At 38.8% G+C, this 72,089-nt stretch overlaps 5 protein-coding genes and 1 pseudogene across 5 annotated transcripts; 4 read left to right on the top strand and 2 right to left on the bottom strand.

Moving 5' to 3' along the window:
• The first annotated feature begins 7,250 nt into the window (after positions 1-7,250).
• On the top strand, positions 7,251-8,180 carry LOC102408481 (olfactory receptor 11H4-like). Its single transcript, XM_006048360.4, has one exon. The coding sequence runs from the start codon at positions 7,254-7,256 to the stop codon at positions 8,178-8,180; it is 927 nt and encodes a 308-aa protein (XP_006048422.2). The 5' UTR covers positions 7,251-7,253.
• Positions 8,181-16,007: 7,827 nt separating this feature from the next.
• On the top strand, positions 16,008-17,001 carry LOC102408138 (olfactory receptor 11H6-like). The gene is given in 2 exon segments (XM_025296535.2): positions 16,008-16,025; positions 16,027-17,001. Coding segments are annotated over 2 exon segments (993 nt in total).
• A 6,378-nt stretch (positions 17,002-23,379) lies between these two features.
• On the top strand, positions 23,380-24,682 carry LOC102408806 (olfactory receptor 11H7). The gene has a single exon (XM_006048361.3). It carries the CDS (start codon positions 23,738-23,740, stop codon positions 24,680-24,682), a length of 945 nt encoding a protein of 314 aa, XP_006048423.2. The 5' UTR covers positions 23,380-23,737.
• Positions 24,683-34,059: 9,377 nt separating this feature from the next.
• LOC102390479 lies at positions 34,060-35,845 on the bottom strand (annotated as a pseudogene).
• Positions 35,846-37,210: 1,365 nt separating this feature from the next.
• Positions 37,211-38,155, bottom strand: LOC102390820 (olfactory receptor 11H6-like). The gene has a single exon (XM_006048389.3). It carries the CDS (start codon positions 38,153-38,155, stop codon positions 37,211-37,213), a length of 945 nt encoding a protein of 314 aa, XP_006048451.3.
• A 22,211-nt stretch (positions 38,156-60,366) lies between these two features.
• Positions 60,367-61,352, top strand: LOC102391156 (olfactory receptor 11H4). Its single transcript, XM_006048390.3, has one exon. The coding sequence runs from the start codon at positions 60,408-60,410 to the stop codon at positions 61,350-61,352; it is 945 nt and encodes a 314-aa protein (XP_006048452.3). The 5' UTR covers positions 60,367-60,407.
• Positions 61,353-72,089: the final 10,737 nt, after the last annotated feature.

The following is a 72,089-nucleotide window of genomic DNA, read 5'->3' on the forward strand; positions in this document are numbered from 1 at the left end:
TTTTAGCAACAGAGACATCAGTGATTAGTGGCTGGGGCAGCTTACATGTCTGAAGCAAGATCCAGGAGTGACACCCCATTATGTGGGCAGGATATGATGGCAGTCTTCACTCTCTAGAGGAATATTCTTTGCTGTTGTTCAGTCGATCAGTCATGTCCAGCTCTTTGTGACCCCATGTACTGCAGCATGCAGGCTTCTCTGTCCTTCACCACCTCGTGGAGTTTGTTCAAACTGATGTCCATTGAGTCAGCGATGCCATCCAACCATCTCATCTTCTGTCATCCCCTTCTCCCCCTGCCTTCAATCTTTCCCAGCATCAGGGTCTTTTCCAATGAGTCCGCACTTTGCATCAGGTAGCCAAAGTATTGGAGCTTCAACTTCAGCATCAGTCCTTCCAATGAATATTTAGGATTGATTTCCTTTAGGATTGACTGGTTTGATCTCCTTGCAGTCCAAAGGACTCTCAAGAGTCTTCTCCAACACCACAGCTTGAAAGCATCAGTTCATAGGTGTTCAGCCTTCTTTATGGTCCAATTTTCACATCCATACATAACTACTGGAAAAACCATAGCCTTGACTATACAGACCTTTGTCGGCACAGTAATGTCTCTGGTTTTTAATATGTTGTCTAGGTTTGTTATCGCTTTTCTTCCAAGGAGCAAGTGTCTTTTAATTTCATGGCTTCAGTCACCATCCACATTGATTTCAGAGCTCAAGAAAATAAAGTCTCCCACTGTTTCCATTGTTTCCCCATCTATTTGCCATGAAGTAATGGGATCAAATGCCACGATCTTCATTTTTTGAATGTTGAGTTTTAATCAACTTTTTCAGTCTCCTCTTGCACTTTCATCATGAGACTTTTCAGTTCTTTGCTTTCTTCCAGAAGAGTGGTGTCATCTGCATATCTGAGGTTACTGATAGTTCTCCTTGCAATCTTGATTCCAGCTTGTACTTCATCCAGCCTGGCATTTTCCGTAATGTACTACATATAAGGTAAATAAGCAGGGTGACAATATACAGCCTTGATGTACTCCTTTCCCAATTTGGAACCACTCCATTGTTCCATGGCTGGTTCTAACTGTTGCTTCTTGATCTGTATACAGGTTTCACAGGAGGCAGGTAAGGTGGTCTGGTATTCCCATCTCTTTAAGAACTTTCCACAGTTTGTTCTGATCCACACAAAGGCTTTAGCATAGTCAATGGAGCAGGAGTAGATGTTTTTCTGGAATTCTCTTGCTTTTTATCCAATGGATGTTGTCCATTTCATCTCTGGGTTATTATAGAAGCAAACAGCAAAAACTGTCAAGAATCTGGAGAAACTGGAGTACTTGTACATTGCTGGTGGGAATATTAAATGTTTCAGTCTGTGGAAAATAGTACAGCAGTTCCTAAAAGCCATGGATTACCAATGATTCTGCAATTCCACTTCTGGGTATATATACAAAAGAACTGAATGCAAGAAATTGAGCAGATATTTTATACTCATGCTCACAGCAGCAATATTCACAATAGTGAAATGGTGAAAGCAACCAAAGTATTCTTCAGAAATGAATAGATAAATAAAATTTTATATACACAAACAACGCAACTTTTGGAAGGAAATTCTGACATGTTCTAAAACATGAATAAACCTTGAAGACAATATGACAGGTGATATAAGCCAATCACAGAGGACAAATTTTGTGTGATTCCACTTACATGTTGCCTAGAGTAATAAAATTCAAAGATAAAAATTCTAATAGTCAGTTGCCATGGGCTAGGGGAAAGTGGAATGGGAGGTTATTATTTAATGGGTATTAGAATTTCAGTTTGGGATAATGAAAAAGTTCTGGAGTAAATGCTGGTGATGGATGCATAACAATATGAATGTAATTAATGTTCAGAACTGTACACGTAAAGTGGTTAAGATGATCATTTTTATGTTACATATATTTTACCACAATAAAAATAGTTTAAAATCATAAAAAATGTAGGAGAATAAAATAATAAAAGTACTTGAATAATCCAAAAGAAACAAAAAAGGAGAAATAAAGGAACAAAGAACAGACAGAACAAATGGAAAAGTAGTAGTCTGTTGGTAATTGAGGACTGGAAACAAAAATTTATAATTGTAAAGTGTGTGAAGAAAATACACTCTCATAGAATATAAACAATATACATTGTGAATATTCTTTATATTTCATAGAGAAACAAATGTTTCCTGAAAACAAAAAGAAATTCTCTGTAAATCTTCACAGACAGCTCAGCATTGCCTTTAAGACATTATCCCTGTCTTCACTCTGGAAGCCAAATTAACCTAAACTATATGAAAACTTTGGATAAGAAAAGGATGTTACACCAAGGAGTCTTGGAGTCATAAACCAGCCCAAGAGGACTCTGAAGACTTCGCAATAATCTCTAAGATGAAACTTTAATTGCTCACTGGGGAGTCTCAACAACACTCCCCCTCCCTTCGTTCACCTTCACCCTCCCTTATTGAAATCGCCTCATGAGGTTTATACCCCATTCTTTCCATCACTGTATAGCAAAAGTAACCAAAATATAAAGCTCTGTTGAATTGTCTCTTCTGGGTGAGGCAAGTGAAAGATCTGGCTGCCTTGGGTAGACTGAGGTCTCTTATGTACCTCTTGATGAAAATACCAGTATGTCAACTAAGGCCCAGGTCTCCATGACTGATTATAGGGCTGTAATTCTTTTCATTGGCTATCACATTGCCCAACAGATGTGCCCTGTTGCTATAACAGTTTCTTTTGAGTAATTCAGGAAGGGAGGAAAGGGAGTTTCAGCATTTAACTTTGTATATTGTAGGATGCTCAGGATCAGGCCCCTGGCTTTTGATTCCATGTAAAGGAAAAAGCATCAGTGAGAAGATACAGACTCAGTATTTATTCCCAGCTTTGTCCATAATTAGTCTTATCATGAAGGGTAAGTAACTTTTCTTCTTGTCTTGGCATCACTGTATTTTTTCTAAGACACCTACAAATTGATCCTAGCTACAGTGGAATTACATTTGAATATTAATATACTTTTGCAAACTTTTGTGGCTTTATGTTTCTGGATATGAAGTTTCAGTCACTAGTAACATAATAAGCTTGTTATATGAAATGTTGATTCTAGTGTCCAGCTACTCATCTCCCTCAGTTTAACAATCCCTGAAACTTGTTTTCCCCTGAAACTTTTTTGTCTAGTGATTCATAAAAAATGTTTCATTATTCAGAAATTTAGTAAACTTTAATTTGGTCTGAGAAGACTATTTAGAGTTGTACTAAGGAACTCATGGGCTTTCCAGGTGGTGCAGTAGTAGAGAACCTGCCTGCAAATGCAGGAGACATAAGAGATGTGGGTTAAATTCTTGGGTCAGGAAGATCCCCTAAAGGAGGACGTGGCAACCCACTCCAGTATTCTTGCCTGGAGAACCCCATGGACAGAGAAGCCTGGCAGGTGACAGTTCATGGGGTTGCAAAGAGTTGGACATGACTGAGCAACTTAGCACACAGTAACTCATTTTCTACACTGCCCCCAATTAAATATAACATTTCCACTTACTCTGGTGTACATCACAAGTAACACACTCCCTTTACGTATTTTCTGTTTCTTGAATCACAATGTTTCAATGTCTTCTTCCTTTATATCATACCAAACTGTATGTTTTTAAATGCCAGAATATACAAGGAGGTCAGTAAAATATATCTCAGAAACCAAAGAGAGTTGCCTATAGCTTTGCTGTGTGATACGTTGGAACTGAGTAACTTTTTAATCATTGAGGTTTTTAAATAATTATGCTAAAAAGTCTATACTTTGTAATCATGTTTGTTGACAGTACTATTATTAACAACAATGGCTATGAATTTTTTTAGGTCCAATTATATTCCAGGAACTGTACTTTGCAGATATTGAATATACTCAACAGTATTTTCACAGGAGCTCTGAAAAAGGTGTTAACTTGCCCAAGAACACACAGTATGTTATGCTATTTGAACACAAATCAAGGTTACTTTATTTATTTTCCTTAAAGAAGGAATGTTATGACCAACCTAGACAGCATATTAAAAAGCAGAGACATTACTTTGCCAACAAAGGTCTGTCTAGTCAAGACTATTGTTTTTCCAGTAGTCATGTATGGATGTGAGAGTTGGACTATAAAGAAAGCTGAACGCCAAAGAATTGATGCTTTTGCGATGTGGGAGAAGACTCTTGAGAGTCCCGTGGACTGCAAGGGACTGCATCCCTTAGGATGCAACCAGTCCATCCTAAAGAAAATCAGTCCTGAGTGTTCACTGGAAGGACTGATGTTAAAGCTGAAACTCCAATACTTTGGCCACCTGAAGTGAAGAAATGACTCATTTGAAAAGATCCTGATGCTGGGAAAGATTGAAGGTGGGACGAGAAAGGGGTGACAGAGGATTCAGTGGTTGGATGGCATCACCAACTCAATGGATATGCGTTTGAGTAAACTCTGGAAGTTGATGATGGATAGGGAGGCCTGGCATGCTGCAGTCCCTGGGATCACAAAGAATTGGACATGACTGAGAGATTGAACTGAACTGAAGGTGATACAACAGGACTACTGAGTTAAGTATTATTGGATTTAGTCAATCAGTCAATCAGTTGTGAACTTGATCCAGTTGTGGTATGTCACCACATAGGCTGCAGAGTAAATGTTTTCTTTTTTCCTCACCATCCCATGTGAGGATCCATTTTTCTCCAAAAATGTCATACTTAGCCCTTCCTAAGGAGGCTTATTTTTCTTTTTGGTTATATATGTAGCTGTTTACTCTGCTACTCATCCATCCAAACAGAGAAAGCATTTTTTGCTTTCTCATTGAACTCCTGTATACCTAGAACAGATTCAAAAAACATTTGGGAGGGAAAATCAACAGAAGTTTGTGATTGATTGCATATAGGAACTGACAAAATTAGAAAGTGCTTTGAATGACAAGTTTCTGACTTTGGCAAATGCTAAATGGATTAGTGAATGGAGAGTAAGTAGTTCCATTCACAAGATTTGAATACTAAAGGGAAAAGGAAAAGATGGAGTAAGGAGAAGTAATGATCAACTATACTCCAATAAGAAAAATTAATTAAAAAAGAAGAAGTGCTGAACAGAATGTTGATAATAGGCCTGAAAATATAAAAAAGGGTAAGTAACTCAGTTCAGTTCAGTTCAGTTCAGTCACTCAGTTGTGTCTGACTCTTTGCGACCCCATGGACTGCTGCATGCCAGGTTTCCCTGTCCATCACCAACTCTCGGAGTTCACTCAAACTCATGTCCACTGAGGTGGTGATGCCATCCAACCATCTCATCCTCGGTTGTCCCCTTCTCCTCCTGCCTTCAATCTTTCCCAGATTCAGGGTCTTTTCAAATGAGTCAGTTCTACACATCAAGTGGCCAAAGGATTGGAGTTTCAGCTTCAGCATCAGTCCTTCCAATGAATATTCAGGACTGATTTCCTTTAGGATGGACTGGTTGGATCTCCTTGCAGTCCGAGGGACTCTCAAGAGTCTTCTCCAACACCACAGTTCAAAAGCATCAATTCTTCAGCCCTCAGCTTTCTCTATAGTCCAGCTCTCACATCCATACATGACTACTACTTACTACATCCATACTACATCTACATCCATACTACATACTATATACATACATGACAAAACGTGGTCCACTGGAGAATGGAAAACCACTTCAGTATTCTTGCCTTGAGACCCCCATAAACAGTATGAAAAGGGTAAGTAACTAGGGAGGCTTGTATTTAGATGGACACCCACATATGACAGGGACATGAGGCAAGTGGGGATTAGATCTTAGGTTTGGTCAGTCACAAGTCTCTGCCCAATGAGTTCAGATTAGAGGCTCAGTGATGGTGATGTTCATAAATTCAGTAGGTTAGCTTTTCAGTGACAGAACTGACAAGTTCAAAATTCATTCAACCATTAATTCATTGAGCAAGTGCCTACTAAGCACCAGAAACTCAGTCAACTGAGAATAGAAAGATAAATTTAACATCATTTATGAATTATAAAAGTTTTCAGTCTAAAGGAAACACAACACATTATTCAGTCATTATGGCACATGCTCTAGTATGGATGTGAATAACATGCTATGGAACTATTAAGCAGGATTTTTTCTTATATGTAAAAGGGTTTTGCTTTGTTGACTTCAGTAAATGATGGGCATCAAAGGATATCTAAAAATCTTCATCATCAAAAACTAGGACACAATACATTGATTAGTTTAATTATTAAATGTTGAATCATTATAACCTTACTTTATGGATCAAGTATACTAAGATAATATGCTTAAGAATATTAATTAGGGCATTTATTATAATATAAAATGCTAAAACTCAAAATCTATCATTAAGGAGTTGATAAAATCTACAGAAAACAAGGCAGCCACTGAACTAATGTTGCAGAGTTATAATTTGGACATGGAAAAAATACAAAATATATGAAGTTAAAAAAACAGTTTATACAAGTACCCACCAACAGCTATATGTGATATGTGTGATATGTGTGTGTGTGTTACCTATGTGTGCATGTGTGTTAGTTGCTCAGTCATGTCCAACTCTTTTGCAATCCTATGGATTGTAGCCTGCCAGACTCCTCTATCATGGGATTCTCTAGGCAAGAATACTGAGTGTGTAGCCATTCCCTTTTCCAGGGGATCTTCCCAATGCAGGGATTGAAACCAGATCTCCTGCATTTCAGGCAGATTCTTTACTACCTGAGCCACCAGAGAAGCCCATATATTACCTGTATACATATATGTAATGAAATATAACTCAGCCATAAAAAAAGAATGAAATATTGCCATTTGCACCAATGTTAGTGGACCTAGAGAATATTATGCTTAGTAAAATAAGACAGACGGAGAATACAAATGCTATATGATATCATATGTTGGGCCCTAAAAAATAATACAAATGAATCTAATACAAACTGATAACCTTTTTCTTTTCACAGATGGTAGTGCTTCTGAGTTTTCAAAATTTTCAAAGGGAAGAGAGGATTTTTTTAACCTAATCCTTTGATAAGCAAAATCCAAGTAATATAAAGATTCTATTGTTATGAACCCAATTTTATTGACATTTGTTTGTTGGTAGCTTTTAAATAAGATACGAGTTAATAGATGGGTTATTCCAAGCTAATTGCAAAACAGCCAACATATATACCTTGCCTAGGTTTCCTATAAGTTTTTCAAGAAACAAGCAACTTATATATTGGTATTTTCTGTCTTCTATGCAGTCCTGGGATTCATGAACAACTCAGCAGCAAGCACCGTGTCGGAGTTTATCCTCCTAGGCTTCCCTGGTTGTCAAGAGTTACAGTATTTCCTCTTTTCACTGTTCTTTGGAATCTATATATTTACCATGGTGGGAAATGGGACCATTGTTTGCGCTGTGAGGTGGGACCAAAGGCTCCACACTCCAATGTATATTCTCCTAGGGAATTTTGCTTTCCTTGAAATCTGGTACATTACCTCCACTGTGCCCAGTATGCTAATCCATTTCCTCTCAGAAACAAAAACCATCTCTTTTGTTGGCTGTTTCCTCCAGTTATATTTTTTTACTTCCCTTGGTACAACTGAGGTATATTTGCTCTGTATCATGGCATACGATCGGTATCTTGCTATCTGTCGCCCATTACAGTACCCAACCATCATGACCCAACAACTCTGCTCTGTTTTGTTGTCTCTTTGCTGGGTATTTGGGTTCCTTAGTTACTCTGTCTCCACCGTGCAGCTCTCTCAGTTGCCTTTCTGTGGGCCCAATACCATCGATCACTTTGTGTGTGACATGGACCCACTGATGGCTCTGTCCTGTGTCCCAGCTCCTGTCACTGAGATTGTCTTGTATGTCCTGAGCTCCCTCATTATCATGCTAACTCTTCTGTACATCCTTGGCTCCTATACCCTTTTACTGATTACCGTGTTTAAAGTCCCTTCAGCAGCAGGCCGACAGAAGGCCTTTTCTACTTGCGGATCACATCTGACAGTGGTGTGCTTATTCTTCGGGGCTCTTTTGGCCATGTATGTGAGCCCTACAGCTGATAACCCAGCTGAAATTCAGAAGATTATAACTCTGTTCTATTCCGTGGTGACTCCCTTCTTAAACCCCCTGATTTACAGCTTAAGAAACAAGGAGATGAAGGCTGCACTGAAGAAAGTCCTGAAAATAGAATGAACATAAACTAATCTACATGAGAACAAGCGAACCATTGTCCAGGCATAAAAGATTAATTTAAAAAAGCTTCATATACTGCTGTTAATTTTCCAGTGCACACAGTAAAGAAGACGTTTTTAGTGGATTCCATCCATGTTTTATTCTTTAAGTAACCTGGCAGAGCTAAACCACAGCTGATTCAGACTGCATCCTAAGTATAGTAACAATATTTTCAACATGAATAACTTGTTAGATAGTAATATGAGGGTATTATATTTGTCCTATTTCACACACTGTTTTAGTTTTGATTATTAGGGGAAGGAGGTAAAGCTAGACTAAGAGAAGTTATCCTAGGTGAATCATCATCAGTGTTCTGAAGGCATTTCTTAAGACAGTACAAGATCCTTTAAAGTGAATAAATAATCTAATTTAAATGTCTAATGGATACATAACCAAAGGATTTAGTAATAGAAAAAGTTTCTATCCTCTTAGCTCCTCATGGTCCAGAATCTTCCAGATTAGGGACAGACCGAAAGTTTCATGCTTATATAAGTTATTGCCTAGGACCAGCCCCAGTGGATTCGGCAATTTCAAAGGGAAGACGGTTTCGGCAATCAGGATACGATAGAATTAAAGATATAAAGAGTGATCTAATAAGGATAGCTCAGCGAAGAAAAGAGGCTGAATAACTTGGTTTACGTGGAAAGCTAATAAAATTCCAAAATAAGGAATTTGCGTCACCTACGTAGGCCGTAGGTGTCCTCCCGTTCTCCTGAAGGAGAGGAGACAGTAAGACCTCCCCAGTTAGATCTTAGAAGCCCAGGCATAATTAGTAGGCTTAACAAGCCTCCATGCTCCAGATGGGAATTCAGCCAGAAGGTGAGAGAAAGAACGACATGGGGAGACCAAGTTTCGGTGAACAAGGCCCGCACTTTACTTTCCAAAGTAGTTTTTATACCTTAAATTGTGCATAGAGGATAATGGGGGAAGGGGTAGAGTCAGCAGTAAGCCAAGCTTTCTTCCTGCAAACTTATCATATGCAAAAGTTTAGGTGAATTACATTATCTTCTGGCCAAGAGGCCTGTTAACATTTTATGATCCTTTCTTCAGAAAACTTATTTTTCTCTAAAGGTGATTATTCTAAAGTCAGGTGCCACCCTCTGAAAGCATTAGACAAAGTTGCATTCCTATAGGGCAAAAGTGTGGTGGGCTATAACAAGAAAAGAATTAACTCAAGTGTCCAAGGTTACAAACATTAAGGCTACTACTTACATTTCTATACACCAACTATATTAATCAATACACTCCCAGGGACACAGTAGGTAAGGGATATGGAAACTTGGCAGCAAACATTGGCCCAACAAGTGAAAAACCCTTCACCAATACAATTTCTAATCAATCTTTTAACTGCTCAAAGGAATCTGTATTTAGACAGTTGAGAACATCTCATGTTTCTCACGGTTGGGAGGCTGTCAACAATCACATGTGGCCAGAAGAAACTGTTCAGGCAGGCTAGAGGATTTCCAAAGGAGTTTGTAGGTTGAAACACTCTTGTCACGCCCAGGAACTTTATTAACTGGAGCTATAAGTTAACTCTTTTTCAGAGAGAGGTGGTGGGGGACAGCCCCCTATAAAGTTAGAGGTGTAGGTGAGAGCACAAAGCAGTAAAGTAGGCTGACTCTGGTTTTGGGGGTAGGTGCTCGAGAATTTCCAGGGGGGTCCTGAGGCTCCATCCCGCCTTTGTGTATGCCGAGCCTCCTTCCTCATGACTTTTGCCATGGGCGGAGTTCCTCACGCTGGCTCCTGGCAATTTATGTTTTAACATCATTTAAAATAGTAATTTTTTCAATTCAACAAAAATTTATTGAGCATCTACTTTATTCTAGATACTCTCATAGGCGTTAAAGATACACTATGGTCAAAATGGTCAAAACACTCTGTGTGTGGAGTTTATTTTCTAGTGAGGGACAGACAATAAAAAAAAAAAAAACAAGCAAAAATATAGTTATGTTGGAAAGTGATAAACAATATGGAGAAAGGGAAAGGGAGACAGGAAGTGAGGGAGAAAAGGTTGAAATTTTAAATAGGACCATCAGGGAAGGCCACGGGGAGAAGGTAGCATTTAAGCAAAAGCTTGAAGGAGATGAGGGAATGAGCTGTGTGCATAGCTGAAGGAAGAGCATTCCGTGCAGAGGGAGGCAAGTTCTCCATAAGAGCCTGAGGCAGGATTGTCAGTAGTTTGGTTTGGTTGGAATAGAGAGATTAAGAGGGAAATATCAGAGAAGTCAAAGAGAGCATACAGAGGGCCAAGTTGTACAGGCCCTTGTGAGCCATAGTAAGAACTTTAAATTCTGAATGAGATGGAAAGCCTTTCTGAGCAGAGTTTTGAGCAGAGGAGTAGTAGAATCCCATTATATTTTAAAAGGGTCATCACCCTGGTTGTTTCATTGACAACAGACTAAATAGAGGCATGGGTATTATAAAAATTCTTTATTTCTAGTTGTCAAATAAAACTTTGTATTTCTTTTAAAAGGAATTTGTATCTGCAACCTGATCTTGGGGATATATATTTGGGGAGGAGTAAAAGTCAAGGAACTGGTTTGCCCAAGAAGAATGGAAAGTCCTCCTAGAGCCTCAGAAAAGAAATTCTAATTCTAGAATGATATTTCCATAACAAACTGGAGAGATAATGGAGTTAGGAAACCACTCCTGAGGCTCTTCAATCACAATCATATTATGATTTGCAAAATATTTTCCTATTATTTCATTCTCATGTCAGCCCTATGGAGAACACAAAGAAGATATGTATATAATATTTGAAGAAGTGAACTCAACAGGCTCTTACAGCTAGTAAGTAAAAGCAGTCAGGCCAGGGCCTAGATTTTCTGTGTTCTAGTTTTCTATTTCTTAGCCCACCACCTTCTCTTTAGGTTCAACTCTATTCAAACCCAGTGCCCCTTTTTAATCCCAGGTCACTCCCTTTCACATGATGCCTGAATAATCTTTTACACCATTTCCCTGCTTATCCCAGGTCTCTTTCAAAAGTCTCCCAGATGCCTAAAATTCTAAGCCTGGTTTTCTACATACAACATTATCTAAAACTCAGCTTCAGAGGTCAATTATCCCTATAAATATCATTCTTAATCCTTTCTCCAAACCAAGCTCAGCTAATTCCTGATCCTACTGAAATCCTTCCCAAACTTAGAAGCTCCTTCAAACATACCCATCCTTAACCCAATCTTTAATGATCTATACAGTGGTTGTCAAACTTCAGCATGCAGCAGAATCACATAAAGTTTTGTCCAAAAAGGGGGCCCCACACTGAGAGTTTCTGACTCACTAGGTAGGGGTGGGACCTGAGAATTTGTATTTTAACAGGCTCTCGTGTGATGTTAACACTGCTGGGACAGGGACATTTTCAGACATTGTTCTGTCCTTACACATCCTCACTCGTAAACTCAGTAGTGTTCTCTACTTGAGTTCTTGCTATGATTGAATTCTTCCCCTCAGGTTCTCTGCCTCTTCTTGTTTGTTCTCCTTAACCTGGTATCAATGAAAGAAATCATACTTCCTGTCTCTGAACCATTTACGGTGCTAAATTTTCATTTTCACTAATATTGTATTATGTCAGTGAATAGCATTGCATATCCACTTTTACAAAAAACTCAATTTTTTCAAAAAAAGTGTTCAAATTATCCTTAAATTTTAAAAGGGGGATTATTTCTTGTATGTCAAATATAACAAATTTAAGTAACTTGGTATAGACAAAGAATTTTTTTAACTTAAGTCCTTACAGGTTAAATACCAAGAATGAAATGGATGTACTTTGGAGAAAAGATCACAGACACAAACATATATACACACACTCTTAAATGCACACACATTCTTTCTTTCTCTTTCTCTTTCTCATTCTCTTTTTTTTATCTCCTCTCTCATTAACCTGTCCCACTCTCTACCTCCCTTCCTGCACTCAGATCAGTTCTTTAGAGGAAGGTTATCGCCACAAAGAAGAAAATTTTCCTGGCTTCTCTTGGATATTTATCCAGACCTCTGTATCTCACTAGTTAAACCACCGGGGAAATACAAACAAATATAGGGAGGATTAGATGGATGCACAGAGATACATGCCTAAGCAACCAGGTGCCTACCAATGAGCACACTAGGGAACTACGGATCCTATTCAAGAGAGACTTGCAAACTTAATAATCACTGGCATGAAAAATACACTTCATCTTGTTCAGAGTACTAAAGGAAACAAGTCTCTGGAGCCCCAAATGCTCCTATCCATCCATGAATGAGCTTTTAGATGGGGTAATGAGGACAATCTTGTGGCTAGAAATTCTCTCACATCCTCCTCTTGGAGACAGAAACATCATCAGGTATGTAAGGAAAGTCTGCCTGCATCCTCCTGTACACCCACTGCTGTAAGAGCACGTTATTCTTGTGTAAATCTGTTAGCTCTTTGTTCTTTATAGGAACAATGTGTTAAGGCCTGCAATTCTCTTCTCCCAACACGCTCCTAAGGAGGTCTTGGGTGAAATATTCACATTAAGGGCTCACTCTGTTATCACAGAATTCCCACTATATAACTCACTTAAAGAAAATAGTGCTCAAATGTCTTGGATATTCTGAAGGGAGAATTAACTATCCTTCAGTTAGAATGCAACCTGAGTCTTGAATCACTTTCTTTCTAATATTGGTCAGTGAAGTTTTGATTGACAAATACCTTCAGCTAGAGCAATTAAAGCAGGTTGTTATTTTTCTTTCAGAGTTGTCAGCCAGTGACAAGTGATGAGTAGAAACTGAAAAACAAGTAGGCCAGCAGACTCTTCTGTACTTTGGATTTATCTATAGGTTAACCTTAAAACATAAATTTTTAAAGAAAGAAGAATCTTGCAATTATAATTTTTAAAGAGTTCTCCTCTGAGCAAGGTAGCTTAAATCCTAAGCAAGTGGTTGGAGTTATAGAGGAGGACCTGGCTTCCTTATTAGTTCATACAGAAAGAACCACCCAGGTTCCTTTTTCCTCCTCTTCTCTCCGACTGTTCATCTGTTGTATCATTTGAGGTGAGTAGTACGAGGGGGACTTACATTTATCATTTGAGAGACTCCCCTGACGGTCCAGTGGTTAAGACTCTGCCCTTCCGCTGCAGGGAGCACAAGTTCAATCCCTAGTCAGGGGAACTAAAATCCCACATGCCACACAGGGCAGCCAAAATAAATAAACAAATTCATCATTTGAGCTTATAATAGATATACTTTGGAGGTGGAGGCAGTAGAAATGGATGCAGAGATCTGTGAAGCTCATTTATACATGTTTCTCTGATCCTGTATTCCATAGTAACTAAAATTTTACTGCAGCACAAACATCAAAAGGTCATAAAGATTATGAAGTCAAATGACCAAGTGGGAGTTAAGATTTATGAGGCTCGGTTCCAGGTCAAAAACCATGAATTGAAATTATATATCTCATCTTGGTGCCAAGAACTTTCCAGTAGATGAATACAGTTAATCAATTCATGTCTCATGTCACTGCCTTCTGTCTTAAAAAGCTGAAAATATCTCACTATGTCAAATAAAATTTATCATGCTACTGCATTCACTATGTAGATTTATCTAAGTTTAGTTCTAACTGGAATAAAGGTCTTTTTTAGGTGCACACACATAGTTGGGTATATGGTGAAACACACAGTTGAAGGAAGTTCCAGTCACATACAGTGTGACTATACAAATGTAAGTGACAATATGGATAGTTTTTATAAACCATAAATTCCAAAAAGGGATGAATTTTATTTCCTATGTTTACCATTATTCCAGAATTTGCACACTGCTAGAAATATAATAAAAAGTAAATAAACATTTATGAAATGCACAAATGAATAAGTAAAATGAATAACATGCTACAATTTAAATTCATTATTCAATATTTTTTGCTGAAAGCCTAGTAACTGTATTTTCCAAGCAAAATGACAGCATGTGGTCAGCAAATACAGGTATAGTTATGGAAAGCATATTTGAAATTATAACTCTCCTGTAAGTTTTAATACATATGCTCATTACAATTGTAGTCCATTGAATTAAACTGCTTGGACAAAAATTAAATTTTCATGTTTATGAGTCATGCTTATAGAGGCAAACTTTGTCATCATTCTAAAAATACTGTTAATCAATACAAATATCCAAAGCTACCTTGGCAATAAAACATTTATCCTCTGAGTTTGCTCCAGGTTTGCTGAACTACTGAGAGTCAAGCCTTTTGCACTCTGAAGATTGCATAAACTGCAAAAAGATGAAACTTTGTGAGTATCTTAACAATGACATTAATAATATAGCCAATTATCCTATTTTGTAGTTAATATACTATGGATTTTAAAATATTGATGGTGGCTTACCCAGTCAAATATTTGATCTTTAACCAGGAAACTCTAGGACATAGAAATGAACCTATACCAATAGTTTTAGGAAGGTTTTTAGCAAATTATCCAAGTTTATAGTCCTGTCCCAAATCCTAAATCAGCCAATATGAGAAACATCTTTCTGGTCTTAGCACAACCTAAAGTAACCTCTCTATTCATTATTAAATTAAATTAGGTAAAAGCAAGATAATGAGCAGACAAGTTATGGTATTTAGGGCTTGCTGCTAAGCCGCTTTCGTCGTGTCCGACTCTGTGCGACCCCAGAGACGGCAGCCCACCAGGCTCCCCCGTCCCTGGGATTCTCCAGGCAAGAACACTGGAGTGGGTTTCCATTTCCTTCTCCAATGCGTGAAAGTGAAGTCGCTCAGTCGTGTGCGACTCCTAGCGACCCCATGGACTGCAGCCTACCAGGCTCCTCCGTCCATGGGATTTTCCAGGCAAGAGTACTGGAATGGGGTGCCATTACCTTCTCCGATTTAGGGCTTAATTCCTAGCAAAAATGAAGTCATGTGGTTTACATTCTATAGAAATTGATATGTCCAGCTGCAAGTTACCTCAAGAGCTCAGTTATGATGTGAAATAGTGCAGCTTGGGGGACACATACCAGGAAAATGATGGCTTCCAAAAGAAATCATGTATAGAGGACATGATAGCTGCCATCAGTTATTTAAGTCCCTACCATCATCATAATGGAAGAGGAATTAGACTTATTTTGTGTAGCTTCAACAAGGGGAGTCCCAAGTAATAAAGGATATATTTTTTTTTCCCCAACAAAAAATAGTGCTTTGGGAGAACCAGCTCCTTAGGAGGGGATTGGGCTGAACTGTTCAACAAATCCAGAAGCCACATAACAGAATGTGACCTAGAGAAAAATGGATAGATGGTTTCAAACCATTTATAGAATCCTGGGCATCTGCAGCACCTCCCTGAGAACAGCAAAAGCAAGCAAGCTTAAGACTCCCACCCTGCATTTCCACTCTTACCTGCTTTTTAACTGGACTTCTACAGCTATTTGCTCCAGATCTATACTCAACTTTATTTCAAAGCAAAAAAGATGTGTCTAAAGTCTATATTTGTATGTAGACTATCTCTGGGATAATGATTTAAACATAATAGATGAAACATTACTAAGACTCAGGGTTATAGCAATATTTGAAATGAAGTGGGATTTGTTTCAAACCAGTCTCCAAATAAGCCAGTGTATCTAGAAGTTACTGGTTTTGCACATTCATGTAAACTCGTTAAATCTCTGATATTCTATTTTCTTATCTATTAAAAAAAAAAAAAAGGATAAAGCACTCTCCTCCCTACTGCTCAAAGGGATATTGAAAGTGAAAGCAAAAAATGAAAGTGTTAGTTGCTCAGCTGTGTCCAACTCTTTGCAACCCCAACCTTTGTACCTTTCCAACCTATTTGTTAGCAAAACCTACAAATGTTCGTGATTATTCATTGCCCTGTTAACTTCAGTTTCTCTAACAGCTTTGGGATCCCAGAACACAACAATGCATTTTGTGACTGAGTTTGTTCTTCTGGGTTTCCCTGGTGAAAGGGAGATGCAGATGTTCTTCTTCTCATTAATCCTGGTGGTCTATCTCCTGACGCTGCTGGGGAATGCGGCTATTGTCTGTGCAGTGAAATGGGACAGACGGCTTCACACGCCCATGTACATCTTCTTGGGAAACTTTGCCTTCCTGGAGATCTGGTATGTTTCCTCCACTGTCCCAAACATGCTGATCAACATCCTCTCTGACACCAAAACCATCTCCTTCACTGGCTGCTTCATCCAGTTCTATTTCTTTTTTTCACTTGGTACAACGGAGTGTTTCTTCCTATCAGTTATGGCCTATGATCGGTACCTGGCCATCTGTTGCCCACTGCATTACCCCTCCATCATGACTGGGAAGTTCTGTGTGGTCCTAGTCTGTGTTTGTTGGGTGAGTGGATTTCTCTGCTATCCAGTCCCCATTGTCCTTATCTCCCAACTTCCCTTCTGTGGACCCAACATCATCGACCACTTTGTGTGTGACCCAGGCCCATTGTTTGCACTGGCCTGCATCCCTGCTCCTTCCACTGAGCTTATCTGCTACACCTTCAACTCAGTGATTATTTTTGGCCCCTTCCTTTCCATCTTGGGATCTTATACCCTGGTACTCAGAGCTGTGCTTCGTTTTCCCTCTCATGCTGGTAGAACTAAAGCTTTCTCCACATGCGGGTCCCACCTAATGGTGGTGTCTTTGTTCTATGGAACCCTTATGGTGATGTATGTGAGCCCAACATCAGGAAACCCAGCAGGAATGCAAAAAATCATCACTTTGGTATACTCAGCAGTGACTCCGCTCTTAAATCCACTTATCTACAGTCTCCGAAACAAAGACATGAAAGATGCCCTAAAGAAAGTCCTGGGATTAAGAATTAATCAAAACTGAGACATCTTTAAAAGAGAAGCAGAATTAGTCATTTCTGACCTTAACTATTTATAGTAACAATGATAGAGAATGGCTACAATAAGTCATATTTTGGCTCACAATAAAGGGAAAATCTTGTTTTTCACAGTTCCTTAGCAGTTCAAGTTCAGTTCTTCAATGATAAATGCTGAATAAACATTTTAAACATACAAAATCACTGAGTAATTATATGGTGTTATTATATAGATAGATATTTTTTATGTAAGTGTGATGTATCTTTGCTGATTTAATCCTATCTGGTGAAAGAATCGAATGAATGTGTACTGGGAGCCTTACAAGAATGGGTGCAATCCTCTAAATTCAGAAAATAAGTATTCTTAAAGAAAATGGGTCAACAGGCCACCAAATAAAATACATAGTGATGGATATTATCCATTGTTTGAGGTTGTCGTCACACCAAAAACAGAGTATACTTCATACCTCTATCACTTACAGATAAAGTACAAACTCTTCTTCCTGCCTTCCAAGTGCTCACTCAATAGATATTCCATTCAGTCTTCTCTCCTACTTATCCACGAAGGCCCTGCACTTCACAATGATCAATCTTCTTATTTTGCCTTAAATAATCTTTCTCCGAATTTTACATTTTTACTCACAGTGCTTCCTCCTAAATCAATTGTGACAATCTCATTACTACTTGTAGTATGGAGTAACAATGCCTTAAACATATTTTTGTGCTTCTCAGAAGGCTATCAGACAAAGTCTAAGAAAAATATCTAGAGGAAATTAAAGCAAAAAGCAAAGGAGAAAAGGAAAGATATAAGCATCTGAATGCAGAGTTCCAAAGAATAGCAAGAAGAGATAAAGCCTTCCCCAGCGATCAATGCAAAGAAATAGAGGAAAACAACAGAATGGCAAAGACTAGAGATCTCTTCAAGAAAATTAGAGATACCAAGGGAACACTTCATGCAAAGATGGGCTCGATAAAGGACAGAAATTGTATGGACCTAAAAGAAGCAGAAGATATTAAGAAGAGGTGGCAAGAATACACAGAAGAACTGTACAAAAAAGATTTTCATGACCAAGATAATCACGATGGTGTAATCACTCACCTAGAGCCAGACATCCTGAAATGTGAAGTCAAGTGGGCCTTAGAAAGCATGACTATGAACAAAGATAGTGGAGGTGATGTAATTCCAGTTGAGCTATTTCAAATCCTGAAAGATGATGCTGTGAAAGTGCTGCACTCAATATACCAGCAAATTTGGAAAACTCAGCAGTGGCCACAGGACTGGAAAAGGTCAGTTTCATTCCAATCCCAAAGAAAGGCAATGCCAAAGAATGCTCAAACTACTGCACAATTGCACTCATCTCACACGCTAGTAAAGTAATCCTCAAAATTCTCCAAGCCAGACTTCAGCAATACGTGAACAGTGAACTTCCAGATGTTCAAGCTGGATTTAGAAAAGGCAGAGAAAACCAGAGATCAAATTGCCAACATCCACAGGATCATCCAAAAAGCAAGAGAGTTCCAGAAAAACATCTATTTCTGCTTTGTTGACTATGCCAAAGCCTTTGACTGTGTGGATCACAATAAACTGTGGAAAATTCTGAAAGAGATGGGAATACCAGACCACCTGATCTGCCTCTTGAGAAACCTATATGCAGGTCAGGAAGCAACAGTTAGAACTGGACATGGAACAACAGAGTGGTTCCAAATAGGAAAAGGAGTTCGTCAAGGCTGTATATTGTCACCCTGCTTATTTAACTTATATGCAGAGTACATCATGAGAAATGCTGGGCTGGAAGAAGCACAAGCTGGAATCAAGATTGCCGGGAGAATATCAATAACCTCAGATATGCAGAGGACACCACCCTTATGGCAGAAAGTGAAGAGGAACTCAAAAGCCTCTTGATGAAAGTGAAAGTGGAGAGTGAAAAAGTTGGCTTAAAGCTCAACATTCAGAAAACGAAGATCATGGCATCTGGTCCCATCACTTCATGGGAAATAGATGGGGAAACAGTGGAAACAGTGTCAGACTTTATTTTTGGGCTCCCAAATCACTGCAGATGGTGACTGCAGCCATGAAATTAAAAGACACTTACTCCTTGGAAGAAAAGTTATGACCAACCTAGATAGCATATTGAAAAGCAGAGACATTACTTTGCCAAGAAAGGTCCATCTAGTCAAGGCTATGGTTTTTCCTGTGGTCATGTATGGATGTGAGAGTTGGACTGTGAAGAAAGCTGAGCGCCAAAGAATTGATGCTTTTGAACTGTAGTGTTGGAGAAGACTCTTGAGAGTCCCTTGGACTGCAAGGAGATCCAGCCAGTCCATTCTGAAGGAGATCAACCCTGGGATTTCTTTGGAGTGAATGATGCTGAAGCTGAATCTCCAGTACTTTGGCCACCTCATGCGAAGAGTTGACTCATTGGAAAAGACTCTGATGCTGGGAGGGATTGGGGGCAGGAGGAGAAGGGGACGACAGAGGATGAGATGGCTCGATGGCATCACTGACTCGATGGACGTGAGTTTGAGTGAGCTCCGGGAGATGGTGATGGACAGGGAGGCCTGGCGTGCTGAGATTCATGGGGTTGCAAAGAGTCGGACACGACTGAGCGACTGAACTGAACTGAACTGAACTGATACTGATAACAAATTCCGTTTTTGGGCCCAAACCCCATGCTGTGACAGGAAAGTCAGAGACTAAGAGGCCAACCTAGTTAAAATGAGAGAACACCTCCTTAGTTATGGCCACACTGGGAATGAAATTAGGTGTTCATAGGGAGAACAGGAAGATAGGCCTATTGGTGCTAGACGATGAAATACGCTAATGCAGTGTTTATCAAACTTTCCACCACCAAAGCATGTTTGGCACCAGTGGTCAGAAAACATGGTCCATATAGAGACAATATTTCTTTTAAATTAAAATTTTTATCTTAAAAATTATACTTTTTGTTTCATGGCATATACACGTATTTGGCATAATACAAAATTATCTCCTCTGAGTAAAACTGCCCCTTCCTCAGACGATATTAATGAGGCACTTTTTGTATCCCACAGCACAAAATCACATATACTTGCTTGAAAAACACAGACTTAAGAAGACTACAGTGTCCCCCCAGAGTCAATGTAGCACCTTATTTCTAATAATCCCTATGAGCTAACCTATCAGAAATAGTAATGAAACCTCCAGGCAAGAAGTAAGAAGGCCCTTAGGGGAAACATGAAAAGTTAAAGGATCACATTTAAGAAAGAAAGAACTGAGAATTCCCAACAGCAGCCAAAAAATGATGCATACATGAAGACCAGCACATAGTTGCAACATACTCTGTAGGAAGCAGACCACCAGAATCTTATGGTGCAAGAGAAGTGAAATAAGATATGCATGAGGGTCTCACCCAGGGCTTCCACATTAAGACCAGTGAAGAAGAGCCTATGGACTCCCCAGGATGACCTAGGAAAGCGGCATTCTATTTAGGAGACATCTTCCCTGCTGGGTACTGCTGCTATTACACACCACAAGTAGGCCTATTTTCCTATACATCTGTATATATGATATACTCAAGAGATTGAGTATCAAAGAATATTGGTTTCTTTTTCAGCTTAAGGACCAAAAAAAAAAAAAAACCTCAGAGAATTTAGATCACCATGGAACTCACGATCTCCAAAATAAGTACATTCAATGGTACCAAAGTCATCCACGTGAATTTCCCTTTTTAGGAAGTGGCTGGGTCATCAGCAATGGTATCACTTTAATAGATACTTTGAGCAAAATAGTATGATAGTGGCTCCAACCACTGGGGCTGAACCCAGGAGAAAATAGAAGTGGAGGGCTTTTCTTGGTGTCCTCTCTTAGCTTCTCCACCTTTGTCCACCATCTACAACTTCAGGAAAAGTAGCATTAAGAAATTCTTCTAATAATAAAATCAAATCAGTGTACATGAAGACTGAGATTCACATAGGGTTTAATGGTGAATATATTAAGTATTGCTTCTCATAATTATGTTGGAAATTATCTGTGAAATTAATTTACAATGTTTTCACTACAGTTGAGTGATAGTTTTTCTGTAAGGATTTTTTTTTTTTTCCTAATGTCAAAAACGTGGTCTGTAGCTCAAATATTTGAAGCTTTTGAGTCATAGTCTGTGACTCAGACTGTGAATTCAAGTCCTCTGTTGCTGCTGTTTCAGAGGTAAGTGGCTACTCTTTGTTTCACCACTTTCTTGTTGTTAAGAAGAGTGGACACTAGCTTAAAAAGCACCAGGTTCCAGTAGTGGGGAGCTATCCTTTCAAATGTCTCACCAAAATGGGCATCAATGCAAGTTAGTTTAGCTCTTCATAATCATCCCAATTTAAAAAATTAAAAAGAATTTACGTCCATCTTTCAATTTCCTTCTCTTCCTGGTTTCTTATTCACAGGACTACAAACTGTTCTGACACAACCAGCTCAATGGGAAGCTTATGTTTGCTTCTAATGAGGATTATAATTCACTTTATGCATTACTAATGAGCCTGCAACATCTATATCATTGTAAATATGCTTATCTTTAAATAAGACATATATATTAAATATATAACCTCGCTGAATAGAAGGAATTTTTTTCTATTTGATTATGTTAAATGAATACTATAAATATTCTGTATATACCACCTCACCTTCACTTTCATATACCATTTTGCCAAAATTATTTTTAAGGAAAATTTCCTATTAGTCAAAAAAAAGTTAAAGATATCTTGTTAAAAGATGTCTAGAGATTTCATTATGTTAAAGCCATCATTATGAACTTTATTCTGAGTTGTGTTTGATTCTTAAAAAGATATCTTCTTTGGTGATGATATTCTAAAGGAAATAAGGACAAGTTTTGGAATGTTGGCAAATAATTATTTTTAAAACTTCTTTGATTCAATTGTTTTCTGCTATTTTGAAAATTGAGAGATATTGTTTAAATAAAGTGGGACTTCCATGGTGGCCCAGTGGCTGAGATTCTGAACTACCAATCCAGGGGGCCTGGGTTCAATCCCTGGTCAGGGAACTAGATCCCCACATGCCACAACTAAGAGTTCTTATGCTGCAACTAAAGACCCTGCATGCCAAACTAAGACCCAGTGCAGCCAAATAAATAAATATCTTTCAGTTCAGTTCAGTCGCTCAGTCATGTCTGACTCTTTGCAACCCCATGAATCTCAGTATGCCAGGCCTCCCTGCCCATCACCAACTCCCGGAGTTCATTCAAACTCACGTCCATCGAGTCAGTGATGCCATCCAGCCATCTCATCCTCTATCATCCCCTTCTTCTCCTGCCCCCAATCCCTCCCAGCATCACAGTCTTTTCCAATGAGTCAACTCTTCGCATGAGGTGGCCAAAGTACATAAATAAATAAACAGACTAAAATACAATCTTTCAAAGAGTGAATTTTAAGGGAACTTATGACAGCAATAAGAGCTTTAGAAGAAAGTCTCTTGGTTATTTTAGGTTTTGTTGTTGTTTTTTTTTTTTTTTTGCAATACATCTCATATGTTATATTCATCCTTCAGTTCAGTATGTCCAACTCTTTGCTACCCCATGGACTGCAGCATGCCAGGCCTCCCTGTCCATCACCATCTCCTGGAGTTTACTCAAACTCATGTCCATTGAGTGGGTAATGTCATCCAACCATCTCATTCTCTGTCATCTCCTTCTCCTCCTGCCTTCAATCTCTCCCAGCATCATTGTTTTTTCAAATGAGTCAGTTCTTCACATCAGGTGGCCAGAGTATTGGAGTTTCAGCTCCAGTATCAGTCCTTCCAAAGAATATTCATCCTTAATGATATATATTTTAAGTGTATATGAAACCAGATAAATAAAGTGTTAGTGGCTCAGTCATGTCCGACTCTTTGTGATCCCATAGACTGTGGCCCACCCAAGCTCTTTGGTCCATTGGGTTTTCCAGGCAAGCATACTGTAGTGGGTTGCCATACCTTTCTCCAAGGGATCTTCCCAACCCAAGAAACGAACCTGGATCTCCTGCATTGCAGGCAGACTTTTTACTGTCTGAGCAACCAAGGAAGCCCTGTGATAAATTATCATGTGAAATTAATCATAATGGGGTGGATAATAATGACTTTCACTGCAAAAAATAAAGGATTAAATACCAAGTTGTAAATGAGCCGTGGTGCAATATAACTGTTTTCAAATAAGAGATCGCAAAATATATAGATAATTTATTATCTGAATATTCTTTTTTATTTTCTTCTGATATCATAGGGGGAAAATGATAGAAAATCTCCTAATGAAAATAGTTCAAGAGAAAGAGAGAGAGAATCTGAAATATTAATGCCAGAGTTAAAGTCACTTAAATCTGTAGGAAGTGTCAGATTCAATCTATTTTTAAATGATAGCATATGTGTCCTCTCATTTTGAACTGAATGGCATTAATTGCCCTTATATATGAAGCTTTTACTGAAAAAAAAGACATAAGACATCAGACAAATAATTTTTATCTCTATTTCAAGATTTTTTATTTGAAAAGAAGATGAAATTTAACAGATTTGGTCCACTGGCAAAGAAAGTTCAAGCAGCCTAGAATTATACATTTACAAAGAGTCAGGGCCAAAGGGCTTATTCAGAATAGGACAAGATTTACCCAAGACATGTTTTAGAATATTTGATACATTTTGCTGAATGAATCAAACTGCCTGTCCTAAGAAAAGTTTCAAATGCCTTAGCAGTAAAGTGAGTTGTCTGTCTGTCTTCTCTCCGCAGTCTGGGGACCATGAATAAGTCAGGAATATCTACTGTGACACAGTTTGTCTTGTTGGGCTTTCCTGGCCCCTGGAAAATGCAGACCATCTTCTTCTCAATGGTTCTGTTGGTCTACATCTTGACTCTAACTGGGAACATAGCCATCATTTGTGCTGTGAGGTGGGACCACCGACTCCATACCCCTATGTACGTGTTCCTGGCCAACTTCTCCTTCCTAGAGATCTGGTATGTGACCTGCACAGTCCCCAATATGCTGGTCAATTTTCTTTCCAAAACCAAAACCATATCCTTCTCTGGTTGCTTCACTCAATTCTACTTCTTCTTTTCCCTGGGCACAACTGAATGCTTCTTCCTCTGTGTCATGGCTTATGATCGCTACCTTGCCATCTGTCGTCCACTGCACTATCCCACCATCATGACTGGGAAGCTCTGTGCCATTCTAGTGTCTCTTTGTTGGCTCACTGGTTTCTTAGGACATTCAGTTCCTATTCTCTTCATTTCTCAACTACCCTATTGTGGTCCCAACATCATTGATCACTTTCTATGTGATGTGGACCCTCTGATGGCATTGTCCTGTGCCAGCGCACCCATAATAGAGCATATATTCCATTCTTTGAGCTCTCTTATCATCATTCTGACCATTTTGTACATACTTGGATCCTATACCTTGGTGCTCAGAGCTGTGCTTCGGGTTCCTTCCTCAGCTGGGCGGCGAAAGGCCTTCTCTACCTGTGGATCCCACTTAGTTGTTGTATCTCTGTTCTATGGGACCATTATGGTGATGTACGTGAGCCCCACCTCTGGCAACTCAGTTGCTATGCATAAAATCATCACACTGATATACTCTGTAGTGACACCAGTCTTAAATCCCCTCATCTACAGCCTACGCAATAGGGACATGAAATTCGCCCTCCATCAGGTCCTCTGTGCAATGAGAATTATGCAAACGTCATGAAAAGGTTTTGTGAAACTCGATGACTCTCTTTCTGCAAGTGGTAAAATAATCCTCTTCTTCCAATCCAAACCGATTTGGTTCTATTCATAATCATCATGGTACTTTTGTGAACAGCAAGATTCATCACATATTTGATTATATTCTGATGCACTTTTAGTTTCATAAATGTGGTTCCATAGGAAGAGACTGCCACCTGACCATATGGTAAAAATAACTCTTAAAAATTCTTAATATTTGCTTCCAGGAAGATTTCAACTTTTTCAATGTGAAATCTCTGGCCACACAACTTTAAAAGATAAAAGTCAAATTGGTTATTTGCTTACATGGCTGTCTAACACTTTGTTTAAAGGACACGTAACACAGGGACTTCCCTGGTGGTCCAGTGGTTAAGACTCTGTGCTCCCAATGCAAGGGACCCAGGTTAGGTCCCTGGTCAGGGAACTAGATCCTGCAAACCGCAACTAAAGATCCAGCACGGGGCAACAAAGATCCCATGTGCCACAACTAAGACCTGGCATAGCCAAATAAATTTTTTTAAAGACACATAACTCATAAGATGTCCATTGTCCTGAATTTTTGGCAAAACCCCACACACCACTGTCGAATACACTAAAAGATTATTAAGCCAGTGTTACAATTTTTAGTTCATCATCTTCATCAATAGTATACAAGGGGAGGGCTAGAAGTTTGTTTGAAACTATGAGTAAGAATACTGTTGGTGAGTTGTCAGTATGCAATCCTCATAAGGAAAATTAAAATTACATCAAGAGATCCACTCAGAGGGCTGCCCTCATCCCCTGGAGTTTAAGAGACACATGTTCTGTCCCCAGTTCACACCTGGGGGACAAAAATGTAAAGACTATAAAACAGCTGGCTATGAGAGCAAAGCAGAAAGAACTGGGCTATAAATGGAGGAAACTGAATTCTCACCAATAATATCACAAATACAGAAATTTTTGGCCTAGTTGAAACTCATAGAAGGTAACAAATTTGAAACATCTTGAAAGAGATTCCTCCCAAAAGTACTACTTGGAGAAGTAAGGCAATCCCCAAAGTTAGTCTATATGGAATGGGTCACTAGAATCCAGAAATGAAAGAAATAATAAGTAGCCCGTCAATGAAGTATTGCCCACATCGGGGAACTGCAGTTTAGGATGCTCCCCCTTCTCACCAAAAAAATAAATAAATCCATGAAATGAAAATTAACATACAAACTTTTGTCAAGCCTGTAATACAACAATAGCAGTGAAAGAGAAGCCTTTCTACCATTACTTCTCTCGCCTCACAAACCTAAAGTAACCAGAGGCAGTAAAGACTTATGGGAAAGGAAACATGAAAGAGCAGAGGGGAAAGAAGCAGATTAAAAGAAGTAGAAGCCTGAGTCAGACTGTCTTGAAGAATAAGTTTTAATTTGTACACAAATTAAAATTTGGTTTCAGATTATACCTGGATTTTTAAAATCCATATATTAATACTAAAAGTAATCAGAAAAACTATCATATTGTCCAAGTTAATACCCACAGGTGGAAACAAACAAAACATCAGAAAGTATTTGCAGTAGACATGGTCAGAAAAACTAGTTTCTTTATGTTTATATTCTCCAGTGTCCAAATCATCTGATTAAATAGTTACAAGTACAAATATTTAAATAATGCTGTAGTTTCAAAATGGAATAAAACTCTCACCTGAAGACCAAAAGGTATCTCTTTGAAAGTCCTTCTGGGCAACTGGAGAGCACTATGCTTCAAGGGTGGGTAGAAGGATCTAAAAAAAGGTAGGAAAAGGAATCAGAAAATGTGCTTGGAAAGCTACTAAAGACAGCTTGAAATATCCATCACAGTTCTACCTTAATTGAGCCCCAATATTTTAATGACTCAGCTGAACTTATTAGCTGAAAAAGGAACAGAAATATTTTGTATAAAACTCAACAGGTCACAAGTATCCTACTGTCGCAATTTACTAGATGTTGAATGTGTATTTATATCTTTCATTAAGATTCAACTCACATATCACTTCCACCAGAAAAACCTTTCTAATATCCCCAGGTTCAACTATGTGTCCCTCTGTAATGCATCTAGAATGCACCAGATCATATTCCCTCATTGTACTTGCAGATGCTTTGAGCTAAGTCTATTATGTGTTTGCGTCTCTTTCCTTAGACTATAAGCCCTTTGAAGATAAGGACACTATTTTTTCATTTTTACCCAGAGCAACAGCATGTTAACTAACTAGTAAGCAGGTAGTGAAAGAAGCAGTTTTGGGAAATGGATGAGTGAACTAGTTTTTGATCAGTCCTCACTAGATTTAAATGTTTTAGTCACAAAGCTAACTAGTTATTTACATTTTAAATATTTAAGAAACTATCTGGTTTTAAAACTACATTTTGATGTGTGCTTTTATTACAAAATAATGTACACTTGCCATAAATTTTTCAAACAATACATACAAGTGTAAAATTAAGTGTAAATGTTCCCATCCTTCTTTCTCACAATCCCATTTCCTACAAATAACAAGTTTAACACTGGTCAGTTTCTAACATACATAAGCATGCAAATGCATACACATATAATGGTTTTAATTTCTTTAAACTGATTATATTATATAAATATTTTTAATTCTCTTAAAATTTTATAACTTTCTAATCAAATGAATACAAATATATATGCCTCATAACTTAATATTGTCTTCTTTGTGAATAAACAATAGGGCTTTCCTGGTGGCTCAGATGGTAAAGAATCTGCCTGCAATGTGAGAGACCCAGGTTTGATCCCTGGGTAGGGAGGATCCTCTAGAGAAGGAAATGACAACCCACTCCAGTATTCTTGCCTGGAGAATTCCATGGACAGCAGAGTCTGGTGGGCTACAGTTATATTAATTTTTCACCTATTGCTAGATTCATTTTTAAACTGCCTTGTTCTCACATAGGTTCAAGATATTAAAAAACAACAACAGTTCTAGGAAGGATCTTATTAGAGACAATAATAAATCTATCACAATTCCATTTTAAATTATATGATATGCCATGCATACATAAACATCTATGTAATGTATAAAGAATTTTATAAGTTTAAAGAATATGAAATTCAGAAATATCTTTGAATTTCTTTATTCAGAGTAGAAAAACATGAAATATTATCAACATTTTATTAGCATCCTGTGAACCTGTCACCAAAATCAATCTCCCTATGCAACCAAGGGGAAAAGAGAATTTTTCTGTTAATTCTCTTGCTTTTCTTAAGCTTTACCACTCATCTCTCAATAAAAATTATAGAGCAGGAAACTCCAAAGACCCATTCTCTACAGAGAAACTGAAAATACAGGCAAAAAAAGGATCAGAAACAGCTTTATTAAAATTTTGGAAAATATTCAAAAATTTGCAACAACCAAATGAATACTCATCAAAAAGAAAAAAAAAAGGCAAACAAAACATGGTAGGAGAGCCCTGTGACATTTTAGCTTACCTTCTCCACATCACCTTTGCCCAGATCGCCTCAGCTCAGAAGCATTTTAAAGATAGCAGGCCATATTCCTAGAAGGGATTCCTGCTTCCAGAGGAAACAGAATGGACCTCATTCTCAAAAGTTTCCTGTTTGTTTTGACCTATCTAGGGGTTCCCTAAAACATTTCAGCAGAGGGTTTGCCTTCATTTCACCTAACTTAGAATTCTTTCAGAGAAACAGCCACATGGAGGATATTCCTCAAAAACACAAAAAGGCAAAATAACCAATCACTGTCACCCAGGGCAAAGGATATCAGTTGAGACAAATATTAGACACACTAGGGCTTTCATGGTGGTCTAGTGGTTAAGAATTCACCTTGCAGTGCAGGGGAAATCTGTTTGACCCCTAGTAGGGAAAGGCAACCCACTCCAGTACTCTTGCCTGGAGAGTCCCAGGGACGGGGGAGCCTGGTGCGTTGCCGTCTATGGGGTCGCACAGACACGACTGAAGTGACTTAGCAGCAGCAGCAGGGAAGATTTCAAACGCCGTGGAGCAAGTAAGCCCACACTCCGCAACAAGAGAGGCCAGCACAATGAGAAGCCCAGGCATCACGACTAGAGAGTAGCCCCCGCTTGCCACAACTAGAGAAAACCCATGTACAGCAATGAAGACTCAGCACAGCCAAAAATAAAATAAATAAATAAATTTTATAAAAAAGAAATAATAGCTGAAAACTTCCCAACCTAGGAAAGATATAGTCATCCAGGTACATGAAGCCAATAGGTCCCAAGACAGATTCAACGCAGAGAGGAATTTATCCATTCACCTATTGATGGACATTGGATTGTTTCCAATTATTGGTCATTAGAAGTAAACTTCTAGAAACATTTGTGTACAAGTCTTATGTGGGGATATCCATTTTTTATTTTGGGTAAAAAACTAAGGGTGAAATTGCTTTATCAAATGGGACATGCATGCTTAACTTTGTAAGAAGCTGTCAAACTGTCTCCCAGAAATTTCACTCCAGGTATATCTAAAGGAAGCAAAAATACTAATTCTAAAAGATTCATGCACCCCAAATGTTCAAAGCAGCATTATTTACAATAACCAATATATGGAAGCAGACATGAGCACCCATCAACGGATGAATGAATAAATAAGATGTGATACACACACACAATGAAATACCACCGAGCCATAAAGAAAATGAAATTTTGCCATTTTCAACATCATGTATGGATCTGGAGGATATTAGCTTAGTTAAATAAGTCAAGACAGAGAAAGACAAATACTATATGTTATCATTTATATGTGAAGCCTAAAAATAAAAGAAAAATGAATGAACATAACAGAAACAGAGTCATAAATACATAGACCAAACTACAGTAATGGTTATCAGTGGGGAGAGGGAAAAGGGGAGGGGCAAGACAGTGGTAGGGTACAAATTTCTATAGATAAAGGGTACAAATTTCTCTGTAGAAAAATAAGTTACAAGGATATATTGTACAGCACAGGGAATTATAGCCAACATTTTATAACTTTAAATGAAGGATAATCTCTTTTACACCTGAAACATATAATTTTGTGAATAATTTCTATACCTCAATTTTTAAAATTTTTTATTTTATATTGGAGTATAGTTGATTTACAATGCTGTGTTAGTTTCAGGTATACAGCAAAGTGATTCAGTTATACATATACATATATCCATTCTTTTTCAGATTCGTTTCCCATGTAGGTTATTATAGAATATTGAGTAGAGTTCCCTGTGCTATACAGTAGGGCCTTGTTGATTACCTATTTTATATATAGTAGTGTGTACACACTAATCCAAAATTCCTAATTTATCCCTTTCCTCCTACCATGTTTCTCCTTTGGTAACCATAAGTTTTCAAAGTCTATAAGTCTGTTACTGTTTTGTAAATAAGTTCATTTGTACCATTTTTTAGATTCCATATATAAGTGGTATCATATGATATGTCTCTGTCTGACTTATTTCACTTAATATAATAATCTCTACATCTATCCATGTTGCTGTAAATGGCATTATTTTGTTCTTATTTATGGCTCAGTAACATTCCATTGTGGAGAAGGCAATGGCACCCCACTCCAGTATTCTTGCCTGGAAAATCCCATGGACAGAGGAGCCTGGTAGGCTGCAGACCATGGGGTCTCGAAGAGTCGGACTGAGCGACTTCACTTTCACTTTTCCCTTTCATGCACTGGAGAAGGAAATGGCAACCCACTCCAGTGTTCTTGCCTGGAGAATCCCAGGGATGGGGGAGCCTGGTGGGCCGCTATCTATGGGGTCGCACAGAGTCGGACACGACTGAAGCAACTTAGCAGCAGCAGCAGCAGCAACATTCCATTGTGTATATGTACCACATCTTCTTTATCCATTCCTCTCTTGATGGACATTTATGTTACTTCCCTGTCTTGGTTATTGTAAATAGTGCTGCATAGAGCATTGGTTACATGTATCTTTCTGATTTATGGTTTTCTCTGGATATATTCCCAGGAGTGAGACTGCTGAATCATATGGTGGTGGTGGTAGTGGTTTAGTCTCTAAGTTGTGTCTGACTCTTGCAACCCCACGGACTGCAGCCTACCAGGCTCCTGTCTCCATGGGATTTCCCAGGAAAGAAATCTGAAGTGAGTTGCCAATTCCTTCTCCAAGGGATCTTTCCAATCCAAGGATCAAATTTGGATCTCCTGCATTGCAGCCAGTCTCCTGCATTGCAGGCGGATTCTTTACTGAGCCACCAAGAAAGCTGAATCATATAGTAGCACTATTTTTAGTTTTTTTAAGGAGCCTCCATACTGTTCTCCATAGTGGTTGTACCAATTTACATTCCCACCAACAGTGTAGAAGGGTTCCATTTTCTCCACATCAATACTGGTTTCCAACCCATGAACAAGTTATATTTTTACATTTATTTACCTTTCATTTCCCACAGCTGTGTTTTTGGTTTCCATTGTATAGGTCTTTAATATCTTTTATCAGGTTTACCTTTGTCAATGGAATTTTCCAGGTAAGAATACTTGGGTGGGTTGCAATTTCTCATAGCTATTATTTTTTCATATCTTTTATCAAGGTTATCTCTATTTAATATTTTTGAAGCTACTGTAAATAGCATTTTAATATATCAATCTCTGCTTGTCACTAGTACCTGTATGTAGAATACAAGATATTTTTGTATAAGATTTTTTTATCCTAAAATCTTTCAAAATTCATGTTGACTTGAAACAAATAAACTGCCAGATATTTCTCCAGGAAAAAAAGGAGTTTATTCAGGATCAGCCTAGAATTGCAATTCAGTGTCTGCAATCATGATGACCCACATCAGCTCCCTACATGGTCAAGGGAAGAAGAAATCTACAGAAAACAGAATCCATGGGTTTTCATGGGCTGAGTGCTTGCCAGGATAGAAGAGGAGGTTATCTTGTTGCTGGGCTCTACTACCGTGGCAGGGCAAGAAAGTTTCCTTTCTGGTTGCCTAACTCTGTTTCATTGAAGTTTATAGTTTACACTCATTTATTAATTCTAGTAGCCTTTTTGTAGATTTCATTGAATTTTCTATTTAGATTATCATTTCATAGCCAATGGAAAACAATGTACTTCTATCAATGTAGATGCCATTTATTTCTTTTCTTTGTGTGATTGCACGAACACTTCCAATACAGTGTTGAATAGAAGTGGTAAGAACAGACATTTTTGCCTTGTTTCTGAGTTTATGGGACAAGCTTTCAATCTCACCATTAAGTATTAACATAATGCTAGCTATTAGGTTTTTTAAAATGCTCTTTGCAGGTCAAAGAAGTTTCTGTCTATCCAAGTGTGCTTATTAAGCTTTAATTGCTTATTATCTGTCTCTCTGACAAGAATGTAAGCACCTGCTCTTCTACACTGATACAAACCCAGTTCACATCAGATCAGATCAGATCAGTTGCTCAGTCGTGTCTGACTCTTTGCGACCCCATGAATCGCAGCACGCCAGGCCTCCCTGTCTATCACCAACTCCCGGAGTTCACTCAGACTCACGTCCATTGAGTCAGTGATGCCATCCAGCTATCTCATCCTCTGTCATCCCCTTCTCCTCCTGCCCCCAATCCCTCCCAGCATCAAAGTCTTTTCCAATGAGTCAACTCTTCACATGAAGTGGCCAAAGTACTGGAGTTTCAGCTTTAGCATCAGTCCTTCCAAAGAAATCCCAGGGCTGATCTCCTTCAGAATGGACTGGTTGGATCTCCTTGCAGTCCAAGGGACTCTCAAGAGTCTTCTCCAACACCACAGTTCAAAAGCATCAATTCTTAGGTGCTCAGCCTTCTTAACAGTCCACCTCTCACATCGATACATGACCACAGGAAAAACCATAGCCTTGACTAGATGAACCTTTGTTGGCAAAGTAATGTCTCTGCTTTTGAATATGCTATCTAGGTTGGTCATAACTTTCCTTCCAAGGAGTAAGCGTCTTTTAATTTCATGGCTGCAGTCACCATCTGCATTGATTTTGGAGCCCAGAAAAATAAAGTCTGACACTGTTTCCACTGTTTTCCCATCTATTTCCCATGAAGTGATGGGACCGGACGCCATGATCTTTGTTTTCTGAATGTTGAGCTTTAAGCCAACTTTTTCACTCTCCACTTTCACTTTCATCAAGAAGCTTTTTAGTTCCTCTTCACTTTCTGCCATAAGGGTGGTGTCATCTGCATATCTGAGGTTATTGGTATTTCTCCCGGCAATCTTCTTGATTCCAGCTTGTGTTTCTTCCAGTCCAGCGTTTCTCATGATGTACTCTGCATATAAGTTAAATAAGCAGGGTGACGATATACAGCCTTGAAGAACTCCTTTTGCTATTTGGAACCAGTGCACATAAGGAGGTAAATAATTGTCTTTAAATGAATGAATGAAATGTATCAACCCCAGATGCCAAGTGATTGTTTTTTTTTTAATCTTTTCAGTCAGATTTTGTTGAAAAAAAAAAAAAAGCAGATCAGCATTACAATTCAAGAACCTAATCTAAATATGCACTTGACAATGAAGCACATCTGCACATGGAGTGAAAAATGTTTTCCAAAAAACCATCAAACATACCATCTCCAAATACCCAAATTACAAATCACTTCTGCAGGCCTTTTGTTGAGTGGAATCATAAACAAAGAACAGAAGATTTATTGCTGTGAAAACAAATCTGTAATACAGTAGTATGAATCTTGGGTATAAAGTATAATCAGTTGAATCAAGTCAGGAAGTTGAAACTCTAATAAGAAATTTGTGTGTGTGAGAGGAAAGCCTGTAAGCTGGTTGACCCAAGAACAGTTGAGATATCTAACTTGTTCAGTAAGACCAGTCACAACTTTAAATCTCCATTTTTCGAAGGCAATTAAAAACTACAATTCCAATGACAACAGAATGAATGTCGATGGAATCAGTTATTTTTCCCCACTGAGATATGAAATCTATATAGAAATTTGATACTATACTATAACAAATTGTACTTCTCATAGTTCTGTTTTAAATTCCTTTAAATCCTGTTTAATATAGTTTGTTTTTTAAATTTTAAAAATGTTTTCATACTTCTGAATCTGGCTCCAGTTCTTTTTCATTTATTTTTATATCAGTATTTAATATACCGGCTACCAGTTCTAATCAGAAAAAAATTCTTAGACGTCTCTTCATTAGGACAGCACATTCAGCAGAGATCACTGATGTGCAAGCAAACCATAAAAGGTGCAGCTCTCTGGAAAGCACAGTGCATAGACTGTTTCAGTCTGAGTATTCTTTATGATGATTCTTGATGAACCACTCTTTCAATCTTGTAAACATCAGTGTGCACAGTCTCGCTACTATGTAGTTGCATGTCCTTGGACAGGAAGACCTTCAGAGCTAGTGAAAGTGAAGGCAGTCTAAAGTTTTAATGGCTGAAAAACCTTACATCCTGTAGAAGGAAAGCACTTCTCCTTTTTTTGCTACTTAAGAATGTGGCAGAAATATATGCTGAGGTAGCCCAGTCAATCCTTATGTTTTCCTTTTTTTTGAAAATGTGGTCTCAGAATATTTCTGGAAGGGTGACATTTCAAATAAGCCACTGCTGGAATCGGCTTCCATTGCAGTCTCAGATGCTGGGCACAAGGCTGTCCTCATCTGTGGGTTTATCCAGGCACTGGTTACTCTTCAGATGCTACAAGGTCAATTTCACTGGGTCATACTCCCAAAGCTGGTTGCCTTTTAGGTGGTGGCATTTGAGCATTGTGACTGGGTCATTAAGTTTGGAGACATCCAAGCAAAGGTCATCTGTTCTAATTTCTTTGTTGGCAGTGTAAGAGAAAACCTGATTACCTCCCATACCATGACACTTAAATCCCAGCGTTTTCAATCTCTTTTCTAGCCATATTATCTAGGCTCTGATTTGTTTCCACATTTCGTATCTCTCCCAAAGAGAAATAGTGATGTGAAATCTGAGAATCAGGATAAATATTCTCTAGGTACAAAGAGAATGGTCTGCATTCGAGTTTGTGCCATAGACCAAGTCTTGATGATACAGCTCCATAACCTACCTTTGTAACACCTGGAGAAATTATACAGAAGAAATTCTTGAATTCATCCATCCACACTTCTGCAAGTCATCTCTTATTTTTATTGATACTCTTCCTCCTGGAAATGTGTAGGGTATAGCTTTCCAAAACACATGTCCAACATGTGAGCAAGTAACAATCGCCAAAGTTCTTCCACACTGCCAAATCCTAAAGGAAATTTCTAGGTTTTCTCCTCCCCAAATATCCATTCCAGCATCATATGTTCCAATTTCCTGAAACTAATCTCTGTCTATAGAAAAAAGACCCCCTGCTATTGTACGTGTTCTCACAGGAAGTCTGATCACCTTTCCTTCTGTCCATTTCTCTTTGGGGAATGGGATACCAGCGAAAAGTGGAGCTTCCAGTTGAGTCTACCATAGGTCATGTCAGAACCTGCCATGTACTCAAAAGTATCATCACTGATCACATCTGTGATAGGACAGGCCACTGTCTTCCTGTCGTGTTTGATCCTGGCTACGAGAGGCTCCAGCCACCCCACTGTGCACTCCCAGTGCACATCTAAAAAGGTGATCACTTTGCCTTGAGACACAGCAGCGCCTCTTAACTTAGCTCTGATCAATCCAGAATGTTGCTCCATTCGAATGATGTGAACAGGTACTTTTAATTTTTTCATATAACTCTCAAGAGGTCTTTTCAAAAAGTCTCTTTCACTGGCATCATCTACTAGAACAATTTCTTCTAGCATGTGTCTTGGTAAGCGATTAATGATGCTATGAAGAGTTTGTAGAAGTGTGCTCCAACCCTCATTTACGGAAAACAATCACCACACTGGTTGTAGGAAGGTTATCTGGATACACCTTTGTTTTACACCCTTCTAACCTAACATCTGGTAAAGATCTGTTGAGTTCAATCATCTCACTTGCCATTAAATTGAACTGATTGACTTTAAACATCTCTTTCATCTTTTCTTGATCCTCTTTAGGAATGACGACTGGTTTCCCCATTTCTCCAGGACCTTCATGAGGCATTTGTACTGGCTCTTGAACATCCCCAGCAGGAAGTTCTCTCTCTTTTTTTTTCCATCACATTTGTTGCATTCACTGAAGTAAAGGAGCAGGAACATATCCAAGAGTACCCAAATCCAGAAGGTGGCTAGGACCATCTTGTAGTATGCATATTTTCTCATGGCACTTTAAGTCAAAGGCAAAATTTTAAAATATATTATGTATAGAAATATACAAAGATCATGAAAATTATTCCAATCCAGTTTCATCAGAAATCACTTTCATAACCCTGAAGTGGCTTTTCAAGTTAATCCACATCCCAAATCCATATGTCCCACGTCTCCAGCTCGCTCCTCAAGCGACGACGTCAGTCCGGCAGGCCACAATACGGGTGCTACTCTCGAGCCGCCATCCGCCGCGCCGCCTTCTCGGCCACGCAAGTCATTTTTGACTAAATGGTCAGGTCAAATTACCTGGACCTGTCATCAGTTTCCTCTTCATCTGTCTTGTTTCAGCATCTTAAATATCACTGTCTTTTGCTCTCTGTCTGCCTTTACCTTTTTTGGGTGGTGCACTCAACATCTTCCTTCACGTGAAACTACCCCAATTTGTATAGCCACTATATGCTAATCTTTTTTAAATGTAAGCCTATTTCCAGGTATATTAATTATCTTGCACAGTTAGAAAAGGTAAGAAAATGTACTCTGTTTCTTATTTTTAAATGGAGGGTTTAAGAAGAGGCAGGAAAAGTAACTTCTACTGCTACTGTCATGAGTGTTTGAGTCATCTGTAGTATGCACCATAATTTTTTACACTTTTCCCAACCAACATCAATTTTTATTTCCCCGTCACGTATTTATTTTAAATAGTGACTCTATAAGATTAGTCTGTGAACTGGTGATGATTTAGGTGTACCAGAATATCTTGAGTAACATTAAAATAAGGATTTCCAGGGTCCACTTTAAAGATTCTCATTTAAGAAATTTGGCAAAAGGCTTGCAAATCTATTCTTTTAAAAAGCTCCCAAAGTAATAATGAAACAGATTTGGGAGATAGTGCTTTAGACCATTATTAATCTTTTGGATGTCAATTAAGTAAAAATTTTGGCTCAGTTTTTCTATTTTCACCTTTCTGGATAAAAGGGTGTGAATGCTCTACTCTTCGTCAGGAGTAGAACAGACAGAACAGACATCTTTAGGTCAGAAAAATCAAGTGTAAGAATGGATACACTTAATAGAGATCAAAAATTCATGAGGTCAGGAACCAGGTAGGTCGTCACCAATGAGAGCGCAAGTGCTTCCTAGAGACGAGGTTAGAAGAGTCTAATGCCCAGACATCCAGGACATTTAATTCAAATTACCATCCACTAAATCTGAGTTAGCAACAAGGCCTGATTTAGTTTAGTGTACTAATTTTATTATTGGATAGGCAGCAATAGATCATTTTAAGTCTGCATCTCTAGGTACAAATGAATAAAGACCTATTTTTAAATAGGGAGTAGAAGTGAGTAAAAATAATCATTCTGATCTTGATCCACTCATGGTCTCTCACTCACTTTGACTAATTTTTGTGCACTTCTGAATTTTTCTCAATGCAGCTTTCATGTCCTTGTTCCGGAGACTGTAGATCAGTGGATTTACAAGTGGAGTCAAGGAGGAGTAGAACAAGGTTACAATCTTCTGTATCCCAGCTGGATTTCCAGAGGTTGGGCTGAGGTACATGACCATGAGGGTTCCATAAAACAATGACACAACTACCAAGTGGGAACCACAGGTGGAGAAGGCCTTATGTCTGCCAGAGGCTGAAGGGACACGCAACACTGCTCTGAGAACCAGGGTGTAAGACCCAAGAATGAAAAAGAAGGTGATAAAGATAATAAGAGAGCTCAATATAGAACAGGAAAGCTCAATTCCAGGGGCAGGGATGCAGGACAGGGCCAGAAGGGGACCAGGGTCACAGACAAAATGGTCAATGGTATTGGGGCCACAAAAGGGGAGTTGTGTGATGAAATAGATAGGGACTGGATAGCAGAGGAAGGCTGTTACCCAGCAGAGGCCCACCAACTTCATGCAGAGACGGCTGCTCATGATGGTAGGATAGTGGAGAGGTCGGCAGATGGCCAAGTATCGATCAAAAGCCATGAGGGGCAGTAAGAAGGTCTCGGTGGTGCCCACAGAGAAGAAGAAGTAGAACTGTAGGAAGCAGGCAGTGAAAGAGATGGTTTTGGTCTCAGATAGGAAGTTCCTTAACATATTGGGGACAGTGGTGTTGATGTAACACATCTCCAGGAACGAGAAGTTGGCCAACAGAGTGTACATGGGAGTGTGGAGTCTGTGATCCAGCTTCACTGCAAAGACAATGGCCCCATTCCCCATTAGGGTCAGGATGTAGGACACAGAGAAGAGCACAAAGAGGAGGACTTGAACCTCTCTAGAGCAGGGAAAACTCAGAAGTATGAATTCAGTCACCGTGTTGACTCCTGACACATTCATGGCTTTCTAAAGGGTGAAGAGAAAAAAAATTACAATCACAAAGATGACTTTATTCTTCAATCCTCAGGAATATTTCCTCTTAATAAGCTTCTAAAGCCCTCAAGATCCTATTATTTTATTATATAAGTAATAACCTAACTATACTACTGAAGACTGTCAAACTTTAAGAATGCTTGATATGATCTGACTTTGAATTTTGGACTTTCTCATTCCTCTTTCAGTATTTTCTCAGATACAGCAATGACAGGATCTTATGCAATAAGCAGCTTTCAGGTTAGTGACAATACTTACAAATGTAAGTAAGTATGGTAACCATGTATTTTTAACTATAGAATAAAATATGAACATGAAGTTGCTCAGTCATGTCTGACTCTTTGCGACCCCATGGACTGTAGCCTACCGGGCTCCTCGGTCCATGGGATTTTCCAGGCAATAGTACTGGAGTGGATTGCCATTTCCTTCTCCAAGGGATCTTCCCAACCCAGGGATTGAACCCGGGTCTCCCACATCGTAGACAGACGCTTTACCATCTGAGCCACCAGGGAAGTCCAGAATAAAATATAAAAGATTCTTAATATTAGACACAGAATTTAAATTACTCAGATCTTTGAAATTACAGACACAAATGATAGGAATTGGAAGAGAGAGTAAAAGGTAACATAAGACATTGAAATATTAATGCATTTCATTTTTATTTTGGATCAGTGTTGCAACTATAAGTGTTGACATCTTAACACAATCTCATAACCAAGACAAAAAAAAGTCAAATGTGCTATCCTTTCTTCAGTATTCATCATTGTTTGTAGTTCAAGAAAAGTTTGAAGTCCAGATACCTACATAAAGACTTCCATCTGGTCTCATCTTTTACCTATTGAATTAAAATATTTCTTTAAAACTTTGGTCTAAGTTAAAACTCTATTTACAACTTTTTTTTTTTCACGTGAGCAATGTATCTGGTATATCACTTAAAGATTTTTGAGGTTTTTGGCTGAGGTGTCAGAATTCCTAGAAAGTCCCCTATTCTGGTTTAGGGACAGTTTCAGAAAATAACAAATACTTACAATGCTATTGTCAGTAATTTGGCAATATTCATTTGTTTTCTGAATCCCCTCTGTTAGTGAGGGTCAGTTATTATTTGCGCCAAAATGACCAGAAGTGACATGACTGAATCATGATGCTTATTCAGAAAAATATACAGACAGAATACAGACCCAGACACTTTTAATAAAAGTTTTCCAGCTAAGAATGTTTATTAATGTATTAGAAGGCAATGGCACCCCACTCCAGTACTCTTGCCTGGAAAATCCCATGGATGGAGGAGCCTGGTAGGCTGCAGTCCATGGGGTCGCTAAGAGTCGGACACGACTGAGCGAATTCACTTTCACTTTTCACTTTCATGCATTGGAGAAGGAAATGGCAACCCACTCCAGTGTTTTTGCCTGGAGAATCCCAGGAACGGGGGAGCCTAGTGGGCTGCCGTCTATGGGGTCGCGCAGAGTCGGACACGACTAAAGTGACTTAGCATTAGCATTAGTTATAACACTGATTACTTTCCATATCACATAAAGTTAGAGCTTTAAGAATAATCTTGATGATTGCAATTAGTGACACAGTGCATCAGAGAAATTCAGAATTTTTCATATCACACTGCAAGGTTCCTCTTCAGTCTGTGAATAGATCATATATGGCAGAGCAATGCTGTGAAGCAGGAATTGAGAGTTACCCAGAAGCCAAAGTAACCTTCAGAAAAGGGTGGAAATAGCAAGAAGTATTTGGTGCTAATGTGTAGGAGGATTCCAATGGCTTTAGAAACCATGTGGGAGTGAACTCACCAACCTGGATTGCTCAATCATCGCCTTGCTCTTCCTCCTTGCAGCAGAGACCATAGGCTCTGTGGCAGAGCCAAACACAGCTAAAAACAGGGAGGGCTTAAGTACAGGGAGGGCTTCTCCTTACTGCTTTGCCAGTTATTTCCAGATGTTACTTTGCTAACAACTTTTTTCCCCCCAAAGGTTCTGACTGGGTACAACTCCTTGATTAATAAGGACAAAATTTACATATGGTTGAGGTTCCTTCCTCATCTTCAGCTCTCTCATTTCCCTGTTTCCCAGCCCTCTTAGTTGTAAGGATGAGTCTCTTTACATTAATTCATATATCTTGAAGTGTCACTATTTTTACGGTCACACAAAAGAAGGCAGAGCTAAAAAGCACACTTAGAATTGTCTTATACTTGTACCTCTTCTGAACCCATCTCCTCGTAGAATTCATGAGTTTGACTTCTCGTCTTCGGTTTTTGCTGCAGCAAAAGGCAGGCAAGATGAAGGGCATGCCATGCTTGGGAGCAAACAGCCCAGAGAGGGAGTTAACCTTGCTGGACACTGATACTGGTTTGGAGAGAAATTGGCCATATTTGCTGCGCAAGAAAGACTTGTCTACATTGCTCTGAAACCTACTATATTCCTCCAAAGGCTTATAGTCTTCTATGAATTCCAAAAGTGATAATTTATGAGGAAAGATTGTCAATAATATTCCAAATACTCCCTTCTCTCAGGAGTCTGTTAATTGGGGCCTTTGAGACCCAGTTTCTCCAGTGGTGAGGGATCATCTCATGCTATTTTTAGAGCAGATGTTTATTTTGTCCTAAGGACAGGCTACTCTCATGATGGTGCAAACACTGCAGCAACACTAGCTTAAACACAAGGTTTGTGTTTATCTTATTCCTTTACATTTCTTTAATTCATTTTTGAAGCTGTTTGAAAGTTTGAAATTCCTATTTGTCAATATCAGAGTTATGTCATCCGAGTTCTTGTTCTCTTTCCTATTGACTTACTCAATAGTTTGAAAAGGATTATTCCCTTTTTTTGGTGAAAGGTTTTCTCTCCTGGGCCACCTTTGTGCTTCTAGCATGATCAGATCAGATCAGTCGCTCAGTCATGTCCGACTCTTTGCGACCCCATGAAGTGCAGCACACCAGGCCTCCCTGTCCATCACCAACTCCCAGAGTTCACCCAGACTCATGTCCATTGAGTCAGTGATGCCATCCAGCCATCTCATCCTCTGTTGTCCCCTTCTCCTCTTGCCCCCAATCCCTCCCAACATCAGAGTCTTTTCCAATGAGTCAACTCTTCGCATGAGGTGGCCAAAGTACTGGAGTTTCAGCTTTACCATCAGTCCTTCCAATGAATATCCAGGGCTGATCTCCTTCAGAATGGACTGGTTGGATCTCCTTGCAGTCCAAGGGACTCTCAAGAGTCTTCTCCAACACCACACTTCAAAAGCATCAATTCTTCGGCACTCAGCCTTCTTCACAGTCCACCTCTCACATACATACATGACCACAGGAAAAACCATAGCCTTGACTAGACGAACCTTTGTTGGCAAAGTAATGTCTCTGCTTTTGAATATGCTATCTAGGTTGGTCATAACTTTCCTTCCAAGGAGTAAGCGTCTTTTAATTTCATGGCCGCAGTCACCATCTGCAGTGGTTTTGGAGCCCAGAAAAATAAAGTCTGACACTGTTTCCACTGTTTCCCCATCTATTTCCCATGAAGTGATGGGACCAGACACCATGATCTTCGTTTTCTGAATGTTGAGCTTTATGCCAACTTTTTCACTCTCCACTTTCACTTTCATCAAGAGGCTTTTTAGTTCCTCTTCACTTTCTGCCATAAGGGTGGTGTCTAGCATGATACTGGTAAGTAAATATTTCATGTTGAACAGGACCCAGAAACAGAGACAATGGTGCAAGTGGTGAGATGCCAAATTTCTAGAAGATACCTCCCCATCTAGCCCTTTATAGTATTTCAAGCTGTGCTCAGCAGGTGTTCCTAAAAGTTGGCATAATTTGTGAAATTTTCTTCCTTCTTTTAGATAAAGCATTCCTGAGAGAAATGACTCAAACTTTTGGACCCCTTTCTTTTCTTTTTCATTGAAGTATAATTGACATATAATACTATATTAATTTCAGTACACTATAATGGTTTAATAGTTATGTGTATTACAAAATAATTGCCACAATGTCTACTTAATATCCATCACTGTATATAGTTATAAAAGTTTTTTAATTTATTTTTTAATTGAAGGATAATTGCTTTATAGAATTTTGTTTTCTGTCAAACCTCAACATGAATCAGCCATTGGTGTACATATGTCCCCTCCCTCTTGAACCTCCCTCCCATCTCCCTCCCCATCCCACCCTTCTAGGTTGATACAGAGCCCCTGTTTGAGTTCCCTGAGACATACAGCAAATCCCCATTGGTTATCTACTTTACATATGGTAATGTAAGTTTCCGTGTTACTCTCTCCATACATATCACCCTCTCCTCCCCTCTCCCTGTGTCCAAAAGTCTGTTCTCTATGTTTCTCCATTGCCGCCTTGTAAATAAATTCATCAGTATCATCTTTCTAGATTTCATATATATGCATTAGTGTACAATATTTATCTTTCTCTTTCTTACTGCACTCTGTATAAAAGGCTCTAGGTTCATCCACCTCATTAGAACTGACCCAGAGGGATGGTGTGGGGAGGGAGGTGGGAGGGGGGTTCAGGATGGGGAACACGTGTACACCCGTGGCGGATTCATGCTGATGTATGGCAAAACCGATACAATATTGTAAACTAATTAGCCTCCAATAAAAACAAATAAATTTATATTTAAAAAAAGAACTGATTCAAATGTGTTCCTTTTTATAAAATGTTTTCTTGTCATGAAAAATTTTTAAGATCTATTGCCGAGGTCCAGCCCCGGCTGATCCAGGGTATTCGAAGGAGAGACAGCTAGGCGACCTATTCAAATGTTAATTAGAGATAATAAAGAGTAATAGAATGAGGATAGCTCAGTAGGAAAATTCAGTGGAGAAAAGAAGCTGAGTGGCTTGGTTTACGCGGAAAATCAATATAACCCGTGACACCAGGTTAGCTCTGACCACGGAGGCCGCAGGCGCCCTCTCGAATAGCGGAAGGTGCCCCACCTTAGACACCTTCTCGAGTGGGTCTTAGAAGCCCAGGCAAATAAATGGTCGCAGAGGATATCCGCGCTCCAGATGGACACTCAGCTGGAAGTTAAAGGGAAGAATGACATGGGGAGACCAAGCGTTGGTGAGCAAGGCCCATAGCTTTATTTTCAACAGGGGCTTTTATACCCTAAGTTACACATAGAGGATAATAGGGGATGCGAAGTCAGCAGTCTTTGATGCTTATCAAAAACCAGGGTTTCTTTCCTGTAAATTTATCGTATACAAATGGTTTAGGTGATTTACATCATCTTCTGGCCAGAGGCCTATTAACATTTTATGACTCTTGACAAGGACTTATCAACAAAGACTTATTTTCTCTAAGAGTAATTATTTTAAGGTTTGGCGCCATCTTCCGAAGATAAGATTACGTTCCTATAGGGTGGATGTGTAATGGGTTTACAAAGGAAAGAATTTACTACCTTAAGGGTCTAAAGTTACTAACACTAAGGCCACTACTTATTTTTTCTACATACCAACTATATTAATTAATACACATTCAAGGATACAATTCAGGGGATGTGAAAACTTGGCAACAAACATTGGCTCATCAATGAAATCTTTTACTAGTTTTATTCTGACAGTTTCTAATTCTCTGAGAGGCTCTAAGCTATTTGAATATCTTAAGCTTCCCGTGCTTCTGGAGGCTGGGAGACTGTAAACAATCGTATGCATAGCTGTAGGTGTCCGGGTAAACTTGTCAGGCGAGTTAGAGAGCCATCTGAGGGGTTTGGATTTAAACACTCCTAATAGCCCAGGAACTTTATTAATTGGAGCTGTAAGTTAACTCTTTGACAGAGAGAGCGAGAGGGTGGTGGGGGACAGCCCCCAGTAAAGTCAGAGGTGAGAGCACAAAGCAATAAAGTAGGCAGACTCTGGTTTTTTGGGGGTAGATGCTCGAGAATATCCGGGGGCACTCCCGAGGCTCGATCCCGCCTTTGCGTATGCCGAGCCTCCTTCCTCATGACCTTTGTCACGAGTGGAATGTCTCTCGCCGGCTCCCGGCAATCTATTCTCTTCAAAAATTTTCAGATATGCAGTAAGTATTCTTACCTAAGTCACCATGCTATATATTACCTACCCAGGACTTATTTTATTACTGGAAGTTTGTACCTTTTGACTCTCTTTACCCTTCTCACCACCCCACCTCAAACCTCTGGCAACCACTGATCTGTTCTCTGTATCTATGAGCTTGGTTCGGGACAGGGGGTGGGTGTTTTGGGGGTTTTTAGGTCCCACATATAAATGAGGTAATATTTGTCTTTCTCTGTCTGACTTATTTCATTCAGCATAGTGCCCTCAAGGTCAGTCCATGTTGTTGAAAACAGCAAGACTTCATTCTTCCTATGGCTGAATAATATTCCATTATATATACATGTATATAAACATCTTCTTTATCCATTCATATGTTGATAAACACTTAAATGGTTTCTATAAGTTGGCTATTGTAAATAATGCTCCAATGACATGTGGGTGTATATCTTTTCTAATTAGTGCTTTCATTTCCTTTGGATATATTCCCAGAAGTGAAATTTCTGGATTATGTAGTAGTGCTTTTTTAGTTTTTTGAAGACTTTCACACTGTTTCTGAGGTGGCTGCACCAATTTGCATAAAGATTCCATTTTTTTCCCATCCTTGTCAACACTTGTTATTTCTTGTCCTTTTTATAATAGTCATTCTAACAAGTGTGAATTGTCTCATTGTGGTTATGATTGTAACTTCCCTAATGATTAATGATGTTGAGCATCTTTTCATGTACCTGTTGGTCATTTATATGTGTTCTTTGGAAAAATGTCTATTTACTATATCATGTCTTTCATCAATATTGTTTATTTACTTGTGTTACTGCAAATGTTTTGGAACTTTCATGTTGAATAATAATAATAATGACACTTTGAAGACCATGGGCATCTTTATCTCATTTCTATTTTAATAAAAATGATTCAAGCAACCCCAAAAAAAAGTACATTTAGATTTAGATCTTATGCCCCTTTTTAATGGAATTACTTTTCTCTTTTTTCTTTCTTTCTTTTTTTTTTTTTTTTTTTTTTTTTTTGCTATTCAGTTACATGGGTTCTTTATCTACTTTGGAATATTAGCCACTTATCAGATATATGATTTGCAAATACTTTCTCCCATTCAGTATATGTTGCCTTTTTCTTTTGCTGATGGCTCCTTCACTGGGCAGAAGCGTTTTAGTTTGAGATTTTATTGCCTTTGCTTTTGGTGCCAAAAATCATTATGAAGACTGATGTCAAGAGGCCTATTGCCTATGTTTTCTTCTACAGGCTTTATGATTTCTGGTCTTACATTCAAGTCTTTAATCCATTTTTAATTAATTTTTGTTTATCGTGTAAGACAGTGGTCCAGTTTCATTCTATTGCATGTGGCTATCCAGTTTTTCAACACTATTTATGGAAGAGACTATGCTTTCCCTATTGTATACTCTTGCCGCCTTTCCCATAAATTAATTGATCATATACTTGTGGATTTGTTTCTGGGCTCTCTGTTGTGTTCCACTGATCTGTGTATCTGTTTTTATACCAAAACCATACTGTTTTCATTACTATAGCTATGTAATATAGTTTGAAATCAAGAAGTGATTTCAACTAATTATCAGAGACATGCAAATCAAAAACAAAATAAGATATCACCTCATACCTGTCAGATGGCTATTATCAAATGAACACAAATAACAAAAGTTTTCAAGGATGTGGAGAAAAAGGTAACTTGTACGCTTTTGGTGGAAATGTAAATTGGTATAGCCATATGGAAAACTATGGAGGTTCCTCAAAAAACAAAAAATAGAACTATCCTATGATCTAGTATTTCCACTCCCAAATAAACATACAAAAAAATGAAAACCCTGATTCAAAAAGACACAAGACACAAGTATAAACTCTATATATAAAATAAATGTGTTACAAGGATATATTGTGCAGTACAGGGAATATGGGCTTTCCAGGTGGCTCTAGTGTTAAAGAAACTACCTGCCATTGCAGGAGATGTAAGAGGCCTGGATTCAATTCCTGGGTCGGGAAGATCCCCGGGAAGAGGGGACAGCAACCCACTGCAGTATTTTTGCCTGGAGAATCCCATAGACAGAGGAGCGTGGAGTCACAGGAGGTCACAGGAGTAGGAAACATAGCATGCACACACAGGGAATATAGTCAATATTCTATAATAACTTTAAGTGGAATGCAATCCCTAAAAACTCTGAATCACTTTATTACACATCTAAAACTAATAAAATATCACAAATCAACTATACTTCAATAAAAATAAAATTATTAATTAATAACTGTAGGCTCAAACACATCTTTATTAATCAAAATAGGAACCATTACAGTCAACATTTTTGCCAATGAGAAATAAGTTGGTTTATTTCTATCGCATAAAAATCCATGCTTCAGGACTCAGTGAACTCTTGGAAAGCATTTTCTGCCTCCTGCTAGTTTTGGAAGCATTTTCCCTGCAAAAAGTTCTCGAGGTGCTTGAAAAGGTGGTAGTCAGTTGGCAGGAGGTCAGGTGAATATGGCAGATGATGCAAAACTTCGTAGCCCAGTTCATTCAACTTTTGAAGCATTGGTTGTGGGACATGTGGTCGGGCATTGTCATGGAGAATTGGGCTCATCCTGTTGACCAATATCGGCTGCAGGCATTGCTGTTTTCAGTGCATCTCACTGATTTGCCAAGCATACTTCTCAGATGAAATGGTTTCACCAAGTTTCAGAAAGCTGTAGTAGATCAGACAGGCAGCAGACCACCAAACAGTGGCTGACCATGACTTTTTTTTGGTATAAGCTTGGCTTTTGAAAGTGCTTTGGATCTTCTTTTGGTCTAACTACTGAGCTGGTCTTGCTGGTTGTCATATTAAATCCACTTTTCATCACACATCACAATCTGATCAAGAAATGGTCCATTGTTTTTGCAAAGAATAAGAGATGACACTTCAAAACAATTTTTTTGATGCATGATCAGCTCATGAGGCACCCACTTATGAGTTTTTTCACCTTTCCAATTAGCTTCAAATGCGAAAAGACCAAAGAATGGCTGACTCTAAGTTCTTTGGCAACTTCTCTTGTAGTTGTAAGAGAATCAGCTTCAATAATCCTCTCAGTTGGTCGCTGTCAACTTGCATTGGCCAGCCACTGTGCCCCTCATCTTCAAGGCTCTCATCTCCTTTGCAAAACTTCTTGAAGTCCCATGGCACTATACATCTGTTAGCAGTTCCTGGACCAAATCTGTTGATGTTTCAAGTTGTGTCTGCTGCTTTAGGACCCATTTTAAACTCAAATAAGTTCTGGAGTGCCTGGAGGAGGCACTGGAGGCACTGGAAGAAGTAAAAATAAGTGCCTGGAGGAGGGCACAGCAACCCACTCCAGTATTCTTGCCTGAAGAATCTCATGGGCAGAGGAGACTGGCAGCCTGCAGCCCATGGGGTTGCAGGAGTTGGACACGACTGAAGCAACATAGTATGCACACACATGGGATATAACCAATATTTTATGATAACTTTAAGTGGAATGCAATCCCTAAAAACTCTGAATCACTATATTATGTATCTGAAACTAATACAATATTATAAATCAACTATATCTCAATAAAAATAAAATTTTAAATTAATTTTTAAATGCAACAAGAAAACAAATCAAACAAATGGCCTAAATAGCTAAATAGACACTTTACCAAAGAAGACACAGATAGGAAATAAGCATACTAAAGGATGTTTCACATCATATGTCATCAAAGAAATATAAATTAAAATAATAAGTAGATACTACTACATCCCCATTAGAATGGTCAGAATCCAGAACATGATAAGATCAATGCTGGAGAGGATGTGGAACAACAGGAATTCTCACACATTGCTGGTTGGGAATGCAAAATGGGGGAATACAAAATGGTACAGCCACTTCAGCAGACTATTCCGAGGTTTCTTACAAAACTAAGCATATGCTAACCATATGATCCAGCAACAGCATTCCTTCGTATTTACCCAAAGGAGTTTTAAAATGTCCATAGAAAAATCTGCATGCACATGTTTATAGCAGCTTTAGTCATTATTGCCAAAACCTGGAAGCAACTGAGATGCCCTTCCCCAGGTGAACAGATGAACTGTGGTACGTCCAGCAGTGGAATATTCAGTTCAGTTCAGTTCAGTCGCTCAGTCGTGTCCGACTCTTTGCGACCCCAGGAATCGCAGCACGCCAGGCCTCCCTATCCATCACCAATCCCGGACCTCACTCAGACTCATGTCCATCGAGTCAGTGATGCCATCCAGCCATCTCATCCTCTGTTGTCCCCTTCTCCTCCTGCCCCCAATCCCTCCCAGCATCAGAGTCTTTTCCAATGAGTCAACTCTTCGCATGAGGTGGCCAAAGTACTGGAGTTTCAGCTTTAGCATCATTCCTTCCAAAGAAATCCCAGGGCTGATCTCCTTCAGAATGGACTGGTTGGATCTCCTTGCAGTCCAAGGGACTCTCAAGAGTCTTCTCCAACACCACAGTTCAAAAGCATCAATTGTTCGGCGCTCAGCCTTCTTCACAGTCCAACTCTCACATCCATACATGACCACAGGAAAAACCATAGCCTTGACTAGACGGACCTTTGTTGGCAAAGTAATGTCTCTGCTTTTGAATATGTTATCTAGGTTGGTCATAACTTTTCTTCCAAGGAGTAAGCGTCTTCTAATTTCATGGCTGCAGTCACCATCTGCAGTGATTTTGGAGCCCAGAAAAATAAAGTCTGATACTGTTTCCACTGTTTCCCCATCTATCTCCCATGAAGTGATGCGACCGGATGCCATGATCTTCATTTTCTGAATGTTGAGCTTTAAGCCAACTTTTTCACTCTCCACTTTCACTTTCATCAAGAGGCTTTTGAGTTCCTCTTCACTTTCTGCCATAAGGGTGGTGTCCTCTGCATATCTGAGGTTATTGATATTTTTCCTGGCAATCTTGATTCTAGCTTGTGTTTCTTCCAGTCCAGCATTTCTCATGATGTACTCAGCATATAAGTTAAATAAGCAGGGTGACAATATACAGCCTTGACATACTCCTTTTCCTATTTGGAACCAGTCTGTTGTCCCATGTCCATTTCTAACTGTTGCTTCCTGACCTGCATATAGGTTTCTCAAGAGGCAGGTCAGGTGGTCTGGTATTCCCATTTCTTTCAGAATTTTCCACAGTTTATTGTGATCCACACAGTCAAAGGCTTTGGCATAGTCAACAAAGCAGAAATAGATGTTTTTCTGGAACTCTCTTGCTTTTTCCATGATCCAGCGGATGTTGGCAATTTGATCTCTGGTTCCTCTGTCTTTTCTAAATCCAGCTTGAACATCTGGAAGTTCACGGTTCATGTATTGCTGAAGCCTGGCTTGGAGAATTTTGAGCATTACTTTACTAGCGTGTGAGATGACTGCAATTGTGCGGTAGTTTGAGCATTCTTTGGCATTGCCTTTCTTTGGGATTGGAATGAAAACTGACCTTTTCCAGTCGTGTGGCCACTGCTGAGTTTTCCAAATTTGCTGGCATATTGAGTGATGCACTTTCACAACATCATCTTTCAGAATTTGAAATAGCTCAACTGGAATTCCATCACCTCCACTAGCTTTGTCCGTAGTAATGCTTTCTAAGGCCCACTTGACTTCACATTCTAGGATGTCTGGCTCTAGATGAGTGATTACACCATCGTGATTATCTGGGTAGTGAAGATCTTTTTTGTACAGTTCTTCTGTGTATTCTTGCCACCTCTTCTTAATATCTTCTTGCTCAGTGCCTAAAAGAGATTTGCTCTCAAACCATGAAAAGACAGGCGGAATCTTAAATGCATATTCCTAAGTGAAATAAGCCCATCTAAAAAACCTAGAAACTATATGATTGCAACTCTGACATCCTGGAAAGAGCAAAACTATGGAGACAATCAACTGTTAACTCAGGGAAAGGCTCAAAAATACCCACACAGCGGCCTTTCCACAGAATTTCTCAAGATTCAAACCATTCCACTCAGGGTTTGTAACTTTCCCCTCAGGAAAACATGAGTGACAGCGAAAGGCGGAAATGTTAAAAGTGCTCAAACCGTAAGATTAAAAGTCAAAACACCGAAATGATGCGGATGTTCACGCCTCAGTACCTCGGGGTTGACCAGCTTCTCTCCACATATTCCCACAGGAAAATGTCAACTGAGTTCTGCTCTCCCGCCACAGACTCCCAGGCGCCCTCTGGCGGCGGAGACGCGTGTGCCTGACAAGCGCGTGGAGGCCACCTTGCATTACTGGCGCCCTGCTGATCAGGGCGTGGATTGCAGTACTGGACCCCAGCTGCCTGTTAGCATCTCCCCTCTGCGGTTATGCTCTCCAGTATGAGCCGAGTGTCAGGCTGATGCCTTGCATCCCTGTTTACCGCGCCAGCACTGCGGTTTATAGCCGAGAAGAATCTACTTTTCGTCCCCCTCTTCATTCTTTCCCTGTAGTAATAAATCCCACTATGGAGCCCCAAAAAAAGAAAAAAAAGTTGTTTGCCAGGACTGGATATGATCTAAAAACCATAGAATGTACAATACCAAGAAGGAGTCCAAAGGCAAACTATGTGTTTAGGGGTGATTATAATGTGTCGGTGCAGCCCATTCTAGTGAGTGATGTCAGTAATACAGCGGAAGGTTATGTACGTGTGTGGGGAGGGGGTATAAGGCAAATCTCTATGCCTTCCTCTCAGTCTTGTAAACATAAAAGTGCTCTAAAAAATAGCCTTTGAAAAAAAGGCTTATGTCAGAAATATAGTAGATATGCATGAACTCCCCAATAAAGAACAAAAAAGCATAATAAAATATATACTACATCAGAACACTCATGATACCTAAGAAACAAGGTATTGAATGAGACAACATAAACAACAAACCGATCAGACCAAAAAAAAAAGAAAAAAAACTTTCAGTTTCAGAATAAAACAGCTGGTGGCTCAGAAGGTAAAGAATCCACCTGCAATGTGGGAGACCTGGGTTTGATCCCTGGGTTGGGAAGATCCCTGGAGGAGGGCGTGGCAACCCACTCCAGTATTCCTGCTTGGAGAATCCCCATGGACAGAGGAGCCTGGCGGGCTACAGTCCATGGGGTCGCAAGGAGTCGGACATGACTGAGCGACGCAGTTCAGTTCAGTTCAGTCACTCAGTCGTATGTGACTCTGCGACCCCATGGACTGCAGCATGCCAGGCCTCCCTTGTCCATCACCAACTTCCAGTGTTATATAATGAGAAAATATAAGGCAGAGAAGCAGAATTTTACATAGCATGATACTTCAAAAAGAACTTATTCAATTAAGTTCCCCATGGTTTTATCTAAAAAAAACTATTTTTTTACAGTTTTCTTGTAAAATACATGACAGAAAATACATAAAACATTTATGCTAAATACAATGAGTATAAAGAATAATTAAACGACAAATATCCTGTAGCCACTACAGAAGTCAAGAAAGAGGGCATGTAAGAACTCTGGAAGTCTTATTATCATACTTTTTTCTCCCACTAATTTCTATTGTATATTTCTTTGCTTTATAATTTTTATTTATCTACTAAAAAGTTTAGATATACTTGTTTTAAAATTTCACTTAAAAGGAATCTTTCACTTAACATAGGCTATTTTAAATGTTTTATATACAGTAAAATTCACTCCTTAAATTGATTTCATTTTGACCAGTTTTTGCTGGTGTATTTTGGAAATCTGTTGTCAGGTATGTCATACATTTGGGATTGTTATACCTTCCTGGAGAAGTGACCCCTTTTGAATCATGCTGTATCCTAATCCCATAGACAGGAGACTGGTGGACTAGTCCATAGAGTCGCACACAACTGAGTGACTGAGCATGCACAGGTATCCTACTTTATTCTTGGTAATGTTCCTCATTCTGAAGTCTACTTTGATATTAATACAGCTACTCCACCTTTCTTTTGATTAATGTCCATTTGGTACACTTTTTCTAATATTTTACTTTTAAACTGTTTTTTTAATTTAAAATGGATTTCTTGTAGAAAACATATTATCTTGCTTTTTTCCCCCAATTTACATTATCACTCTTAACTGGTTTCTTAAGATCATTTGTATTTAGTCTAATGGGCTTCATTGGTGACTCGGCAGTAATGAATCCACCTGCAATGCAAGAGACACAGTTTCAATCCCTGGGTCAGGAAGATCCTCTGGAGATGGAAATGGCAACATTCCAGTATTCTTGGTGAGAAATCCCATGGACAGAGAAACTGACAGGCTACAGTCCACAGGGTCACAAAAGAGTTGGACAGGACTTAGCAACTAAACAACAAGAACAACAATTTAATCTAATACCTGAAATGGTTAGATTAAAATCTACCATTTGGGGACATCCCTGGTGGTCCAGTGGTTAAGACTTTGCCTTCCAATGCAGGGGGTGTGGGTTCAGTCACTAGTTGAGGAGTTAAGATCCCACATACCTCGTGGCCAAAAAAATAAAACATGAAACAGAAGCAGTATTGTAAAAAAATTCAGTAAAGACTTTAAAAATGGTTCACATCAAAAACAAATAAATAAATAAAATCTACCATTTTGCTAACTGTATTCTATATTTAACTATTCAGTTCTTTTTTTCCTCTTTTTCTGCAGTCTTTGGCTTATTTTTTATGAATGTGTTTAACTCCATTATGCCTTATGACTTGTTTCTCTTAAGTTTTTAAATGGTTGTCCTATGGTCTACAATATACATACTTCAAATAATATTATACTATTTCATATGTTGTATAAAGGATTTATATAACTTTCCCAATTCCTCACTCTCACCCTTTGGGCTATTTTTTTGTCACGGATTTTACTTTTATTCTATAAAAAACACACAAAATATTGGTACTAGATGTATTTCTTTTATTTCATATCCAGTATTTTTCATTTCCTTGGTGAAACCATGTATCTGTCTGGTAACAAATTCCTTCTGCCTGAAAAAATTAAACATTATTCCTAGGACAGATGTACTGGCAATAAATTCTCTAGTTTATATAAGAAAGTATAAACTTCTTCATTTTTTTCTAACTTTATTGAGGTAAGATGATAAATATAAATTGTACTTTGGGATATATAACATGGTGAGTTATTAATGATATATGCATATATTATGAAATGATTACCACCTCAAGTTAGTTAACACATTTATTGCCTCAGATAGTTACCTTTTTTGAGTGGTGAGAACTCTTAAGCTTTCTCTTAACAAATTTCAAGTATAATACAATATTTTAATTATAGTCACCATGCTGTACTTTAGATCCCCGGAACTTATTTATTTTACAACTGACAGTTTATATCCTTTGACCAACATGGCCAACATCTCCTGAACTCTCCCACTCCCTAGCCTCTGGCATTTACTATTCAGAGAGCTGGTTTGGTGAGTTCACTATTTTAGACTTCATATGTAAGTAAAATTATTCAGTATTTATCTTTCTGGGTTTCACTTAGCACAATGTCCTCCACATTCATCCATGTTGTTGCAATTGGCAGAATTTCCTTCTTTTTTTGTGGCTGAACAGTATTATGTAGCTTTGGATATTTGAGTCTTTTGTGGCTTCATAAAAAATTTAGGATTGTTTTCTTTCTGTGGAAAGTGTTCTTGGAATTTTGGTGGGGTTTGCAGTGAATCTGTAGATGCTTTGCAGCAGTATATACTTTTTAACAATATTAATTCTTTTAATCCATGGATACAGACTAGATTTCCATTAATTTGTGTCTTCTTCAATTTCTTTCATCAGTATCTTATAGTTTCCAATGTACAGATCTTTCACTCCTTGGTTAAATTTATTTAACCTAAATATTTTTACTTTTTGATGCCTGGTGGCAGGAGTATTTATCACCTATGGCTAAGAGAGGCTAGAGTTGAGTTAAAAGGCTGTTTCAGGATTTGTAGTTGGACCAAGGTTAGAGGGCCTGCCTCAGAGACATAGTCTTTTCTGCCACTCAGTCCTTTGACAGGCGCAACTGGAGGCTAAAAGGAGCTGGAACTGGGTCACAGACTACTTCAGGATTCACAGGCAAACAGCTTGGTGGGACTGTTACCTGGGCAGAGGTGAGCATGACTCCTGCTGGATTTCTTGGAGGAATGGCACTGGTGGAGACCAAGGACAAAAATGACTGAGCTGAGCCAACAGGAAGATGAGACTATTCCCGAATCTGCACCAAAGACCTAAGTCAGTGAGTCTACATCTGTGTGTCAGCCTGCCTTCTTAAAATGGCATTTGTTGGTCATGGGCTCCCCTGAGGATTCATAATCTCTTATCTGGATCCCAAAACTCCCACAGAGGCACTTTTGTACTTGTATTGCTGCCAAATTATTGTTGCTGATGGCGGAATATAAGGCCAGCATTATCCTGATATGAAAGCCAGATAAGGATACCACAGGAAAAGAAAAGTACTGCCAGTATCCCTGATGGATATACATGGAAAAATTCTCAGCAAAATATTAGCAAACCAAATTCAACAACACATTGAAAGGATCCTACATCATGACCAAGTGGAATTTATTTCTGGGATACAAGGATGGGTGAACATAAGCAAATGTGATACACCACATTAACAAATAGAAGAACAAAAATCATATGATCATCTCAATAGATACAGAAAATGCACTTGACAAAATAAAACATCCTTTCATGATTAAAAAGGAAAAAACTGTTAACAAATTGAATATGGAAGGAATATACCTCAACACAATAAAGGCCATATTATGACGAGTAAACAGCTAACATCATACTCAAATGTAAAAGCTTAAAAGCTTTTCTTCTAAGCTCAAAAACAAAACAAAGGTGTCCACTCTCACCATTTCTATTCAGCATGTACTGGAAGTCCTAGCCAGAGCAACCAGTCAAGAAAAAGAAATAAAAGTCTTCCAAATCAGAAAATAAGGTAAATTTTCTGTGTTTGCAGATGACATAATCTTATATATAGGAAATCCTAAAGACTCCAGAAAAAATAAAAAAAAGAATTGTTAGAATTATTGATAAATTCAGTAAAGTTGCAGGATGCAAAATCAGCATACAGAAATCAGTTTCATTCATATACACCAACTATGAAATATCTAAAAAAGAAATAAAACAATCCCATTCACAGTAACATCAAAAACAATGAACTAATAAGAATAAATTTAACCAAGAAGATGAAAGATCCATACACTGAAAACAGAACGACATTGATGAAAGTAATTGATGAAGGCCCAAATAAACAGAAAACTAGCCTTTCATGGATTGGGAAGAATTAATACTGTTAAAATGGCTTCTCTGGTGGCTCAAACAGTAAAGAATCTGCCTGCAATGCAGGAGACCCAGGCTCAATCCCTGGATTGGAAAGATCCCCTGAGAAGGACATGGCTACCCACTCCAGTATTCTTGCTGGTGAATTCCAGGGACAGAGGAGCCTGGTGGACTACAGTCCTTGGGGTCACAAAGAGTCAGGCACAACTGAGCAACTAACACATACACCCAAAGCCATCAGGCAGATTCAATACAAGTCCTATCAAAACTTCAATGGATTTTTCACAGAAATAGAAAAAACAACCCTAGTATTTGTCTGGAACCACAGAAAACCCCAAATGGCCAAAGCAATCCTCAGAAAGAAGAACAAAGCTGGAGGCATCACACTTCTTGATTTCAAACTATACTACAAGGCTACAGTAACCAAAACAGCATGGTACTGGTATAAAAATAGACACATAGACCAATGGGACAAAATTGAGAGCCCAAAAATAAACCCTCATATATATAAGTACAACTAATAATTTGACAAGGAAGTCAAGAATACTCAGTGGAGAAATGTCATTGAGTGCCAACGAAGTGTCAAATTCACTTATAAGCTGCCCTGGTAACCATCAGTGAAGATTTTCTCACTGACTATTATTCACCTTTCCCTAGGAGTAATATTTACAGAAATGGTTTAAGGGGATCCTAGAAAGAAGCCCCAATTCTTTTAGAAGAAAAACAAAAGACCAATGATTAAAAATCTCATCACATTTACACTGGTTTCAAATTCCCCATTCATAGAAAGTGAAATCAGAGTAGAAATTGACAATTTGACTAGATAAGTAAATCACTTCTGCCATCTTGGATTTCCCTCCACAGCAAGTAGTCATTCCACATCATGATTAGGTCATTCAGGGCAGTTCCTACCTAGTACCAATCACCTGATTATTACAGTGAAAGACTCCAGGATATTTTAGTGGATTTAATTATAAAGTGGCCAACAGACTACAGTTTCCTATATCTCTATGTTGTAGTGCTTCATTCAAGCTAAAGGGGAAATATTTGTTCACAAGCATGTCTCAGTTTCAGAATTAAAGTCATGGGAAAGAAAACTTCCATTTATTGCACTGAACCCCACAGAAGGTGATTCCTCAATGGAATTCAATCCCTGCAGTGAAAAGCCTCCTGAAATTTTCTCAATATTTCCCTTGGATTCTCTGTTTTCTTGACTCTAGCCACCTCATAGGAGCTAATCTACTAAAACCTGGATGAGTCCCAAAAATTGAAAAGAAGAGGCACTCCAGGGGAAGCAAGGAAGCCACTGAGACCACTTGGTGAGAGATATAGATTTTTAGAGTAACCCCTGAGAGGAAACATGGATTAACACTGTTTCATATGTTAAATGTCTCCGCAAGCTTAGAAAATAAACCTCTGGAGGCTCCAGGAGGGAAGTAAGCCCAGTCATCCACATAAAATGCTCTCACCTGGAGTTTTCCTCATCAGAGTCAATGAGGAGGACACGCTTTTATGTTTAGCTCTACCATACCCATGCTGCTGCTGCTGCTGCTAAGTCACTTCAGTCGTGTCTGACTCTATGAAACCCCAGAGACAGCAGCCCACCAGGCTCCCCCGTCCCTGGGATTCTCCAGGCAAGAACACTGGAGTGAGTTGCCATTTCCTTCTCCAAGGCATGAAAGTGAAAAGTGAAAGTGAAGTCACTCAGTCATGTCTGACTCTTAGCGACCCCATAGACTGCAGTCTTCCAGGCTCCTCCATCCATGGGATTCTCCAGGCAAGAGTACTGCATTTGGGTGCCATTGCCTTCTCCAGACCATACCCATATATCTCTTCAAACTGAGCCAGGAAATCCAACAGTGTATGTAAGAAAAAAAAAGGACTAACTGTTCATGTTGCAACCACTGATGTGATATACTATAGAGTGCCTTTTACTTTATAAATCTGGTTAGTCATTATTCCTCTGTATCAGTATAGTGTAAACATTCTGTATGTGAACATAGAACATTTTTGTTCATTGGATAAACAGCCATGGACCCTTTATGAAGCCTATTTGTGAAATGAACAGTTAGCATAGATCATCTGCACCATTTTTTCCTCTTGTATGATTTTTATGATTATTAGAGACTGTCTTTCTGAAAGCAATCTCACTTTCCAGGTAGTATACTCTTCCTTCAGACTACCTGAGAGGACAGAATACCAAGTGAAGAGCATACAGAAGGAGGCTGTTTAATCAAGCTACTGTTCTTGAAGTGGGTGGACTGGTGAGTTGACTGGTTGGCTGGCTGGTCGGTTTCTTGTATTGGAAAGAAGAGTTGAAAAAACTGGCCCCTAAGTTTGTCCTCATGTAATGATTTATGAATCCCCAAAGCATAAGAAACAGTGTGTGTATGGCATAAATTTGTGATATTCCATTCTAATACTCTATTCCCAGCAAGAAATTTTGGAGACTTTGGAGGGTGGAGTTATGAAGAACTTAATTGAGTCAGTTTATTCCATCAATGGTAAAAATAAAAATTGACAACTCTAAACTTTTTTATTAAACTTCCCACTTTTTGACCATCCCACTGCTTATCTACATTTTCACCAAAAGCTACAGGAAAAATAATGTCGCTGCTAATAAATCTTATAGGGCACTGTGGCAGAAAAGACGAAGTGAGATGTGAAATTGTCAAACCTAGAGTGTTCCAAACTGTTGTTCACATTAAGCAGACATATTTCGTTTTTTCGTAAAGGAAAACAGGAAGCACAGATCTCATGATTCTGGTTTAAATCTGTGAACTTGGGCTTATTTCTGACCTATCACAGATAAAGTGATTTATTTATGCTTTGTAAATAACAGTCTGGGAATCTTCTATCAAGCACCTTATTCAGTGAAGATGGTAAACACATATCTTTTGAATTCAACATTGATTGGAAAACTGGACAGCTTTAGACTTGGATTTTCAAACTTCCTTTTTATACTTCCTTAAAAACCACTGATGGGAATATTCCAAATCTTGATTCATAAGTATCATACATGATCCTCCTTTCAATTTCTCTGTTCTTTTTTGCCTCTCAAATTTCTTTATCTCCTATTCCTAACAAAGTTAAGACTGGTGACTTCTAATATACAAGGCAGGAGATCTGAATTTAATAAGAAAACTGAATGTTGAAACTATTATTTTTAGGTCTCTTGTTCAGTCGCCAATTTGTTGTTGCTGTTGTTCAGCTGTTCAGTCACCAAGTCATGCAGACTCTTCACAGCCCCATGGTCTGCAGCACGCCAGGCTTTCTTGTCCCTCACCATCTCCCAGAGTTTGCCCAAGTTCATGTCCATTGCATTGGTGAGGCCATCCAACCATCTCATCCTCTGTCGCCCTTAGGCCTCTTAGTGTTTTCTTAATATTAATCAATTACAAGATTACTCTGTTGTTTGAAATATATAAAGATTTATACATTTTTGTACAATTTTTAAATGCTGTACAATTTTTAAATGTACAAATTTTAAATGCATGTACTGAAAAGTACATGTCTGTCCAAATATTTAAAAATGTCCTCACTTTCTTTTCAGAGAACAAAATTAATTCTGCCAGATAAAATTGCAGATAAAACCCTGTTTGACTGTAGATTTCTTTAGTTGTTTTTATCATCCAAAAATACTAACTAAATGAACTAAACTTTTGTATTAAAAACACCATTTTCTTTATCTAGGTAGGATCTGAATATAAAAAGCAAGATAGTTTATTTTTTATAGTATGTGTAAAAATGTAAAATTGAACACATAAATAGGATATTTTTAAAATAATAACAAATATTTATGATATACTAGGTCTCTTGTACTTTTTTTAGGCATCACTCAAGTGGTTAGAGTGATATTTTAAAGAAAATTTTAAAGGAATTTAGGAATAGCCTCGAGTCTTGACTGTCATGATATCTCTCACAAATAACTCAATTGATTAGGTTATTCTGAAAAGACAGTGTTCTGGAGTAATTTTTATCTCCATGTGTAAATCAGCTAATTCTGGTCTGTTGCCAAAGGCTTAGATCAACTTCACACTGCTGCTGCTACTGCTGCTAAGTCACTTCAGTCGTGTCCGACTCTGTGCGACCACATAGACGGCAGCCCACCAGGCTCCCCCGCCCCTGGGATTCTCCAGGCAAGAACACTGGAGTGGGCTGCCATATCCTTCTCCAATGCATGAAAGTGAAAGTGAAGTCGCTCAGTCGTGTCCGACTCTTTGCGACCCCATGGACTGCAGCCTACCAGGCTCCTCCGTCCATAGGATTTTCCAGGCAAGAGTACTGGAGTGGGGTGCCATTGCCCTCTCCGAACTTCACGCTAGCTGTCCTCAAAATATGACATTGTTGTTTTGTAACAAGGTATGGCAATGGCACCCCACTCCAGTACTCTTGCCTGGAAAATCCCATGGACAGAGGAGCCTGGTGGGCTGCAGTCCATGGGGTCGCTAAGAGTCGGACACGACTGAGTGACTTCACTTTCACTTTTCACTTTCATGCCTTGAGAAAGAAATGGCAACCCACTCCAGTGTTCTTGCCTGGAGAATCCCAGGGACGTGGGAGCCTGGTGGGCTGCCGTCTATGTGGTCGCACAGAGTCGGACATGACTGAAGCGACTTAGCAGCAGCCGCATGCAGAATAAGAGAAAGTGGAAGAGTTTGTGCATGAAAATCTATAGTCAACTTTAGAAAAAGACCAAACGTAGAAAGCATCTTCTTAAGGATCAAAATTAAAAAGAAAGAAATTTTCACCACTGGTTGTACAAACTGATGTGGACCTTTCTGCATTGGATTCTAACAAAATAATACTGAGATTTAGATCCATAGTCAATTCAAAATAAGGTGAGATTTATTCCCACTTTATTTCAAAATACCTCATATATTTTAGGGTAGTGTTTAAGTTCCCTTCAATAAAATCCTTAGGATGTGTAGGAAGCAAAGTAACTTGGGTTCTCTCACCTCTTTCTTCTTTGTAGATTTAAGACCCATGAACAGGTCAGCAACACACATTGTGACGGAGTTTGTTCTCCTGGGATTCCCTGGTTGCTGGGAGGTACAGATTTTTCTCTTCTCACTATTTTTGGTGGTTTATGCCTTGACTTTGGTGGGGAATGGAGCCATTATCTGTGCAGTGAAATGGGACCCACGACTGTACACCCCCATGTACTTTCTGTTGGGAAACTTGGCCTTCCTTGAAATCTGGTATGTTTCCTCCACTGTTCCTAACATGCTGGTCAACATTCTCTCCAAAACGAAGGCCATCTCATTTTCTGGCTGCTTCCTCCAGTTCTATTTCTTCTTTTCCCTGGGCACAGCTGAATGTCTCTTCTTAGCAGTAATGGCTTATGATCGGTACCAGGCCATCTGTCACCCACTGCACTACCCCATCATCATGACTCGGAGGCTCTGTGGAACACTGGTATCTCTCTGCTGGCTCACTGGATTCCTTGGCTACCCAATCCCCATTTTTTTCATCTCCCAACTTCCCTTCTGTGGACCCAATATCATTGATCACTTCCTGTGTGATATGGATCCACTGATGGCTCTGTCCTGTGCTCCAGCCCCCATTACTGAATTTATTTTCTATACTCAGAGCTCCCTTGTCCTCTTTTTCACTATTATGTATATTCTTCGATCCTACACCCTGCTGCTCAGAGCTGTTCTTCAGATCCCTTCTACAGCTGGCCGGAGAAAGGCCTTTTCAACCTGTGGTTCTCATTTAACTGTGGTGTCTCTTTTCTATGGGATAGTCATGGTAATGTATGTGAGTCCTACATATGGCATCTCAGCTTTGATGCAGAAAATCCTCACATTGGTATATTCAATAATGACTCCTTTCCTTAATCCCCTGATCTATAGTCTTCGCAATAAGGACATGAAACTTGCCCTGAGAAATGTCCTGTTTGGAAGGAGAATTAGTCAAAATTCATGAGCCAAAAATGTGTCATACTTCCAAGTTCTAATGAAGAATAAGGTGGAAATGTGTAAGTTTTTTCAGTGGTCTTATAGGCTTTACTCTAAGTAGTTAGAGGCCTTTTTTTTTTTTTTTTCCTGGAAATGTGCCTAGCTTAAATTACTATGCTGACTACTAAAACCTTATAATTCACTGGACTTCAACATGCAGTATTTAAAGACTGTCCTTATTGGTATTTTAAAAATGGGATTGTTACATGAGGGAAAGTAGACACTGCTGAAAGATTTATCATAAGTTTTAGGACAAGTCTAATGACCTTTACCAAATGGTTAAAGGCACAGTGACTTTTTTAACATTTTTATTTAGCTATAGTTGATATACAAAAAGACTGCACATGCTTAATATATTTTAAAGGTGCTGTGAATTTTTTTCCTTTTGGAAAGAGTATCCTTTTTTTAACTAATCCTTTTTTAATTTAATCATTTTGAAATATAGTTGATTTACAATGTTGTGTTATTTTCTGGTGTACAGCACAGTGATTCAGTTTTCATATTCTTTTCCATATGGCTTATTACAGGATTGTTAGAGTTCCTGTACTATTCAGTAGGACTTTATTGTTTGTGTATTTTATATATAGTAGTTTGTATCAAGGGACAGTGAGTTTTAACAAAAAAATCTTTCTATAATCTTTAAGAGACACTTCTTTCTTATACCTAGTCTAACAATCTTACCTAAACACACTTTCTCTCTATTGAAAGAGAGAAAAAAAATTCTCTCAGCCAGAAGAAACTCTTAGAGATATAGTTCCTTTGTGGTAAGTTTGAAATAAAATTTGAATATCTGCTAAATAATAATTTGCTGAATTTGCTTTTAACGTTTCTGTTATTACACATACTACACTGTGGTGTAATTTATTTGCACACACTTCCCCTTGAGGGAGCTCCTTGAGGACAGGAACTGCCTTTTTTACACACAGTGTCAGAGCCAAAAAAAAAAGCCCCTGGAATCTGGGAGCTGGCCTGGCTCTCTCAGCTGGGCCATAGTGTAATCCTGTTAAACATAAACAAGTTCCCAGACCACTCTAGAATCATGTTGGAGCACAGACAAAATCAAGAATAGTCACAACCACAAAAAAAATGGCCAAATATCCTCTTCTTTAGGCTAACGTGAATGGCTACTGTCTCTTTACCAGGTAAAGCTTTAGCCCAAGTGCCTTCTAGATAACCCTTAAGATATTCAATCATAGAATTTTCTTCTACTTTCTGACAGTACCCAGAGAAAATCTCTATTCCCTTCAGTTCTCCCCAAAGTCAATAACAAAAGCCCAAATCATATAATAAATCCTTTCTAATGTCTTTCTACAGAGATGCTCCATGTTACCCATGGCATGTGTTCTCTCTCTCTGCAAAAAAACAATAAACCCATCTTTGTTCAACTACAGTTGTGTTCGTGAGGGCCATTGTCATTGGGAATCAACAGTAGTATAATACTTAGCATAGAAGAAGAGCTCAAATATTTATCTCATTCTATTTAACAGGAATATTGTGTCCCATTATACAAACATATCACAATTTATTTACCCAACACTCAATTAAGATACTTTATTATAGCCAATATTTTACAACTTAAACAATGCTGCAATAAATGTCCTTGAATAAAAGTCTCTATACAATCACATAAGTATTCCATAAATTAGAAGAAGAATTTCTGGGATATAAATTATTTAATTTTTTAATGATATAAAATACAGTTAAACTCTGCTGCTAAGTCACTTCAGTCGTGTCCAACTCTTTGCAATCCCATAGACGGCAGCCCACAAGGCTCCCCCGTCCCTGGGATTCTCCAGGCAAGAACACTGGAGTGGGTTGCCATTTCCTTCTCCAATGAAGTGAAAAGTGAAAGTGAAGTCGCTCAGTTGTGTCCGACTCTTAGCGACCCCATGGACTGCAGCCTACCAGGCTCCTCCATCCATGGGATTTTCCAGGCAAGAGTACTGGAGTGGGTTGCCATTGTCTTCTCCGTGTTAAACTCTAGATACTTCTAAATAATGTATTACTTTTCAAAAAATCGTTCTGGGACAACTTGATATACACATGGAAAAGAATGAGGTTGGACACCTACCTCACACCACCAACAAAAATTAACTCAAAATGGATCAAAGATCTAAATGTAAAAGATAAAACTACAAAACTCTTAGAATAAAACATAGACTTAAACCTTAGTGTCCTTAATTTATACAGAATTATATATTTTTAAGATATAATACCCAAAATACAAGCAATAAAATTAAAAATAGATAAATTGAACTTCATCAAAGTTTTAAAATTTTATGCTACAAGGATACTATCTATCAAGAGAGTAATGTCACCGAATGGGAAAAAAATACCTAACAAGAGTCCAGTATCCAGAATATACATTTTTTAAAAAATACACTCCAGTTCAGTTCAGTCACTCAGTCGTGTCCGACTCTTTGTGACCCCATGAATCACAGCACGCCAGCCCTCCCTGTCCATCACCAACTCCCGGAGTTCACTCAAACTCATGTCCATCGAGTTGGTGATGCCATCCAGCCATCTCATCTTCTGTCATCCCCTTCTCCTCCTTCCCACAATCCCTCCCAGCATCAGAGTCTTTTCCAATGAGTCAACTCTTCCCATGAGGTGGCCAAAGTACTGGAGTTTCAGCTTTAGCATTAGTCCTTCCAATGAATATCCAGGACTGATCTCCTTTAGAATGGACTGGTTGGATTCCTTGCAGTCCAAGGGACTCTCAAGAGTCTTCCCCAACACCACAGTTCAAAAGCATCAATTCTTCAGCACTCAGCTTTCTTCACAGTCCAACTCTCACATCCATACATAACCACTGGAAAAACTATAGCCTTGACTAGACAGACCTTTGTTGGCAAAGTAGTATCTCTGCTTTTTAATATGCTATCTAGGTTGGTCATAACTTTCCTTCCAAGGAGTAAGCATCTTTTAATTTCATGGGTGCAGTCACCATCTGCAGTGATTTTGGAGCCCAAAAAAATAAAGTCTGACACTGTTTCCACTGTTTCCCTATCTATTTGCCATGAAGTGATGGGACCAGATGCCATGATCTTAGTTTTCTGAATGTTGAGTTTTAAGCCAACTTTTTCACTCTCCTCTTTCACTTCCATCAAGAGGCTTTTTAGTTCCTCTTCACTTTCTGCCATAAGATGACTCTTACAACTCAACAATAAGAACACAAATAACTCAATTTTTTTTTAATGTGCAAAATATTTGAGTAGGCATTTCTTAGAAAAGGATACACAAATGGCTTGTAAGCAAATGAAAAGACACTCTGTTAATCTCTAGGGAAAGATATATTAAAATCACAATAAGGTACCTCTTCATACCCATTAGCATGGCTAAAATAAAATAGACAGACAATGCCAAGTAGATTTGAAAAACTCCTGGCCAGGATTTGAAAAAATTTGAACATGCACACGTTGCTGGAAGAAATGTAAAATGGTGCAGCTGCTCTAGAAAACCATTGGCAGTTTCTCAAATAGTTAAACACAGAGTGGCAACAAGTTCATTCATAAGTATAAACCCAAGAGAATTAAAAACATATTCATACAAAACATGTATATGAATGTTCATGGTAGTATTATTCATAATAGCCAAGAAGTAAAGCAATCTAAACCTCCATCATCTGATGAATGGACAACAAAATGTGGTATATACACACAATGGAATATTATTCACCCATTGTTACATGAACTTTGAAAATATTGTACTAAGTAAAATAACCCAAACACAGAAGGCCATATATTATAGGATTCAATTTATATAAAATATCCAGAATGGGCAAATCTATAAAGACAGAAAGTAGATTAGTAGCTTCTAAAGACTAGGCAGAGGGAAGAATGGGAAATGACTGCTAACGGATACTCAGTTTCTTTGAGGCTGACGAAGATGTTCTATAATCAGTGGTGGTGGTTGCACAACATTGTGGATATACTAAAAATTACTTATACTTTAAAAGGATGATTTTTATGCTATGTGAACTGGTCTTGCTAAAACATTTGTTTGAGAGTGCTCATTTTCCCACAGCCTCCCCAACACTGATTTTTATCATGGTTTCTCATTTGTTTGACAATATGAGAGGTGAGATTAGTATTGTGTTCATTTTCCTTCCTTGAATTTTACATTTAGTGCCACAAGAGCTTAGGGAAATAAGTATATAAGTATCAGTATATGCTTTAGCCAGAAATTCAAAAAGGAAGTTGCAGTTGACTGATGGTTTGAAGATAGGAAGGAGAGGGGAACAAACATGAGCTGAGAATCTTCCAGATGTCTTTTACTGTGATGTGGTCCCTACATAAATTGTCTAATTTAATCCCTGTGACACTGTTATAAGATACAAGTTATACCCATTTTACAAAATAAGACCCAAAGAATCTGTGTTAAGTATCTTTCTAAACCTGCAGAGCAGAAGATGAGGTGAGGCTCTGAGTTTAAAGAGAAGCCTAAGCAAATGTGTGGAGTTGATAAGAGGGTGGCGTAGTTAAGTGACTAGACTGATGAAAGTTGAGGGTTCATTTTGGGGTCATATTATGAAGGGTGTTGAATACCAGACAGGAAAAATATGTGAACATGGAGGAGCAGAGAAAAGGGCTAATAGAAAGGAAGAGGAAATCAGAACCCTAGATATCCTTCATGACCCAGGTATCCGTGCCATCCAAATCTGCCACCTCCTCTATTTCAACAAATCTCAACACCTCCATCTCCACACCACCTCTCAATTGTTCCCAAGGAGTGACTGATGTAAAATTACTATTGAAACTTTTGAAGGATGAATTTATGGAACATTAATATTTTTCACCCTTACTTTTGTGTTGTATTGGAGATACTTCTTAGATGCTGGATGTACAATTTTTGAGGATGGAAAATTGTGGGAAAAGATGAAACCTGTCACAGTGAGAATTCTCATTGACTTATTCCTCCTTTGTCATTTCTCCACTTTAGCTTTCTAAATTCTCTAAAACCTTAGCCCTACAAAATTTCCTTTTTCCATGGTCTTTTTGTGACTTCTTTTCCATAGCCATTTGTATTTTGCTACCTTCTGGTAGTCACTGTACTTCCATTGTATGCCTAAGTATGAAACAAAAAATTCCAACCCACCCAAGCATTATATGTGAAGGAGGATAATGGTTAATTGAATCTTCTAATTAATCAGACGGAGAAGGCAATGGCACCGCACTCCAGTACTCTTGCCTGGAAAATCCCATGGACAGAGGAGCCTGGTGGGCTGCAGTCCATGGGGTCGCTAAGAGTCGGACATGACTGAGAGACTTCACTTTCACTTTTCATTTTCATGCATTGGAGGAGGAAATGGTACCCCACTCCAATGTTCTTGCCTGGAGAATCCCAGGGACGGCGGGGCCTGGTGGGCTGCCGTCTATGGGGTCGCACAGAGTTGGACACGACTGAAGCGACTTAGCAGCAGCAGCAGCAGTTAATCAGAAAAATCCTTTTGATATTGAGTATTAAAATCTTTCTAAAATGTGTTTGCCCATTCTTTTTTTTTTTATTGTTCAATCTTTTTCTTTTTTTATCTTTGTTTTTTTAATATAAATTTATTTATTTTAATTGGAGGCTAATTACTTTACAATATTGTATTGGTTTTGCCATACAACCACCTTGGCATGTTAAAAATTATTTAATCTTTCACCATACAAGAACACAGCAAGTGTAATAGGTTGGGACAGGCAGTGAACAGGCAGACCATAGGCAATCCAATCCCATTCTATCACCAACTAGCTATGTGTGCTTATGTAAATCACTTCACCTCTCTGGCCTCAGCTCCTCTATCTATAAGAAAGCTAAGGTGAGTGAACCTAGGGTGGCCTACACTGATTTTTCTCTCGATATATGACAAGTCTCGTAGTACTTACTCTGTAGGAAGACACAGATACATGAACAGTTTGCTTTAATTTAGTGTGTGTGAAGCTCTATCCTGGAGTAAACACAGGGTGCTATCAGAGCATATGGGAGGAGCACTGGGTCTAAGGGTGTACGGGAGGTGGCAGGAAAATAAAAATTGAAGAGAGGGGACTGGTTATAAGGGTACTGTAATAATCTAGAGAAGATACTATGATGACCTGATCTAGGACAGTGCTTCTCAAAGTATGGTTCACAACAAGGAAACAACAGAAACTATCACAGATTATGTCCTTGTATCTGAGCAATTAGACATCCCTGGAGAAGGCAATGGCACCCCACTCCAATACTCTTGCCTGGAAAGTCCCATGGACAGAGGAGCCTGGTGGGCTGTAGTCTATGGGGTCGCTAAGAGTCGGACTCAACTGGGCAACTTCACTTTCAGTTTCATGCATTGGAGAGGGAAATGGCAACCCACTCCAGTGTTCTTGCCTGAAGAATCCCAGGGACGGGGGAGCCTGATGGGAGACCATCTATGGGGTTGCACAGAGTCAGACACGACTGAAGTGACTTAGTAGCAGCAGCAGCTGCAGAAGTGCTTTATTTGGATTAATGGATTAATACAGTTTTATCCTTAATTATACATTTTTCTATAAAACAGGCAAGTACAAATATTAAGTATGTGAAAAACCACAATTAAAAATTAAATCTAAGTGCCTAAGGAGAATGGGCACTGTACAAACTAACCTTAACATTAGAATTTTAGTCTTTCCTGCATTCTCTTCATGGGTTTAATTAAAAACACATAATTCCTTTCGCTTTCTTACTTTGATATAAGAACCCCACAAAACAGCCTGGTTTAGTGTCAAAAGCATCAGTGTGTACTCAGTCATGTCGGACTCTTTGTGGCCCCATTGACTGCAGCACACCAGGCTCGTCTGTCCATGGAATTTTCCAGGCAAAATACTGGAGTGGGTTGCCATTTCCTCCTGCAAGGGATCTTCCTGACCCAGGGATCGAACCTGCATCACCTGCACTGGCGGGTGGACTCTTTACCACTAGTGCCACTTGGGAGTAGACCCAGATTAAGCTTGGATTTACCACCTATTATGTATGATTTATTATGTATTTTGTATGAATTATGTATGACCTTATTCATCTTAAATCTCTCATATTGCTGTATCCAATGTGAGAGTAGGTATTCAGTCAACAGTTATGAATTTAATCAGGAACTGAGTCTAGGAGGAACCAATAAGCTAGTAAAAGAGATCTCCTCTTTGCTTGCCAACTTATGAATTGGGCTACAGCAGTAGGCAAGTAAATAAAAGAAAAATTATAATCCTCCAAAATGGCAACCCACTCCAGTATTCTTGCCTGGAGAATCCCATGGACAGAGGAGCTTGGTGGGCTACAGTCCATGGGGTCGCAAAGAGTCGGACACGACTGAGTGACTTCACTTTCTTTCCTAACTGTTCAACCACCTGCAGAGCATAGGAAATGGCCTGCACCAAGAAAGGAGCACAAAAGAGAAGCAGTGCTGGACAGGGTGAAAAGACCGGTAGGCTGACACCCTAAGATTCCTTATCTCTTGGGAAGCATGGTTTTTCCTGACCACACTGGTAAACCATGTACTCTGCCATCTAGTGGGGCCATACCCTCAGATTCCAGCACTCGGGATCTCCTTCTGCATTCACCTGATGGGATTCTGGTTAACACCCTCTATAGCCATCGGGCCCTGACTGTGTAGCCGTTTTATTTACTTTCTCTATCCACATAAACATGTAAATACATGAAAAAACATGTGACAAACTGATTTCTAAATATAAGCAAGAATAAAAGTGTTCAGAGAATTGTAATCAACAATGGAATAATGTTTGCTTATTCAACATTTATTGAATGTGTACTATAAATAAACACCATGGTAGGGTTAGGGACACATTCTAGAAAGACACTAGAAGAGATCTCTCTAGAAGATATCACAATCTCTTGGGAGATATATATATAATAATTTACACATCACATATATTACATAGTGATATAATTATATACATATGTTTGCTTTATCTAGAATGCAGTTCTCAATGAACACTGATGAAACTATAGACAGATTTCTGTGTCTTTCTTGGTCTTGTCTTAAGATGCAGCCTTGTAAGCAAGTGTATCTGTAGGATAAGAGCTACCCCCTCATTCAGTAAAAAAAGTCACAATTCAGCCCTCAACGAAGTGTTTTCTATCCTGGATGATGACTGTGGCCTAGCCAAAGAATGTTGGCAATAAAGCATTCAAAGTCAAGTCTACTACTATTGCATTCTTCTCCAGAGGTGAGTTGGTACAAGGACAGTTTCCTTTAGCAGTATCCATTTGTTCAAAAAGAAGTCACATAAATGTGCTTATGTTTGCAGAGATATATGTATTCTCCATCATAACTTTAAAACCATACTAAAAATAATTTTTAGATGTCTTTTAAAACCATAACGCATGAAGCCAACCTGAAAAGGCTACATATTCTTATGACTCCAAGTATATGACTTTCTAGAAAGGGCAAAACTATGGGGACAGTAAAAAAGATCAGTGGTCATCAGGGGCTAGGCAATCAGGGAAGGATGAACAGGTGGAGCACACAGGATTTTTAGGGCAGTAAAACTATTCTGTATGATACTATAATGGTAGATACAAGTCACTACACATTTGTCAAAACCCATAGAATGTACAGCATCAAGAGTGAACCCTAATGTAATCTGTGGACTTTGGGTGATAATGATATGTCAGAGTCCACGGACTGTAACAAATACACCCTTATGATGCAGAATGTTGATGGTGGGGAAGCACGTGTGTGTGTGTGTGTGTGTGTGTGTGTGTGTGTCTGTGTGTCTGTGTGTGTCTGTGTGTGTCTGTGTCTGTGTCTGTGTGAGGGCAAAAGGTATATGGGAACTTTCTGTACTCTCCACTCAGTTTTGCTGAGAATCTATATTGCTGTAAAAAAATAAAGTCTATTTGAAAATACTTATTAAAAATGTAACCCAATAATGATTATTGTCAAAAACTGTGCAACTACTGTTCGTTTAGGCAGTGACAAACAGAAGCAAAGTTTTCCACAAGGCTTTTTGCTACAGAGAAGGAATCTGTGAACCAAAATGGACTCACACTCCTCAAATGATCAATTTTTTCATCGACTCCCATCATTCCCCAGACCCATTTTGGACACCTCAACTAGAAATCTCCCTCTCTGCCAGCAAGAACAAAAAACTTGAAGTCAAACATAGTAGTTGGCAAAATCTAGAAGAGTTTGGCACTGTTTAAGCTGCTTTGGTGAAAAGACTCCCCAAGGAACCCTATACCCCCAGGCCTAATCCAAAGTTATTTTAACAGATTAGAAAAGAAACTTGGAGAGTCATAACAGAAAAACCTAGAGTCCCCAAGGTCCCAGTTTTAGACTCTCTGCAGAAGCTATGCTTTGGTTGATTAAAGCAGGAGCTGGAGGCCCCTGAGAGCCAATTAGAAAAGGATGTTAGGATGAGGGAGGGAGAAATGATTCTAGCAACTACCAATTAAAAGTGAATGGATCCCACAGTACCAAGGGACCACGATTCAAACTGTTGCATCATCCAAGTTCCAGCACAACTCCCTGAACATGAAGAGAGAGCAAAGAGGAGGGGTAAGGGAGGGAAGCAGGGGTGTCCCGCACTTTGGCAAGCTTCCACTTCTCATCTCAAGTGAATACACACCTGACAATTAAGGCGCAGGTAGAATCTCCTGATTAGCCATGCAGAAAACCCCAATACCATGCCGTAAGAGGGACAGGACCTGGAGGCAGGGAAACATGCCCAGAAAAGTTCGGCAAGATGCTGCTGATACAACAGACCTGCTACCGATTCAGAATTGCTCCTGTTAAATCAGATCACATGTGATTCATCGTCCTTGTATAGACCAATACCACTTCCATCACTACTCTCCCCTCCATCCTGTACTTGTAAAATACAAGATGATTTTCAAGTATGTTCACAAATATTTTCAAGTATGTTCACTACTTCATTGACGGTCACAAAATCCCTGTGGATTCTGTTGGCTATGTATTAGTATTTCCATCTAAGAATTTTTTTAAAAGTTGACGCTAAAATTCAAGAGATCTGCCTAAAAGCATAAAGGCAGTATTATTTTTATACTTTTAAATGATATGCCACTAAGTTTATATACACATAGAATATCCCCAGAAAAAAATGTAAGAAAATGGAGTGGTTACTACAGCAGAGGAAGTAAGGGGTCAGGAGTGGAAATGAAGCTTTCTTTTCTCTATTTTTTGGTAATTTTACACTATTGTATATACAATTTCCTAAAATTAAAAGAAAATAAAGTTACAATTAGGCAGCAGAAAACCACGATCCAATTCTCTTTCCCACTGTATAGTGCTGTCTCCCACGTTGGGTAAAGAGAGAGGACAGTTCTCTTTCCTTTGTATCTTCCCACTTATTCCCCATTCCATCATCACCGTCCACATGTACATGTACAGATACATAACACAACTTTCTATGAGAATTTTCCCATGATTGCCTATTCTGTGCAAATCTGCCAGGAGTTGAGAGTATGCTGAAAACCAACCAAATGATAAAAAAAAAATTGAATTCCAGCACACTTAAGTGATCTTGCTTAGAGTGATTCTAACAATACATTTTATTTGGAGAAAAAAATAGCATTTTTGTTCAAATAGTTGGAGAGAATAGAAAAATAAGCTAGCTCTTCAGTATGAAGAATCAGTTTTAGAAAGAATGAAGGCCATACTATCTGCAGTTTGGGGAGTACAATTCCTTAATACTGAACAGCCTGGCAAGTCACTGACAAAAAGGGGGAAAAC

Source organism: Bubalus bubalis, chromosome 11 (assembly GCF_019923935.1).
Source record: "Bubalus bubalis isolate 160015118507 breed Murrah chromosome 11, NDDB_SH_1, whole genome shotgun sequence".
Classification (NCBI taxonomy): domain Eukaryota; kingdom Metazoa; phylum Chordata; class Mammalia; order Artiodactyla; family Bovidae; genus Bubalus; species Bubalus bubalis.

Coding starts and splice junctions, on each gene's coding strand:
- LOC102408481 (XM_006048360.4), top strand. CDS start 7,254: ATGAACAACTCAGCAGCAAGCACCGTGTCGGAGTTTATCCTCCTAGGC.
- LOC102390820 (XM_006048389.3), bottom strand. CDS start 38,155: ATGAATGTGTCAGGAGTCAACACGGTGACTGAATTCATACTTCTGAGT.
- LOC102408806 (XM_006048361.3), top strand. CDS start 23,738: ATGAATAAGTCAGGAATATCTACTGTGACACAGTTTGTCTTGTTGGGC.
- LOC102391156 (XM_006048390.3), top strand. CDS start 60,408: ATGAACAGGTCAGCAACACACATTGTGACGGAGTTTGTTCTCCTGGGA.